Here is a 72,089-nt window from a genome sequence, read left to right on the forward strand (position 1 = left end):
CCACGCTGTGAAGCCACACCCAACAAGATTGACAAACACATTTCGGGAGAACATCCTCACAGTAACACAACATAAATGCAACACAACAAATACCCATAATCCTTTGTATCAGTGACACACCCTGGATATATTTTACACCCCCGCACCCCCAACCCAGCCCACCTTACCGACGCACGGGGGGGTGGAGCGGTTTGCTGCTAGCGGGGTGTATAAAATAGTCAGGAAGTTTCATGAATACAAAGGATTATGGGTATTTGTTGTGTTTATGTTGTGTTACTGTGAGGATGTTCTCCCGAAATGTGTTTGTCGTTCTTAATTGGTGTGGCTTCACAGCGTGGCGCATATTACTAAGAGTGTTAAAATTGTTTATATCACAACCATTAGTGTACTCTGTGTCACCCAGTATGCCTTGCAGTCGTGTGCATGTTGCCGCGGAAGCCACACACAACATGATGCTGTACTGGCAAGCAGATTGCACATGTTGTAGTAGGCGACAAAGCCAATGGTTTCATAGCACACCCTAATACTTATTATCTGGGTGACTTCCGGCAGTCATTCAGGAGAATAATAGCATCTTCTTCGCCTTATGACACGGGACTTAAAATGGCACTTTGAATGGCAAAGAATACCGAACACAGAACCATGCATATCAAATATTTCCGGATGGTTCAACCGCCACCCATCCGAATCTGATTAAAATCTATTTTATCGTCATGTCAACCGCCCGACCCGCGGACTCCGCGGATGAGACCGCAAACCGCGCATCTCTACTGTGTGGGGTGTGTATATTACAGTACCACAAGAGAATGAATGCAGACGATGTGTGGAAATAATGCGGAATATACCAGAGTGTGTTGTCTGTGCGTGTTGGATGTATCTTTCGTCGATTCCAAGGGGGAAGGCGAAGAGGCAGTCAACAGGGAGGCAAGCGGCCGGGGGCTGGAAAAAGGCAACGATGTCCGGGTCCAAGCAGTGGTCAAGAATCGGGGAGGGCAAGCAAGGATCCAGGAGGAGGTTGTGAGGCAGGACACTATCACAGAAGACACTAGGGAAAACACAAAAGACATCATGTCGGGATCGAGGAAGAGCACAAGAAAGCGAGCAAAGAACAAGGGAGGGGTGCCAGACGTGATACTTACTCAAGGGAGATTGGCTACGTTCTGGCGAAGGTCTCCTGGCTTCACTGGTCACTTTTATGGCGCTCCCTCTCGTCAAGTCCAGGTGATTTGATTATTGATTGTGTGCAGGCTCGTTGCTGCGTGGGCGTGCTGCGCTCAGCACGAGCGGAGGCGTGTCTGAGCACGCTGTCAGCTGAGGAACGTCTTAGCGCGCTGTCAGAGGAGACGCCTGCATATCCACCCGCCGATGAAACGTGGGTTCGACTCCGCGTCGTGACAGCTGGAGCCTATCCCAGCTGCATTCGGCGAAAGGTGGAGTACACCTTGGACAAGTTGCCACCTCATCACAGGGCCAACACAGATAGGCAGAAAACATTCACACTCACATTCACACACTCGGGCCAACTTAGTGTTGCCAGTCAACCTATCCCCAGGTGCATGTTTTTGGAGGTGGGAGGAAGCCGGAGTACCCGGAGAGATCCCACACAGTCATGGGGAGGAAATGCAAACTCCACACAGAAAGATCCCGAGATTGAATTTAGGACAATCGTATTCTGAGGCAGATGCACTAACTCCTCTTCCACCCCCGTGCTGGCCGATATATTTAAAGTTATTATTATTAACATGTATTGCAAATATTTTCTACTGGGGCTTCACGGTGGCAGAGGGGTTAGTGCGTCTGCCTCACAATACGAAGGTCCTGCAGTCTTGGGTTCAAATCTAGGCTCGGGATCTTTCTGTGTGGAGTTTGTATGTCCTCCCCGTGAATGCATGTTTTACCCACTGTCAGTACCTCTGTGGCTATATGTGGCCCGTTACCCAGCCAAACCCTTCTTATTTCAATCAGATCATAATATACGGATATCGAGAACATCCATAAACCCTTTATTAAGTAAATAAAACATTTTCAAATTCAATAATTTGGCTAAAGTTATGCACAAAGCAAACTATAACCTGCCACCCAAAAATGTACAACTATTCATCTCAACCAAAGAGAAATATAACCTTAAGAGAAAAAGCTAACTTAATTTGTATGCGTGTACAACACTTAGCATATCAGACACTGTATGCAACGATATTATGGAATGGTTTAAGCAAAGACGTCTATCCAGTTTAGGAAAAAGTTAAAACCTAAAGTGTTTACTAAATACAAAGAAGAAGTATCCCGGTAAACAACTTGAAACTTAATGAAAATAAAATAGTCATATTCATTTTATTATGTGAATCATAAATTACTCAACTATTAATTCATGAGAACTGTTGTATTTTTTTATTTATTGATTTATTTGTTATGATCAAAGAACAGGAAGTGCACAAACATAGAAAAGGGGTAGGATTAAATAGGTTCTGCTTCTTTCCACTCCTTTTCAAACATGTCATGATAAACTGAACACATGTGATGTATCATACCTCAGTAGAAGCATTTAAGTCTCACCTTAAACCTCATTTGTATATTTTAGCCTTTAAATACACCCCCTTTTTAGACCAGTTGATCGTTGTGGTTTGTGCTGTGGTTTGTGCAGCCCTTTTGAGACGCTAGTGATTTAGGGCTATATAAATAAACATTGATTGATTGAACAAAGATCCAACACATTTTGTCAGGTACCTCAAATTGTACCAGATGCTATCCTGCAACACTGATAGACAATGGGAAAGATTAGCAAAAATCAAAAGGTATGCACTTCATTATCACAGCTGTGTGATTCAAGTTCATTACCTTCATTGCTGCACAGGGAAATACACAAATTAAAAAGGCTTTTGCACCAATGCCGCTTTTCTTCTGCAAAGTACTTGTACGGTTCTGTTCATTTTTGTTTACAAGGGTCAGGTTTTCCACTTAAAATAGCTTAATGGGAATCTGCTTGGCAGCAAGAAAGAAGGAAGATAACGAGGGTTGATGAGGTGAGAGGATATGAAGGGCAGCAAAGCTTGTGATTGCGCTGCAGCAAAATGAAGACTTAAGTGTAATACAGTATAGGCGGACTTTGCTTTACTTTTGGTGTTTACGACACACTCCCACGGATTACGTTTTATAATAAGCGGTCTGGTTAAAAAAACTAGTTGCCTGCGCGTGGCGGAAGAATAAGCAGTCGCACTTAGCGACACTCCTATGCCAGCATCGCCCTTCATCATGGCAAACTGTACTGGTAGTGTGGCAAAGAAAACGAAAACCATTCCAATAGAAGTGGAATTAGACATCGTGTAGAAAGGCATACCACCATTTAGCAGAATACCCGGTCCATGTCGCTGGATCGTCGCAAGAATGTTAGCACATTGTGATCGATGCAAAATAAGGACACTGGGAGTAATCTTTCATTGCAAAGATTTTTTTTTTTTTTTACAAACATAATTGTGTTTTTACATTGACTATAAAGCAAATGCATGAAAATAGGTTGAGAAATGAGCAGGTAACGTTTTATTTTTAATATAAAACTCATTGTATTGCATTGCTTTGAATAGGAAATTAGCCGCCATGTTACGATGTGGTCACATGGTATTGCGCGGATCGTTCTCCCAGGATGCAGACGGAACTCTGGAGGCAATGTGCAGCTAAGGAAATTATTTATTGTTCATAAATCAGTCAGGATACAAACAAAAGAGAAGTGTGCCGATAGCACGGGAAGCTAAGGAAAAAGGTACCGCGAAAGCTATAGAATCAGGCAAACAAATAGCAAAGCTTAGTTCAGGAATCAAAAAAGTAAATGTCGTAACCGTTGCATTGGGCAAAGAAGACAGCCAGCCTGAATGTGATGAAAAACAGGGATAAGTAGCTCTCTGATTAGTGTCCGGGGGCAGGTGAGTGTCCCAAACACTAATCAGAGGCTGGTGATACTAATCAGCACCCATTGTAACCAAAAACACACAAACCCAAGGGTGCTGAAAACAGAACTGAGGGAGTCAAAAACAAAACAAAACATGATCTGGGCAACAAATTATGACACACCACTTAGCATGGTTGTTTTAGATTGTCAATGACCGAAACCATCATCAAGCATAAAGATGGTATCCTTGAACATGTGATTTGTTCCAATAAAATCAACAGTAATAACTTGCATCTTTTTTACTGCTTTAATTGAATTTTGGAATTAAGTTTCTTGTTACTGGTTCTAATAAAAGTCCACTTGCAACATCGTCATAGGAACGGAACTTGTAAACCAGTGGTCCCCAAGCCAAGATCTACCCCTGCGCAAACTGTGATTATATTTATTTATTATATATATTTATACATTATATATATTAGTGATGTAACGGTATCAAAATCTCACGGTACGATGTTATTGTGGTATATGTCCCCCCCAAAAACTTAAACATTTTATAGTGTATAAAATAAGTACCAGGAATGTTTAAGATAAACACACTTACTGAAATTTAATGCGGATATAATGCTCAAATGTTTTAATAATATGTATAACTACAAAAATGTATTTTTAAGCGTGAATAATTGTGCATCCACTGTTTCAAGCAAGTAATTAAAACAATTTACACTTGAGTGATTTTAACGTGAGGATGAAAACATCCAGTGTAAAACAATCATGTTTACTTTACTATCTGTCAACTTTTACTTTCCGAGAAGAAGTATTCTCCACAGTGGACATGTTGACATCAGTTTGAAAAATGCAGTTTCTCTGAAAAGTTAACTAACAAACCTTCCACCAGAGTGGAGCTGGATAGGCCCAATTTGTTTGCAATTTATCATCACCTATATGTGTAGTATTTGCAATTTTAGCCGCGACTCAATTGATCAGAGTCCCTAGGAGGAGTTTAAGTACGAGATATTTATTTTTCTCGCTGAAAAAGGCCCAAAACCATCGGAACAAAGTTCTGCGCCATACCACGCCCACATCTTATGTCGCAGGAAAAATGTGTTTGAAATTTATCACCTCTATGTGCAGTATCTTTAATTTGAACCGCGACTCATTTGGCCAAAGTCCCTAGGAGGAGTTTGAAGTACGACCCATTTTTTTTGTGCAGAAAAAAGGAAGACGAAGACTAAGATGGCCGACTGCCGACTTACTTTTCGAAATGTGAAACTGATCAGCGGGGCTAATTTGTTCTCCTTTCATAGCAGCCAATTTCGAAATTTCATTTTTGAGGCCCCCAAAAACATAAACATTTGCGCCATACCTGACACGCCTTCAAAATACGGGGACTTTTTGTGCAGGTTAAGGGCCTCGAGAAGACGTCCAAACGTATAGAAGTAAAAAGAAAGCAATTACAATAGGGCTCTTGCAGTGCTCTGCATCGCCCATGTAGGGCTCCATAGTCTTATCAGTGACAGGGTATGACGTGGCCAGAAATAAGGTTGGGGTAAAATTTCTTTATGAAGCGCCTTGTCATTCAATCAATTACATATGGCATGTGCTTCCTTATGCAAAACAGGTTCCTCCACAGATCGCTAAGCCCAAACACAATGCATGTTTTCCATGTAGGGCTTGATATTTGTAAACGAGCCTGAATAATAAAGCAATACTTTACAGACAGCGTTTCACATTCAAATTCACTCAGGTAAAACCAACTTTAGTCACGTCAGCATAATATAACATTAACGTTATGTTGACAGCCCATTTAGGATCGGATGATTTTTCAAATAAAAGTGGGATTTTTCGTGTTAGAATGTTGTCTGGAGTGGCTGTGCATGACCAAAGATTGCATGTTGAGAGAGGATGATCTACAGCGCGCAGTCCACTAAAAGAGACGTTGTCTAGTATGTTCACTATCTTATTTCATGCCAAAACTGTTCTTAGATTGCAATAAGAAACATATGTTTATCTTTTTGTTAATAGAAAGCCAACAATGCCATTTTTTGTTTTAAAATGATCGAAAAGTGTAAAATTTGGTACCGGTACAAAATTACCAGTATTGGGACCACCCTAAATGTATCATACGATTTTTGTTTTGTTAAAAACAAAACAAAAAGTCAATAATGCCATTTTTTGGTCCCCTTTATTCTGAAAAGTACCGGTACCAAAATATTGGCACCAACCCCAGCGCACAGGATGTCCTATGCAAAGTATATCATCAGTCAGTCATATCATCTTCTTTTGGTCACTTAAATAAATACAGAGGATATGACCTCGGTGTCCTCAATGGCAACAATCAGCCTTTGAATGCCTTACCGCAGATTATTAATTATTTTTTTTTGGACGTGCACATTGCGAGACGAGTCAGTGTGGTGTGCAACAGTGCCTAGGGGTAAGGCAGTTGTGTCGAGACAGGTGAGATGTGAGGCTGAGGAGATGCGAGGCGTGTTCAGGAGTTAAAATGCGTGCCTGTTGGATGGTCACTCTTCGGGTGGGGACCGCGCTGATGTCAAAATAATAGATTACATTTTTCCAATATTTTCCGGACTGACAAGAAGAGTCCCTAACGCCGAGTGATTAATCTCGATCAACAGGTTGGTGACGGTCAGTTACAATGTGACCCGTAATAATGCAGCATTCAGAGAGCTACTGTAAGGCATAGCATAAGCATAGGAGTGTGTGTTTTTGTTTTTGTCGATTATGTGTTTTCTCAAAAGTTACCATCAGCATGATCAATAAGCACTGGTTGACCCAAACGTTATTAGCTCGGCTCAACTGCAGTGCGCCTCCTTTGTCACCAGTTCCGCATAACGGCCACATCTTTGCAGCAGTTCGTCATGGCAACCCTCCGCCTCCACCTTCCCTTCATGGAGGACCACAATGTGGTCGGCCTTCTTCGCGACGCTCATCTTGTTGGAGATGAGCAGCACAGAGCACTCGCTGCCTTGGTTGAGCAAAGTCTGGAGGATCTGTTGAGTGCAATCACAAGAAGACTTAGAAGAAGGCCCTAAAGCAGGGATATTCAGCTCAATTGTTTTGGAGGCCACATTTCCAGAAAGCTAAGAACCGGGGTGTCAGACTTCTTCCTTCGCTATAAATCTTACCTTTACGAGCCCAAATCGCTGGTCTCAGCCAAAAACCAATATACTGTATATACAGACACACACATATGGTGAATATTTAAATCTAGATACAGACATCTATGTAAATGTATATATACTGTACATTAATGTGTGTGTATATATATATAAATATATATATAAATATACATACATATGTATGTATATACTGTATATGTATATATATATATATATATATATATATATATATATATATATACACATACATACATATATGTATGTATACATATAAATACATATATGTATGTATACATATAAGTACATATATGTGTGCATACATGTAAATACATATATGTATGTGTATATATATATATATACATATATATATATATATATATATATACATATACATATATAAATACATTTATATATATACATATACACATATATATATGTATCTGTATATATACAAAACCCAAAACCAGTGAAGTTGGCACGTTGTGTAAATTGTGAATAAAAACAGAATACGATGATTTGCAAATCCTTTTCAACCTATAATCAATTAAATACACTGCAAAGACAAGATACTTAATGTAGGAACTGGTAGACGTTGTTATTTTTTGCAAATATTGGCTCATTTGGAATTTGATGCCTGCAATATGTTTAAAAAAAGCTGGCACAAGTGGCAAAAAAGACGGAGAAAATTGGAACATCACACTTATTTGGAACATCCCACAGGTGAACGGGCTAATTGGGAGCATGAGGGTGCTATGGTTGGGTATAAAAGCAGCTTCCATGAATTACTCAAACAAGGATCATTCACAAACAAGGATGGGGTGAGGGTCACCACTTCGTGAACAAATGGGTGAGCAAATTGTCCAACTGTTTAAGAACTACATTTCTCAACAAGCTATTGCTAGGAATTTAGGAGTTTCACCGTCTACGGTCCGTAATATCATCAAGAGGTTCAGACAATCTGGAGAAATCAGTGCACATAAGCTGCAAGGCCAAAGAACAACAACATTGAATGCACGTGACCTTCGATCCCTCAGGCGGTACTGCATCAAAAACTGACATCAGTGTGTAAAGGATATCACCACATGGACTCAGGAACACTTCAAAAAAACACTGTCAGTAACTACAGTTCATCGCCACATCTGTAAGTGCAAATTAAAACTCTACTATGCAGAGCGAAAGTCATTTATTAACAACACCCAGAATTAATGCCGGCTTCGCTTGGCCCGAGCTAATCTAAGATGGACTGATGCAAAGAGGAAAAGTGTTCTGTGGTCTGACGAGTTCACATTTCAAATTGTTTTTGGAAACTGTGGAGGTTGTATCCTCCGGACCAAAGAGGAAAAAAATCATCCGGACTGTTGAAGGCGCAAAGTTCAAAAGCCAGCATCTGTGATGGTATGGGGGTGTATTAGTGCCCAAGGCATGGGTAACTTACACATCTGGCATCATTAATGCTGAAATTTACATACAGGTTTTGGAGCAACATAAGTTGCCATCCAAGCAACGTCGTTTTAATGGACACCCCTGCTTATTGCAGCAAGAAAATGCCAAGCCACATTCTGCACGTGTTACAACAGCGTGGCTTTGTAGTTAAAGACTGCGGGTACTAGACTGGCCTGCCTGTAGTCCAGACCTGTCTCCCATTGAAAATGTGTGGCGCATTATGAAGCCTTAAATACAACAATGGAAACCCTGGATTGTTGAACAACTTAAGCTGTACATCAATTAAGAATGGGAAAGAACTCCACCATAAAAGCTTCAAAAATTGGTCTCCTCTGTTCCCAAACGCTTACTGAGTGTTATTAAAAGGAAATGCCATGTAACTATTGTGCCAACTTTTTTGCAATGTGTTGCTGCTTTTAAATCTTAAGTTGATGATTATTTGCAACAAAAAAAATAGTTTCTCAGTTCGGACATTACATTTCTTGTCTTTGCAGTCTATTCAATTGAATATAGGTTGAAAAGGATTTGCAAATCACTGTTTTCTGTTTTTATTTATGATTTACACAACGTGCCAACTTCACTGGTTTTGGGTTTTGTATACATATGTGTGTGTGCGTGTGTGTGTGTGTGTGTGTGTGTGTGTGTGTGTGTGTGTGTGTGTGTGTGTGTGTGTGTGTGTGAGATTGTGTGTAAATGTATTCATGTATGTATTTATTTATTCTTTGTTTTTTTAAAGACAACGTTTTGTGTTATTATCGGCTGATGTCAACATTTTGTCTTTTTCTCATTGCGCTTCTTGCTGTTTTCCCAATGTTTGCTGTTTTTGGTTCTGTCCCCAGGGCCAATGAGTAACAGGCCTTAGTACCATAGTATATTTGTTCATCCAATGGTTATATGGGACGCGAGTCACATGGTTGTCTTACGTCAGTGGTTCTCAAACTTTTTTTGTCATCTCCCACTTTGGACAAGGGGGAGTTTTCAAGCCCCACCTGCCCCCGTTGCCACAACAGAACGCTAATGCCAAGCTTAACATTTTCAAATTTATTGAACATCAAGTAACATTCAAGTCAGGGTTTCCCACACATTCATTTATTTGTGGCGGCTCACCACGAAAGAATTACGGCCGCCACAAATAAAACATTTAAAAAAAATTCGGCTTTTGACTCGCTTGACCGCTCATAAAAGCAGTGGGACTCTGTCTGTGAATGGAGCTTGTAGTTACATATTATATAGATATGTAAATATGATATAAATATGTATATAAATATGTACATAAAGTGTTGTAATTATATTCCAACTCTGCGTTCTTCTTGGTCATTGCCGCCGCAAGAATATAATAATAAAAAATTTTTTTTAAGTGAAATTCCCACCCGTTCCCCACGCCCCACCTGTCATGTCTCTATTCCCCACAGGTGGGGCCCGGCCCACACTTTGAGAAACGCTGTCTTACGTCATGCAATGCGCGTTTGCGAGACCAGTGGGGCAGTGTGCGGCCCTGCCTGGGGGTTGTAAGGCGGAAGACAGAGGCAGAGGCATGCGGGTATGCTCAGGGCTTAAAAGGCGTGCCTGTTGGCGTGTCTGGTGGTCACTTTTTTTTTGCTAATATATTCGCGATCAGCTCCCACAGATCGACTGGTCGATGGCAATCGATGGGTTGGTGACCCCTGCCCAAGACCAAGAGGGCCGCAAAAATGATCTATTTCTCAGCTGTGGTCCGTATGGGCCGCAGTGGTATCTAAGTTGTAATAAACTTTTTTACCACTTGTGGCAGTAATGACAATCTTAAACAAACAGAAGAAGTCTAGAGCTGAAGTCAGAGAGAAGTTTCTTAAGCGCAAAAAATTATGACTAAAGTGCTGAAGCTGTATTTTCATTTGCACTACAATTGTATTAACAGTTTAGTTAAGAAACATATTCATTCGACATTAGACAAACGTTAGTATTCCACGAGGGAAATTGTTCCACACAGTAACTCAGTTACATAAGATTAGTGATTTAGTTTATGTATTATAGCACAACATAAGTGTATTTGGATGTATTTTCGTCAGTTATTTATGAGTCCCTTCTCATGTAGTATATTTGGTTAGTACATTTGATCGCTGCCAAAGTTTTGTTTTAAATAAATAATAATTTTTTGTGATTAACGCATAGTTTTGTATCATATGGAAAAGTTGTAAACTGTAAGTAGGTTAGATATAATTATTGAATGCGATTTAAAATCAAGAGTTAGATTCCTAATTCAGTGTTAATTTTTCCTCTGTTGTGGATAAGTTGGGCCCCTCGGTCCAAAAGCTTAAGAACCCCTGCTTTACAGTAGACATTTTAATTTTGGTCCATTTGTTTTATCAGAATTACAGGACCGCTTTGCTCTTTCTAAAGACCTTCCGCTAAAAAGCTAATCAAAGATCCTCTCTGTGACAGCACTCAAGTGTTTTTAAGATTCTGCTGCAAAAATGTGAGTCTCACAAGTTTTTTTAACTAAACTCCGGGCCACGAGTTGAATAGCACAAATGTTGAGGACCTAAAATAAAACCTTGAGAAACATCACTAGTACAACTAGTGAAGTTGAACAAATGACTACTGACTGCATCTGAAGTAAACAAGCTACAGCAACACTTTACATCAGCTCAATTCAGCCGCCAGCCCGCCGGCCACATCCGGCCAGCCAAAGCATTTAATTCGGACCACCAAAAAACACCCAAAAAGGCTTGATGAAACCATTCAAAACAGGGTTGCTCATGTATGAGGTACTCCTGCCACCCTGCAGGGGGGAAAAAGCAAATCATATGTATCACTATGAAGCAGCTGTGGCTGAGTAGAAGAAGATGGCACTATTGACCTTGAAAAAAATCTAAATAAATCGCGAAAATCTGACTTTAAACGGCGACTGCGCAACAAGGTAAGAATGTATTGAAATTGCTGACTTTGCAATGTCGTGGTCGTGTTGTTTTTGGCTGTTTAACTCTGGCGATCAAAACTGGTTAACGTAAATACATGTAGCGCTGAATTTGACCAGCAGAGGGCGATAAAGCTACACCTTAGGTCTAACTGTGTTGAGCCACATGTGTACAATGTTTTCTGTGTGGACATGATTTATGTAAAACACAAAAAGACACTATACTTTTGTAATGTTTACATTTTCAGTCTTACAAACTTAAATAAAGGAAGACGTTTAAAAAAATGCAACTGAGGAAGAAAAATAATTCAAAAGGAACATCAACCACATTAACATTAACAACTTGCACTGAGCCTAGTCTATAAAATCCGCTACACCTCCTTGATACCGAAGTACATGTCAAACTACTTCCTTAACGTAAATGACCACCATAACCACAACACCAGGGGGAGCTCCACAAACCACGTTAAACCCAGATTCCGATCTAACAAAGGTCTTAACTCATTCTCTTTCTATGCCACATCAATGTGGAATGCACTCCCAACAGGTATAAAAGTAAGTGCATCTCTATATTCCTTCAAAACCGCTCTAAAACAACACCTCCAGGCAACTTCAACACTTTACTAATACCCTCCTCCATTCACATCCCATCTCCCCGGATTATAAACAACTCAAATGTACTTCTAATGTATATACTTGTTCTTATGCTATCTGAACTCACTATGTTCTCTGCTGGCTGTACATATCCTACTAAATAAGACCTACACTGTTTCAATGTTCACATTTCTCTGTCGATGCAATTGTTGATGACTGAAGTTCTGATATCAACCAAAGCTCCTCATCCCACCCCCCGATTGTAAATAATGTAAATAATTCAATGTACATACTATGATGATTAACTTGTGTGATGACTGTATTATGTTGATAGTATATATTTGTACCATGAATTGATTAACGTGGACCCCGACTTAAACAAGTTGAAAAACTTATTCGGGTGTTACCATTTAGTGGTCAATTGTACGGAATATGTACTGAACTGTGCAATCTACTAATAAAAGTATCAATAATCAATCAATCAATCAACCATCAGTAAACTTTACCTTCTGTTTCTTCATGCTGTTAACTATCTGTCTAGCTGTGTGCGCTGGAAACGAGTAGCGAGGGGAGAAAAATGTATTTATTGACAGAGCAGAGTGAAATATGATGTGTTTACTTTGTAAATAAATAAACACAGTCGGAAAGGAATATTACTTGCGGAGGCCCTTTCTAAGGAAACATCCACATTTTGATGTCCGGCCCCCGAGACTTTGGGCAAGACCTTGTGGAAACTGCGGCCCTCTCCAATATGTAGTTGAATAGCCCCGCATTACTTACATAAATCACATTAGGAAAAAAAATGATGGGGACCTTGGTAAGAAACATGTGTGACGCATATCCACCTGCAAACCGTGGTGTATTACTTTAGGGCCTCACCCACCACTTCAAAACAACCAACAACCCGCCCACAAAAAGCGAACAAAGAAACAACACAAGCAAAGCTGGAGACCTCGGAGTCAGTCCATTAATCGCTGGCTGTATCCATTTTTCCTGTTGCTGTTGCGATCTCGAAAACAACACTTTTTAAAAATGGTGGGTCTGTGTTGTGGTTAGGAGAAGCGCTGGTCGCTCGCCAGTTCAACCAATCACCAAACACCTACATATTTTAGTTCCTATGGGACTTAGTTTTGACCCTGCCTCAGAGTAGGAGCTAAAATGGTTAAAGGATCTGAGGACCGTAGTCCTTAGTTCCCGTATGTCGGAACACGACCAAAAAGGGCTAGGAACTCCAAAAAGTCTCTACTTTTGGAAAACGACTGTAGAAACAACCTAATGCTCGATTGCAACAGGAACTAAAAGCATCCAACCTGATGTTCGTTTTCCGTGTCCAAGTCGCTGGTGGCGTTGTCCAATATCAAGATCTTGGGTCGTCGAATTAAGGCTCTGGCGATGGCGATACGCTGTATCTGCCCTCCAGAGAACTGTGCTCCTTTCTCGCCAGCATCTAACCGACAGCAGATCGTTGTCACACAAGTCATTATTACAAGAAGAAGTGGTTCGCACCTGTATCGTAGCCCTTCGATAGCCCTGTGATGAAGCAGTGGATGCCGGCCTGGCGGGCGGCTCGGTGCATGTCCTCGTCACTAACCTCGCAGCCATACTTGATGTTCTCCCACACGGGGCGAGGGAACAACATACATTCCTGGCTCACCACTGAGATCTGCCAACAACCATGAAAAGGAAGAAGATTCAAGTTGTGTTTCTTTAATCCCGAAGAACACATCAGTCGCTGCTGTCGACCGCACACCTGCTGCCGAAGATAAAAGTCTTGATAACTTTGCAACGGCAGCCCGTCCAGCAGGATCTCACCGCTTTGGGGATGGTAAAACCTCTCCAGCAGTTTGACACAGGTGGACTTCCCCGATCTGTTAAGCCCCACAAGTGCCGTGATCCGTTTGGGTTTTATTTCCAGGGAAACGTTCTGGTTCAAGAAGAAAGGAAAAAGTTTGTGATTATGATTGTTGGCACCACATCTAAGGACCAGATGTGCTGCAATCTAACTATCGTTATGTGTATGTTATTAACGTTTTATAGTTTTTTAATGTTAATAACGTGTAACTAATGAATTATTATTCATAACCAGTCCCCCGACAATGTCAAAGTCTCCCCAAATGTGTGTCAGTCATATGTGCTGCAAAAATTGTTTGTCCAACTCAAGTGTCCCCAAAGTACGTCCCGTGGTTCGCCAGCGCTTTCAATCTGGCCCGTTGTATTCCTCAAAGATGGTATTTGTTGACAATAAATTTGAATAATTGAAACCGTGCAGTTATCGGAAGAAGCAGCTCAGTATTGTTATCCGTTGACTAAGCGTACTACACGTTTGAGTACATAAGAGCAATATATATGTACCATTTAGACATCCTTTCCCACCGATTGTCTAATTATTCAAAAACCAACACAGAGAGTTAATAGATGTGGTACAAAACACAACTTGTCCACTGAATTATGTGGATATTATTAAAAACAATGTCTATGCACCACACACAATTCAAAATGACACCTTTTTAAATCCATTACAAGGCATGATGGGTAATAATGCAAAACAGTCTCTCAACAATTTGACATGTTTGACGCATTTTACCTACTCAACACTTTAAGGAGGTCATCAGGGAGTTAAAGAAGGTAGGAGTGGTTCACACACTTTCAGTATTCAATGTTTTATTGTTGGTACTTTATATTGTAGTGATGGGGGTTGTTAATGTGTTGTTCTGTCTGTTTTGATTAATTGATTGATTGAAACTTTTATTAGTAGATTGCACAGTTCAGTACATATTCCGTACAATTGACCACTAAATGGTAACACTCGAAAAGGTTTAACAACTTGTTTAAGTCAGGGTCCACATTAATCAATTCATGGTAACGAAAGCTTGTTCTAATTAATCCTTTGGCAAACTGACGTGTCTCTGATCACTTCTGATAATTTTTTGGATCCTACATCTTTTATTTTTGTGCAAAATGATTGTTGTGTTATATTTTACAGTATATATTTTGACAGAAAAATCACTGATTGTTAAAGGACTGGAAATGACGCATACGCTGTGGTCCAGTTGCGTGCATTGCATATGTTTTTACGTCGCAGTTGCTGAAAATATATTTACGTAGATCCACGCTGATGATCTGGCTGTACTAAACAGCCAGAAAAAGGATGAAACCCCTCAAAAAATATTGCAGTTACATTTTAACCAGCGCTGTGGTGTGTGGCGAAATGACAGTGTAGTAGCGAGTTTCCCCGAAAATCTGACTTTTACATTATATATATATATATATATATATATATATATATATATATATATATATATATATATAATATAATATAATATAATATATATATATATATATATATATAATATATATTAAATATATATATATGTTCATGCTGTTTGGCACACTTTCCTCTTCAAATCGGTATCACATCTATTTACAGATTGAAATCATTGTGATCGCGGATCCCAAATTTTTCAAAATTTGTTTGTGCTGCAAAATTTTTAATTTGTTCTGGCATGGTTTTCAAATTTTCCTAAAGTAAATTTCCTAAAATACATTTTCTGTCTAGCCTTGAACAAATCAACCGAAACTTGGGCCATTTCTTTGTCCTACATTTGCTGGCATTTTTTTGTCCAACTATTATAAACGACTGTAGAAACAACCTAATATAATTGTAGAAAACGACTGTAGAAACAACCTAACTTAATTACACATAGTTTTTATGGTAACGTTTTATAGTTTTTATGTTATTAATGTTTAATTAAGGTGTTATTATTCATAACCAACCCTCCCACCCCAACTATGTTCAAACTCTTCCCAAACTTTTCATAATTGGTTGTGCTATGTTTGTTCTGCAAAAATATTTTGTGTACCTCTTATATTTTTTATGTTATCAATGTTTTATGATTCATTACCAACCCCCACCTTGTCAAAATCTTCCCAAAATTGTCCCAATCATATGTGCTACAAAATGTTTTTCTCTAACTATTAGCATGGCTTGGGTGGTAGAGTGCTTGAACCCCCAGTTGCTGCATCATCTGTAGGAAAATGTGGAAATAGTGTCAAAGGGCTTTGAGTAAATTGAAAGTAGAAAAGCGCTATACGAGTATAATCCATTTACCATTTAATTCATTGTAGTTTTTTATGTAATTAGCGTTTTATGGGGTTAGGTTTAAATCATAAATCATTAAAAACATAAAAACTATAATAGTTAGACAAAAACATTTTGCAGCACATATGATTAGGATAAGTTTGTGGAGATTTTGACAAAGTCAGGGGCTAACTTCATACAGGTTAACAACACCTGTATTATTGTGTCATTAGTATCAACATTTCAGCTTTTTCTCACCTTTTTGATCCCTTTTGCTGTTGTTTTTTTGTAGTTATATTGTATTTTTAGAATGTGTGCCGCAAATGTCTCCCCGGCAGCTCATTGGCTACCCATTTTCTATAACTTTTTTCCACCCAGAGGCGCATATTGTAAAAATCTAAGGGATTTGTGGGGCTACTTTCATAGATTTATATTAGGGCTTTCAACGTTAACAGGATAATAACAAGTTAACAAAAAAGGAACACTTTTTTAGACTTGCGATTAACATGCCTGGCTTGCGAGCGGTTGCCTCAAAAGCGTGTTTTGTTTTTTAGATGGTATTTTAAACTTCTGTTTCAATGATAAAGAGATTTCCTCGCTGCAGTAAACCTTGGTTTCATTGAAAGTCTTGTGTATTTTGAAGTGACATTTGCCATTGACCGGATCACTGGTCGTGTTTTTGGGTGTTACGATTGATGAACATTTGTCAGGGAAATCACATACAAATAATACAAAGGCTTAAGTATCTTATACTATTGCTATTTTACACAAAGTGAAAGACTCAAAAAGCATTGAATATTTTGTATAATTCCCTGATTGTTCCATATCTAACATACTGTATTGAAGTATGGGGTAGTGCCTGTAAAAAATTGAAATTCCCTGTAAAAAATGTAAATCCAATATTCCTTTTGCAGAAAAGAGCTGTAAGAAACATTACTGGAAATGCATATAGGGAACCCACAAACCCAATATTCAAACAGTTAAACTTACTGAAATGTCCGAAGCACATGCAACAATTCTACCAAAAATCTTTTAAAACAGATGTGTTAAAAGAGAAAGTAATTATAATCCAAAAGGAACTGAGATCTTTAATACATCTAGATTCAAAACAATGATAATAGATATAAGTATTTCAATCAGAGGTGTTTGTTTATGGAACAATCCTGACAGTGAAATAAAACTATTTAAATCTATTTCTATATTCAAAGAAAAAGTAAAAATCATGATGATGAAAATATATGACTGAGTAAAATGATGTCTTCATTATTGGTTTAATTGTGAAAATATGGCATTTTAGTTGCCACCATTAGAAGTCAATTGTTTTATTTGTAGAAATAGAGGGCAGATATTATACATTTTTAACTTTTTTCTGCCCCCTTTCATTCATAATTTACTTTAATGTTATGTTGATTGTTTTATTTTTACTCCTTTCTTTGATTTAAATGAAATAAATAAATGAACACTGGCCACAAAACAACCTTGCTAAGCCTTACAGGTATCCATCTGCGGTTAAGGTAAAGGATAAAATAAATCAACATGCATTTGCACAAGATGTGATTATTTTTTGTGAGTCAACACATGCGTTAATGTGTTTATTTCGAAAGCACTTCTTTAATTGGATTTTGACAATATGGGCGGACCAATAACGAAAGCCAGCCCCTCTTTGCACACCGTTATTCTAGAATATGTTCTACACCGAAAATGGGGCAGTGAAAGACGGATGCAAACGGAAGCAAGCTAACCTTGAGAATAAGGCTTTCGTCATCCGAGTTGCCCCAGTAGGCAAAAGTAACATTCCTGAACTCAACGTGTCCATTGAGCTTCTCCGGGGCCAAGGTTCCCTCTGGGGGTACTCGAGGTCTCCGATCCAGATATTCGAAGATCTTTTCAGAGGCGCCCACAGCCTTCCTCACCTCTGGGTAAGAATGCATGAAGGCCTGAGAAAAGGTACGACATTTAAAGACGTGACAACAATCGGTTTAAGGTTTTTGCTTGCAAACTCTGGTGGCTCACCTCCACAGCAGAGGCAAACTGCAGTTCGTAGAGAACAAACGAGACCAGCTCTCCACTGCTCACCGTCCCCCTGGTCACAAGCATCCCTCCGTAGTAGAGAATGCTCACTTTCATGGCCAAAGTGCTCAACTGGGAATATGAACAGTTGACAAAAATCATCTATCGTGCGTGCTTCATACTGTATTTGCCTTGATGAATGAAGACACTGCGCTCACAATGTTGGCAGATGTAGTAACTCCATAAAGGGCCGCCTCTTTTTTATGCAAGTTGTATGTGTCCTCCATGGCCCGCCTGTAGCGCTCCGTCTCGCCGTCCTCATTGGCAAAACTCTTCACGGTCTTGATGCAAGAGAAGCTTTCTGTGGCCACCTGGTTGGCTTTAGCCAGCGACGCTTGAATCTTCACCGACAGTGTCTAAAGATAAGAAAAGACAATATAGATAAATATGTTTCATCTAACAGCCTTGGTTAGCATCACTACAATTAGCTTTGAAGACTGGATTGTGCTTTTGGCGTTTCCAAAAATACGTAAATTTGGTTTTGTTGAAGATGATGGTTACGAAAATAGAAAGACTTGAGAGTCTTTTGAATATTTACAGAAATGTGTCAACTGTCTCATGGTTACAAGAAGATTTTTGTTAGCTTACTTAAAGACTCTAGAGCAGGACTATTAAACTACATAATGAAGAGAACTGCAGTTTCAGGAGCCTAAGGTCCCAGGGACTGGACATTGACATTTGGATGTTTCGTCAATAAGTGCCTCCACAGGTTATTTTTCTTTGAGACTGTGTTTGCTTAATTGCAAAGTAAACACATGGGCTTTCACAAAGCACTGTCCATAAATGCATCATTCAGCACCTACTACTCGATTCCAGTGTATGCTAGCAGCTAGACAGATAGTTAACAGCATGAAGAAACAGAAGCTCCAAAGGTTTTGTTTAGGATTGATATTCCATATTTTGGAATCTTTTCCTCCCTCAGTTTTATTTTTTTACACTTCTTCCTTCATGTAAGTTAGTAGAACTGAACATATAAACATAAAATTTTCCAAGATGGCGGCGCCCGGACGGGCTGCGTCCTCGAGGGACTCTTGCTAAAGATGGAACATTTGGCAGAAATACCGGACAATTCCACAGACTTTATGGCTGGCTCACATCGTGGTCACTCCGTGATCACGTACGACCGCCAGACACTTCTGGATGTGGACATATCGGGCCGTTTTGGACTGATAGACGTGTGCGTGCTAAACGTGCTAACTAGCATGGGAATACGTCGGCGGCTACATCCAGCGGCCTGTGAAGCAGGGGAGTCTAGTAGCAGCGGGGGCCGTCTACGGAGCAGACGCCAGCGGTGTGATCGGAAACGCGGATGTCGAGCGGGGCTAAAAACAAAGCAGAAGGCTAATCGCCACAGAACACCACTTCCCTCCGTCCTAAAGACGGATTTAAATGGAAAATGCGAGACTACTGGTCTGGGTAAGGAGTCAGTTAAATTAGAACACGTTTTTTCTGCTTTGAGTGTTTCAGAGTTGGACATGTGTTTTACTGAGGTGGCTAACTATGATGCGTGCAGTTTATCAAAGCAACAAACAAACAATCGGAAAATCCCCGTTACTGAGGTGGCTAACTATGATGCGTGCAGTTTATCAAAGCAACAAACAAACAATCGAAAAATCCCCGTTACTGAGGTGGCTAACTATGATGCGTGCAGTTTATCAAAGCAACAAACAAACAATCGGAAAATCCCCGTTACTGAGATGGCTAACCATGATGCGTGCAGTTTATCAAAGCAACAATCAAACAATCGGAAAATTCCTGTCGTATCAATTCCTAGATATGGTCGTAACTATACTAAATGCACTGGGCATAATAAACACAACATTATTAATATTGCTACTACGGATAATTTGATCAAAAACCCCCTAAAACAGCCCACTACCTATAATATAGGTTTTTTAAACATAAGATCATTGTCTCCTAAAACGTTGTTAGTTAATGATATTATCAGAGACAACAATCTTAACGTCATCGGTCTCAGCGAAACCTGGCTTAAACCAAACGACTTTTTTGCGCTAAATGAGGCATGTCCTCCTAACTTTACACATGCGCATATTGCCCGTCCGCTTAAAAGAGGTGGGGGGGTCGCACTAATATACAACGAAATTTTAACCTTAGTCCTAACATAAATAATAAATATAAATCGTTTGAGGTGCTTACTATGAAGTCTGCCACACCGCTGCCTCTACACCTGGCTGTTATCTACCGCCCCCCAGGGCCCTGTTCGGACTTTATCTATGAATTCTCAGAGTTCGTTGCTGATCTAGTGACACACGCCGATAATATAATCATAATGGGGGACTTTAATATCCATATGAATACCCCATCGGACCCACCGTGCGTAGCGCTCCAGACTGTAATTGATAGCTGTGGTCTCACACAAATAATAAATGAACCCACGCATCGCAACGGTAATACGATAGACCTAGTGCTTGTCAGGGGTATCACCGTCTCCAAAGTTACGATACTCCCGTATACTAAAGTATTGTCCGATCATTACCTTATAAAATTCGAGGTTCAGACGCATGTTCGTCAAACTAATAATAATAATAACTGCTATAGCAGCCGCAACATTAATACGGCCACAACGACAACTCTTGCTGACCTACTGCCCTCGGTAATGGCACCATTCCCAAAGTATGTGGGCTCTATTGATAACCTCACTAACAACTTTAACGACGCCCTGCGCGAAACCATTGATAACATAGCACCGCTAAAGTTAAAAAAGGCTCCAAAAAAGCGCACCCCGTGGTTTACAGAAGAAACTAGAGCTCAGAAATTATTATGTAGAAAGCTGGAACGCAAATGGCGCACGACTAAACTTGAGGTGCACCATCAAGCATGGAGTGATGGTTTAATAACTTATAAACGCATGCTTACCTTAGCTAAAGCTAAATATTACTCAAATCTCATCCACCGTAATAAAAACGATCCTAAATTTTTGTTTAGTATGGTAGCATCGCTAACCCAACAAGGGACCCCTTCCAGTAGCTCAACTCACTCAGCTGATGACTTTATGCAATTCTTTAGTAAGAAAATTGAAGTCATTAGAAAGGAGATTAAAGACAATGCGTCCCAGCTACAACGGAGTTCTATTAACACTGATACGATGGTATATACGGCGGATACTGCCCTCCAAAATAGTTTCTCTCGTTTTGAGGAAATAACATTAGAGGAATTGTTACAACGTGTAAATGGAATAAAACAGACAACATGTTTACTTGACCCTCTTCCTGGGAAACTGATCAAGGAGCTCTTTGTATTATTAGGTCCATCAGTGCTAAATATTATAAACTTATCACTCTCCTCGGGCACTGTTCCCCTAGCATTCAAAAAAGCGGTTATTCATCCTCTTCTTAAAAGACCTAACCTCGATCCTGACCTCATGGTAAACTACCGACCGGTGTCTCACCTTCCCTTTATTTCAAAAATCCTTGAAAAAATTGTTGCGGAGCAGTTAAATGAACACTTAGCATCTAACAATCTATGTGAAACCTTTCAATCCGGTTTCAGGGCAAATCACTCCACGGAGACAGCCCTCGCAAAAATGACTAATGATCTATTGCTAACGATGGATTCTGATGCGTCATCTATGTTGCTGCTCCTCGATCTTAGCGCTGCTTTCGATACCGTCGATCATAATATTTTATTAGAACGTATCAAAACACGAATTGGTATGTCAGACTTAGCCCTGTCTTGGTTTAACTCTTATCTTACTGATAGGATGCAGTGTGTCTCCCATAACAATGTGACCTCGGACTACGTTAAGGTAACGTGTGGAGTTCCCCAGGGTTCGGTCCTTGGCCCTGCACTCTTCAGCATCTACATGCTGCCGCTAGGTGACATCATACGCAAATACGGTGTTAGCTTTCACTGTTATGCTGATGACACCCAACTCTACATGCCCCTAAAGCTGACCAACACGCCGGATTGTAGTCAGCTGGAGGCGTGTCTTAATGAAATTAAACAATGGATGTCCGCTAACTTTTTGCAACTCAACGCCAAAAAAACGGAAATGCTGATTATCGGTCCTGCTAGACACCGAACTCTATTTAATAATACAACTCTAACATTTGACAACCAAACAATTAAACAAGGCGACACGGTAAAGAATCTGGGCATTATCTTCGACCCAACTCTCTCCTTTGAGGCACACATTAAAAGCGTTACTAAAACGGCCTTCTTTCATCTCCGTAATATCGCTAAAATTCGCTCCATTCTGTCCACTAAAGACGCCGAGATCATTATCCATGCGTTTGTTACGTCTCGCCTCGACTACTGTAACGTATTATTTTCGGGTCTCCCCATGTCTAGCATTAAAAGATTACAGTTGGTACAAAATGCGGCTGCTAGACTTTTGACAAGAACAAGAAAGTTTGATCACATTACGCCTGTACTGGCTCACCTGCACTGGCTTCCTGTGCACTTAAGATGTGACTTTAAGGTTTTACTACTTACGTATAAAATACTACACGGTCTAGCTCCATCCTATCTTGCCGATTGTATTGTACCATATGTCCCGGCAAGAAATCTGCGTTCAAAGGACTCCGGCTTGTTAGTGATTCCCAAAGCCCAAAAAAAGTCTGCGGGCTATAGAGCGTTTTCCGTTCGGGCTCCAGTACTCTGGAATGCCCTCCCGGTAACAGTTCGAGATGCCACCTCAGTAGAAGCATTTAAGTCTCACCTTAAAACTCATTTGTATACTCTAGCCTTTAAATAGACTCACTTTTTAGACCAGTTGATCTGGTGTTTCTTTTCTTTTTCTTCTATGTCCCACTCTCCCTTGTGGAGGGGGTCCGGTCCGATCCGGTGGCCATGAACTGCTTGCCTGTGTATCGGTTGGGGACATCTCTGCGCTGCTGATCCGCCTCCGCTTGGGATGGTTTCCTGCTGGCTCCGCTGTGAACGGGACTCTCGCTGCTGTGTTGCATCCGCTTTGAACTGAACTCTCGCGGCTGTGTTGGAGCCACTCTGGATTGAACTTTCACAGTATCATGTTAGACCCGCTCGACATCCATTGCTTTCCTCCTCTCTAAGGTTCTCATAGTCATCATTGTCACCGACGTCCCACTGGGTCATTATTGTCACCGATGTCCCACTGGGTGTGAGTTTTCCTTGCCCTTATGTGGGCCTACCGAGGATGTCGTGGTGGTTTGTGCAGCCCTTTGAGACACTAGTGATTTAAGGCTATATAAGTAAACATTGATTGATTGATTGATTGAAAATAAACATCACAAAAGTATAACGTCCAATGTGTATTTTACACAAAGTCCATTGTGTTTTTTACATAAATAAAATCTAAAAAATTAGTATTAATACGCATAATAAAATATATGTTTACCCATATAGAAATTAAATAACGTAGACACATCACACATTGCACACAAAGAATGTGACTTATCACCCACTACTGGTTAAATCTAGCGCTACATGTATTAAACGAGCTCTCAGACAAAAAACAACACGACCACAAATACAAAAGACATCACAAAGTCAGCAATTTCAATACATAACAAACTAAATATATTTGTGCACAATAGCTGAGATAGGCTCCAGCACCCCCCGCGACCCCGAAAAGGACAAGCGGTAGAAGATGGATGGTTGGATTTATTTACAAATGTTTGACCAAGTTTCGGGATGAAGCTTACACGCTGGGATTTCTATCGTTGTTGCCGCTTGTCTGAAACAATGTGACCATCGCTTAAAAGTTCCGACAAAAAACAATGACTTGAGTGTTTGCTCCGGGCAGAACATTCACACTTCGTTGTCTAGTGGTTGTAAAAAGTCAAATTTTTGCTATTTATTTAATATTTTGGTAAATCTAAAATTGGCCCTGGTGTGTGAATGTGAATGTTGTCTGTCTATCTGTGTTGACCCTGTGATGAGGAGGCGACTTGTCCAGGGTGTACCCCGCCTACTACCCGAATGCAGCTGAGATAGGCTACAGCGACCCCCCACGACTCCAAAAGGGACAAGCGGTACAAAATGGATGGGTGGATGGAGAATGAGTAGTATTCTTCTCGTCACGCCACTGTTGCTTCATTGTGACACATAAGCCTTGCTGTTGCCCCCCTGTGGTGTGGCAAGAGTACTGCATGCACAATTAACCCTAGTTTGAATGGTTTCATCAAGCTCTAGCGTGTTTAGGATGTTTGTAAAAAAAATTAAAAAACGTATTATGACTCAAAATTTTCTGAATGTTTCGAAAAAACGCACACAATGTTACCAGAAGATTGGAAAATCTCTTAAAAAGTTACAAAACGATGTATATATGATTCAAAAGTCTCTTCACTGATCACGTAATCGAGGATTAATTGCTTTAATGATGATGATAAAACCGATGCACGTTGAAGACTGTAAAATTATCCACCATTGATGAATACGAAAGGACCGACATTAGGTTTAAAACAATTGTTTCGATGTTTAAAACAAGATGTGCAACAAGTTTGGTTTTCAAAAAAACACAAGACATTTCGTTTGAAGACGAGAGGTGGTAATGGTTACACAAACATGTTAATTGTCTCATAGTTATGAAAAGATGTAGTAGAAGTCTGTTGAAGACTCAAAAGTCCCTCGATTAGTAACAAAAACATATCTTTGGTTTGTTGGCAGCCCTTAAGTCTCTTCAGTGTTTACGAAAAACAATTAGGTCTGTTAAAGACTTGGGAGTCTCTTGAATACTTACAAAAACCTTCTTGTTTAATATTTACAAAAAGACATGTCATAGGTAAGTTGAAGAGTCTAGACTAGTGTTATTCAAGTTTAGTTAGAATCTAAAATATCTACAAAATCACGTTAATTGTCTCATTTTTTAAAGACTGGAAAGTCTCTTGTAAAGTTACAAAAACTGTCCATTTGCTTTGTAGAAGACTCAAAAGTATCTTCAATGCTCAAAAAAACACTACAGCGGATTTATAAAAGATCATGTCTTTAATGCTGACGAAAACCAGATGTTAAGCACGTTCAAGAATCTAAAATCACCTACCACTGATGAATACTTACAGGACGACGTACATTAGGTTTGTCCAGTACCTGAATATATTTTGGTGTTTAAAACAAGATGGATTTTGGTGTTTAAAAAAAACACGGAAATTTTGTTTAAAAGACAAGAGGGTGTAGTAGTTACACAAACACGTTAATTGTTTCATTGTACCAAAAAAATGTAGTTTTAGTCTGTTGAAGACTCAAAAGTCCTTTCAATAGCTACAAAAAAAAATTATCTTTGATTTGCTGGCAACCCGAAAGTCTCCTGAGTGTTTAATAAAAACAAAGATTCAAAGACGATGATGAAAAACAGATATGCTTGTTGAAGACTTGAAAATCTGATGCTTACAAAAACACGTACATTTGGTTGTACGGCTGGGCGATATATCAAAATAGTTGATATATCGTGGGTTTGTCTCTGTGCGATATAGAAAATGACTATATCGTGATATTCGAGTATATCCTCTCACACAGTTGCTTTTAGCTGCGTGCATTACACGACAGGCGTTTCTCACTTTTTCTTGTCTCTCCTTCTCACAGAGATGTAAACAAGCGCACTTTCTTACATATGTCACGTACTGTCATGCTTGCAACGTCACACGCCCTCACCAAGCACAGAGGTAGCTACATGGGTAACATTAGCTGTGATGCTAACGGTGAAGTGCGAGTGGTAATACGAGAGAGAGACGGTGCGAATTTGGTAACAAATAAAGGAAGAATAAATTCCCAAGAAAAACAGCACGGGGTCCATCATCTGGCGGTGGTTTGGCTTCAAGCAGGTATATGTTCAACAATTATGCAACAAAAGCGTTGCTACAAAAAGTAGCAGCACTGCTATTTAATTTAGTGTTGTTTTGATATGTCATCTTAGTGACATCATGCACAAAAGTGTTCTAATAGCTTGTTTTAAAATGTCTCTGACAATCTTGCACTTTCTGTTTTGAAATGACATGAATGTTTGTGCCACTGCTTAATAACTGTTTAATACATACAGTTTTGGTCAATTGACTTAGTTGTGAGTTCCCTCTCTGCATGAAAGTTTAAAATGAGCATATATTAATTCAGTATGAAGAATGTTTTAATGTAGACACATAGACTCATCATACTGCTGTGACTATATGAATTAAGTGTTCATTCAAAGCTAAGGCAAAATATCGCAATATATATCGTGTATTGGGCTTCACGGTGGCAGAGGGGTTAGTGCGTCTGCCTCACAATACGAAGTTCCTGCAGTCCTGGGTTCAAATCCAGGCTCGGGATCTTTCTGTGTGGAGTTTGCATGTTCTCCCCGTGAATGCGTGGGTTCCCTCCGGGTACTCCGGCTTCCTCCCACTTCCAAAGACATGCACCTGGGGATAGGTTGATTGGCAACATTAAATTGGCCCTAGTGTGTGAATGTGAGTGTGAATGTTGTCTGTCTATCTGTGTTGGCCCTGCGATGAGGTGGCGACTTGTCCAGGGTGTACCCTGCCTTCCGCCCGATTGTAGCTGAGATAGGCGCCAGCGCCCCCCGCGACCCCGAAAGGGAATAAGCGGTAGAAAATGGATGGATGGATGGATATCGTGTATTGGGACATGGCCAAAAAATATTGAGATATTAATAAAAGGCCATATCTCCCAGCCCTATTTGGTTGTTGGGGGCTAGAGTGTCTGATGGTTACGAAAATGTGTACATTTGGTCCGTTAAAGACTTGAGAGACTCTTGAATATTTACAAAAACTCCGTTAATTGTCTCATGGTTACGAAAAGACATATGTTAAGTTAGTTGAAGACTCTTGTCTTGCTTTATTTATTTTTAGTTAGAATCTAAAATATTTACAAAATCATGTTAATTGTCTCAGGCAAAAATGCATACTTTTAAGGTGTTAAAGACTGGAAAGTCTCTTGAAAAGCCTGTACATTTGGTTTGTACAAGACTCAAAAGTCTCTTCAATGCTCACAAAAACATGACAATGGGTTTACCCAAGATCAAGTCTTAAGTTGATGAAAACCAGACGTTATTCATGTGGAGGACTCTAAAATCACCTACCAGGGATGAATACGTATAAGACGTACAATAGATTTGTCCAATACCTCAATATCTTTCAATGTTTAAAACAAGACGTGTGACGGGTTTGGTGTTTAATACCCCCTACAGCTATTTCATTTGAAGATAAGAGGGGGTAACCGTTACACAAAGACGTTAATTGTGTAATAGTTACGAAAATAGGTATTTTAGTCTCCTTGAAGTTTCAAAAATCATTTGACCTGTTGATGTGTCGAAGACCCAAAAGTATCTTCGATATTTACGAAACAACAGGCGAAAAACAGATATGCTTGTTGAAGACTTGAATATATGATGTTTACAAATACACGGAAATTAGGTTCGTTGAAGACCTGCAAGTCCCTTGAATATTTTTTGTTGATGACTCGAAGGTCTCTCCAATGTCGAGGTAGATAAAATGGACAGTAAAGTCTTTGATATTCACTTCAATAAAAGTGTGCTGTGGGCAAAAAATAGCGATGACAAAAATGCGCAAAACCTAAATATCGCAATAGGAAACGGGTAATGGAAACCCTCATATTTCGAAAAACCTCCCAAATATCGCTAAAACATTTTTGCGCAAATGAGGTGGTTTCTGAGATGTTTCGATATTAAAATGTCTCGCAAAAGCATGACGGAAACACTTTTTTCGCATTTAGAGGTCACTTAAACACCAAAACTGGCGGGGCGCCAATGCAGGACAACTATACAGGCAACTATTGGTCTTGTGGATCTCTTTCCGGGAACAAAGGCCGACATGCAGAATTTTAGAAATATCGCTTTTATTTAGCGAAAAACTGCAATGGAAACGCAGCTAGTGTTAGGTTTGTTGAAGACTACTCCGTCTTTTATTATCATTCATACGTCTACAAAGTCAGTCCTGTGATTGACAGATAAGTTGTGCTTGCTCTATGACACCAGAGCAGGATGGATAAATTGTGTGCTGAATGTGAGAAGTTCACCTGACTGAAGCCCCCGGTGAACTTGGGTATGACCCAGACAATGGGCAGCCCCATGCAGGAGAGCAGAGTCAGCTTCCACGACTGCGTCACCATGAAATACAGGAGGAAGGCGAAGCGGGCAGTGTACCACATGACCAGGCTGAGTTTCTCACTCAGCGCCTCGCTCATGTTGTTGGTGTCAGTGATGATGTGAGAAACCAGCTCTCCTGTAACGGCAGCGTGGTCATACGCGTGATAATGGATTGTTACGTGTTCCCTCATTCTGACGTCTCTTGGGAGGGATTCCGTGACCAACCTGTGGTGGTGGTGTCAAAGAAGGCGATGTCCTGTTTCAACACCGCTTGGAAGACGGCGCCCTGAACTGCTGTGTGGATGCGGAGCATCGTTGATGTGTACAATAGGTCACCGATAAACTCCTGCAGCGCGCTGGACCACGCAAGAATATAATTTACTGTACGCCTTTGCACCAATGACAAATGTGTTTTTTTAAATTTACCTGGCAGCAGTCAATATCCCCATGGTCATGATGGCCTCGTTGAAAGCATCCGGCGATTCTTGGTTTGTGATCCAGTCGGTTACGCGGCCCGTGTACAGAGGGACCGCCATCTCTCCTGCAAACACCACACATTAGGGTGTTCATTCATCAGGTAATTTTTTAAATTTCATGCCAAAGGGAACCCATTTGTGACAATACGGAATTTGCAGAAATACAAAATTTTTCCACTTAAGGCTATAGAGATCACAGGGATGTTCAAACTTTTAGTTGAAAAGTATCATAAATTCTATCAAATAAATACGCATTTTTAATTAGTTAAAAAATATATAGTAATGTTGTTCACTTAAACCAAAAATACAAGATTTTGAAAATAGGTTACTCAATTGAAACAACAATAAATACAGAATAATATATCACCATTATATTAACAATTAGTTAAAACCATGTAATATTTTATTCACCAAAAATTAATACGGAAAAGATCCTCCCTCACTGTTATTAAAAAGTTAAAAAAATTATAATCTTTTTTCAATTTAAAAAAAACTATTAATAACAGAATAATCAATTGACCTTTTTTAATTAGTTAATTTTGCATTTAAATAAATGATAATATTTCAAATTTAATTATATACTATGGCTTTATTAAATTAAAACTATAAATGCAGAATGATCCATCACCCTTTTTAATTTGTTAAAAAATACATAATGATAATGTTTCACCTACAACCAAAATAAATACAGAAAAATGCATTACTTTTTTAATTAGTTAAACACATACGATAGTTTTATTAAATTGAAACAATATATATAGAACAATATATGACCATTTTTAAATTAGTTATAAAATACATGGTTTTCAGTGAATAAAAGTTTTAATTTTAAAGTACCAATTGATTAATTAATCGCAGTTTATTTGTATATCCCTAAATCTCAAGTGTCTTAAAGGCAGGGGTCTCAAACATGCGACCTCGCGGGCCAATAGCGGCCCGCGAGACGTTATTTTGCGGCCCGCACCTTAATATCAAAATTTAATGTTGGTGCGGCCAGCGAGTTTTATATGAATAGCGATTTACAGCACCATACTTGTATACCCTCGATTTTTCCGGGAGCTTCCCAAATTTCAGTGCCCCTCCAAGGGTAATCATTCTCCTGAATTTCACCCAAACTACAATTTTACAGGGGCACCGTGGAGGCACTGCCTTTAGCGTCCTCTACATCCTGTACCAACAGCGTGCCAGTCCAGCCACATGTTGTATTTGGCTTCTGTATACGTAGTGAGCGACTGCAAGACATAGTTGATCAACAGCCACACAGGTCACACTGAGGATGGCCGTACAAACAACTTTAACACTGTTATAAATATGTGCCACACTGTGAAACAACACCAAACAAGAATGACAAACATATTTTGGGAGAACACCGTAACACAACACAACACAACAAATACCCAGAATCTCACACAGCCCTAACTCTTCCGGGCGACAATATACACCCCCCCCAACCCCGCCCCTTATTGTAGCCCGGAAGAGTTAGGGCTGCATTGGATTCTGGGTATTTGTTCTGTTGTGTTTATGTTGTGTTACGGTGCGGATGTTCTCCCAAAATGTGTTTGTCAATCTTGTTTGTTTTGGGTTCACAGTGTGGCGCATATTTGTAACAGTGATAAAGTTGTTTATACGGCCACCCTCAGTGTGACCTGTAAGGCTGTTGATCAAGTATGTCTTACAGTCAAATCCGTGGGTCTGCAGAAGCCTCATACAATACGTGACTGGGCCGGCACACTGTTTGCATGGTGGAAAAGCGGACGAGACACAGGATGTAGAGGACTTTAAAGGCAGTGCCATCACGACACGCTCTTAATAATGTTGTCCGGGTGGAAACCGGGAGAATGATTGCCCCGGGTGATTGTCGGGAGGGGCACTGATATCCGGGTGTTTCCTGGAAATATCGCGAGAGTTGGCAAGTATGTTGCTAGGGCGGGAAAGCCATTCAAAGAAGGTGAATTCATTAAAAAGTGCATGTAAGATTTTTTTAAGAAATCTTCTCTTGCGGCCCAGCCTCACCCAATTTCTGCATCCAGTGGCCCCCAGCTAAATTGAATTTGAGACCCCTGCTTGAAGGGCTTTGCAAACCACAATAACATCTCCTGATCTGAACCCAATCTGAGGGAGAAAAAACTTCAAAAGTCCATGGAGCAATTGCCAATAAAAAAAATAAAGAATTATGCTTAATTGGTTAAGAAATTTTAAAACTAGATAAATAAAAATACAGAAAAAAAAAATATATTGAGTTTTATTCCATTAAAAACTATGGAAAAAAGTTATTATCCTTTTTACTAGGTAAACAAATGTGATAGTTTTATTCAATGTACCTATAAATACAGAAAAAAAATACAAATGTTTAATTACTAAAAAAAAATTGTATGGCTTTACGTGACTTTTTAATTGGTTAAACAAATATGACACTTTTATTAAATTGAAACAATAAATACGGAATCATTTATCACCATTTTTAATTAGTTAAACAAATATTACAATTTTATTAAATTGAAACAATAAATACAGAATATTTTAGCACCATTTTTAATGCGTTGAAAAATACATGGCAATAAGTGAATAAAAGTATTGTATTTTTTTTTACTGTATATCTTTATTCGTTATTGTATGGAGGAATTGGCAATTAAAACATAAAAGAAAAGAATAGGGATACTGGTACTAACTTACACCAAAAATGCTTAATTTGTTAAAAAAAAAAAAAAAAAAAAAAAAAAGATATAGAAATATAAACAAAAGAAATGTATATGCCGTAATTAATGTTTTATTCCATAAAAAATACAGAAATTAGATTGTGAAAAATTATAATCATAGTTTTATTAAATATAACAAGTGTTTTTAAACAATGTAATGTAGATCAATAGATATATATTTAAAGGAATAAAAACACTTCTCAGATTTGTGATATAGGTGACAACCTTCTTAAAACAGCCTGCACAACATATATTAAGGGGCCGCCAACATTATCTCACTTACCATAGGCGGAGAGCAGCACAAGTATCAGCACGAAAATAAATCGGCCCAGATAAGGTTGCATGAATCCAGTCAATCTTCTCAGAGATGACACAATGTCCTCTTTAGGCTTCTCTGTTGCGCACTTGGACGTCCACAGCGAAGAAGCGTATTGACTCCAGTAGACCCACGCCACCGCCGTCACCACGTAGCCCTGCAACAACTATTAAAAAAAACAACACAAATACTTTCAACAGCAGGAGGAGGCAGTGCCCCACCAGATCATGTGCACTTACACTCAAATAGTATCATATAATAGTGGGGCACGATTTATCCAGTGATGCTGGTTGTTCTCACATCAATCTGTTCCAAACTGTGCCATCATAAAACCTTTATAACTGTACAGGCATAGTTTCAACTTACCGTATTTCCTTGACTTGCCGCCGGTGCGCTAATTAATTTAAAAGCTATTCTCACTCCTGCGCTTACCAAAGGCATGCGGTAAAAGTAAGCATGCGCTAATTATTTTAAAACCTCTTTTCACACCGGCACTTACCAAAGGCATGCAGTAAAAATTAGAGTGTGATGTAAGCTTGGACCATAAATCCTACTGAATAGCTCTTGATCTTCTTCCCTTTATGCGATTTCAAATTACCGGTATTGAAATCAGCCTCCTCCAGTTTTAAAATGATGACAGGGGAAGTGTCACTCGTGACGTCACAAGTTTGACCAGGCGGTAATACTAAGCATGCGCTAATATTTTTGCAAAGCGAATTTGACCCGGCAGTAATTCAAGGCAGGCGCATACTATATGCCCTGCGGCAATTCAAGGAAATACGGTATATTATAGAACCCTACTGTAACAAGAACTGAAATAAAGTAAAAACTACTCACCTTGTGAAGACATGTTATGGCAAAATTATTATTTTGTCTAGACCAAAATTGTAGTCTAAGTGTTTGTGTTGTGTTTATATGTGTATATATTAGGGCTGCGAACCTTTGGGTGTCCCACGATTCGATTCAATATCGATTCTTGGGGTCGCGGTTCGATTACATATCAATTTTTTCGATTCAACGCGATTCTCGATTCAAAAACGATATTTTTCCGATTCAAAACGATTCTGTATTCATTCAATACATAGGATTTCAGCAGGATCTACGCTAGTCTGCTGACATGCTAGCAGAGTAGTAGATTTTTTTTAAAACTTTTATAATCGTAAAGGACAATGTTTTATCAACTGATTGCAATAATGTAAATTTGTTTTAACTATTAAACGAACCAAAAATACAACTTATTTTATCTTTGTGAAAACATTGGACACAGTGTGTTGTCAAGCTTATGAAATGCGATGCAAGTGTAAGCCAATGTGTTCTTTTTTTTTTATTTTTATAAATGTCTAATGATAACGTCAATGAGGGATTTTTAATCACTGCTATGCTGAAATTATAACTAACATCGATACTGTTGTTGATAATATTAATTTTTGTTTTACTACTTTTGGTTTGTTCTGTGTCGTGTTTGTCTCTCCTCAATTGCTCTGTTTATTGCAGTTCTGAGTGTTGCTGAGTCAGGTTTGGTTTTGGAATTGAATTGCATTATTATGGTATTGCTGTGTATTGTTTTGTTGGATTGATAAAAAAAATAAAAAAAAATAAAAAAAATATATATATATTTTTTCAAAATCGATTTAAAAAAAAATTTGAATCGATTCTGAATCGCACAACGTGAGAATCGCGATCCGTATTCAAATCCATTTTTTCCCACACCCCTAGTATATATGTATATGTAGATAGATAGATAGTACTTTATTTATTCCGTCAGGAAAATTTAAATTTTCAGCACAATCCCATTCAAGATCAGACAAACATTACAGGGAGACAGAACAGGATCGCTGACGGGTCTGCCGGCTTCCAGCGCCCCTTACAAAAAAGATGAGATACAGGTAAACAAGGGGGGGTAATGGGAGAAAAAAAATAAAAGATTAAAATAAAATTTAAAAAATCGGTCTTAGCCTGGGCCCTGGAGAGGGGGTGCAGACTGAGGCCAAGAGAAAAAAACAACTCATAGCCATAGTACACATCCCTCTTACATATGTGTAAGAGTTGTAGGTATGTATATATATTTGGGGGGTAATGGTACGTGTATTTGAAGTGAACCGTTTCGGTACGGCGGTTTCGGTTCGGCACGCGGGTGTACCGAACGAGTTTGTAAGAAAAAGGCTTCACAAGCTGCTCTGCTTTCTGCCTCTGTGTCAGCCCCCAGCATTGTCCGAGCCACACAACAATCTGATTGGTTACATACAAAGCCAATCAGCAGTGCGTATTCAGAGCGATGTAAAAGCCATTCAGCAGTGCGTATTCAGATGCACGAGCAGATATGTGTTTAGCAGGGGAGCAGCGGACAGCGTACTCTCCCCAAATTATAAAAAACACCTTCCAGTCACAACTATTACTAACATCACTATGAGCCCATTGACCTTCTAGAAACTTAAACTGCAGCTCAGTTCTCGCAGTCCTGGCTTGAGGTGAAGGCTAATTAGTTTTAGCGTAACGTTAGCTCATTTTGCTGTGTGTGTGTGTGTGTGTGTGTGTGTGTGTGCGTGCGTGCGTGTGTGTGTGTGTGTTAGGGGCAGCAAAGCCCTGTCTGTCTGTTATTTAATTGAACTCCATGGTGTTCAGGGATGAATAGTCTCTCCTATTGCTATTGTACTATTTTTTCAGCTATAGTTACATTAATCATTAGTAATGTAGTAGCCTAGTTTTGAATGGCAGGGTACCTGCTATCACATGTTGATAAAAAATGAAACATTTACATAATAAAAGTCAACTACAGGCTTCCCAAATGCTGTAATAAATTAAGCATGATGAGTTTACTTGAAACTGTTTAATCTTGCACTTTTTATATGTAGAAGAAAGGTTTTGTCATTTTATTTCATCAAAGCAACAACTTGAGGCAGTTTAATGTGGATTAAAGTGGGCAGAATTATTATAGTGTTCCCAATGTTAAAAGGATAAAGCCATTGTTTACAAATTTGGTAAATAAATAACCAAAAAAATTATATTTTGTTGTTTTCTTACTGTACCAAAAATGAACCGAACCGTGACCTCTAAACCGAGGTACGTACCAAACCGAAATTTTTGTGTACCGTTGCACCCCTAATATACAAACCCCGTTTCCATATGAGTTGGGAAATTGTGTTAGATGTAAATAGAAACGGAATAAAATGATTTGCAAATCATTTTCAACCCATATTCAGTTGAATATGCTACAAAGACAACATATTTGATGTTCAAACTGATAAACATTTTTTTGTTTGCAAATAATCAATAACTTTAGAATTTGATGCCAGCAACATGTGCCAAAGAAGTTGGGAAAGGCGGCAATAAATACTGATAAAGTTGAGGAATGCTCATAAAACACTTATCTGGAACATCCCAAGGGTGTGCAGGCTAATTGGGAACAGGTGGGTGCCATGATTGGGTATAAAAGCAGCTTCCATGAAATGCTAAGTAATTCACAAACAACGCTGCGGCGAGGGTCACCAATTTGTAAGCAAATTGTGGAACAGCTTTAGAACAACATTTATCAACAAGCTATTGCAAGGAATTTAGGGATTTTACCATCTACGGTCCATAAAATCATCAAAAGGTTCAGAAAATCTGGAGAGATCACTGCATTTAAGCGGTGATATTATGGACCTTTGATCCCCCAGGGAACAACATCAGTGTGTAAAGGATATCACCACATGGACTCAGTAACACTTAATAAAACAACTGTCAGTAACTACAGTTCGTCGCTTCATCTGTAAGTGCAAGTCAAAACTCTGCTATGCAAAGCAAAACCCATTTATCAACAATACCCAGAAACAAAACCAGTCCACATTTCAAATTATATTTAGAAACTGTGGACGAGCTGTCCTCCGGAACGAAGAGGAAAATAACCATCCGGATTGTTAAAGGCGCAAAGTTCAAAAGCCAGCATCTGTGATTGTATGGGGGTGCATTAGTGCCCAAGGCATGGGTAACTTACACATCTGTGGAGGCACCATTAATGCTGAATGGTCCATATAGGTTTTGGAGCAACATATGTTGTCATCCAAGCAACGTTATCATGGACGCCCCTGTTTATTTCAGCAAGACAATTCCAAGCCACGTGTTACAACAGCGTGGCTTCGTAGTAAAAGAGTGTGGGTACTTTACTGGCCCACCTGCAGTCAAGATCTGTCTACCATCGAAAATGTGTGGCACATTATGAAGCGTAAAATACAACAGGGGAGACCCCGGACTGTTGAACGACTGAAGCGCTACATAAAACAAGAATGGGAAAGAATTCCTCTTTCAAAGCTTCAAAAATTAGCTCCCTTAGTTCCCAAACGTTTATTGAGTGTTGTTAAAAGAAAAGGTGGTGTAAAACAGTGGTGAACATGCCCTTTCCCAACTACTTTGGCATGCGTTGCAGCCATGAAATTCCAAGTTAATTATTATTTGCAAAAAAAAAAGTTTATGAGTTTGAACATCAAATATCTTGTCTTTGTAGTGCATTCAATTGAATATAGGTTGAAAAGGATTTGCAAATCATTGTATTCCGTTTATATTTACATCTAACACAATTTCCCAACTCATATGGAAACGGGGTTCGTACACACACATATACATTATATATATATATATATATATATATATATATATATATATATATATATATATATATATATATATATATATATATATAATAGGGGTGTGGGGAAAAATCGATTCAAATTGAATACGTTGTGCGATTCAGAATCAATTCTCATTTTTTAAAAATCGATTTTTATTTTTATTTTTTTTATTGATTTTTTTTGTTAATCCAACAAATTACTACACAGCAATACCATAACATTGCAATCCAATTCCAAAACCAAACCTGACCCAGCAACACTCAGAACTGCAATATACAGAGCAATTGAGAAGACACAAACACGACACAGAACAAACCAAAAGTAGTGAAACAAAAATTAATATTATCAACGACAGTATCAATATTATAAAAATTAAAAAAAAAGAACAATAGTGTCACAGTGGCTTACACTTGCATCGCATCTCATAAGCTTGACAACACAATGTTTCCAATATTTTCACAAAGATAAAATAAGTCATATTTTTGGTTCGTTTCATGGTTCAAACAAATTTACATTATGGCAATCAGTTGATAAAACATTGTCCTTTACAATTATAAAAGCTTTAAAAAAAAAAAAATCTACTACTCTGCTAGCATGTCAGCGGAATGGGGTAGATCCTGCTGAAATCCTATGTGTTGAATGAATACAGAATCGTTTTGAATCGGAAAATATCGTTTTTGAATCGAGAATCTAATCGAATCGAAAACAATCGATATATTATTGAATCGTGACCCCAAGAATCGATATTGAATTGAATCTTGACCCACCCAAAGATTCACAGCCCTAATATATATATATATATATATATATATATATATATATATATATATAATTATTGACTACAACATCATACTAAAATGGTGGACTAGCGCAAATCACTTGGGGTAAATTTTAAAGCATGTATGGATAATCCGCTGGTGTCACAATTTGGAAAAACATCACAAATCGGGCAAATTCCTCCATGGATGAATTTCCAATTTTCGGGACAAATGCAGATCCCAAATACATGTACAAAAAAAAAAAAACTTGGTTAGGCATAATAGGTCCAATTAAGTGCCATTCTTAGAAAAAAATGTTTGGTGAAAATGATGCTCATTAGCCAAAAATGTGGGGAAGTTGCGAGGCCTCGCATAATTTGCGGGCCTTGTTGAATTTGCGGGAATTTGGCGCAACATGGAAAATTCTTGCAAGGACTGATTAAATGATGTTTCTATGTTTATCAACACACTTTGCCACCTTGTTACCACTGGTACCTTTCCATCACGGCATCACAAAAACAAAATTGTACTTTACTTAACAGAATATACCACTTTTAGGACTTACATACAAAACCCAAAGCCAGTGATGTTGGCATATTGTCCATCCATCCATTTCCTACCGCTTGTCCTGATTGTGGGTGCGGGGGTGCCGCCAATGTGCAACTGTGCGGCGTACACCCTGGACGAGTCACCACCTCATCACAGGGCCAACACAGATAGACAGACAACATTCACACTAACATTCACACACAAGGGCCAATTTAGTGTTGTAATCAACCTATAAATCGTGAAAATACAACAACAGAATACAACGGTTTGCAAATCCTTTTGAGCCTATATTCAAATGAACAGACTACAAAGACAAGATACTTAATGTTCGACCTGAAAAACGTTACTTTTGGCAAATATTAGCTCATTTAGAAATTGATGCCTGCAACATGTTTCAAGAAAACTGCCACAAGTTGCAAAAAAGACTGAGAAAGTTGAGGAATGCTAATCAAACACTTATTTGGAACATCCCACAGGTGAACAGGCTAATTGGGAACGGGTGGGTGCCATGATTGTGCATTAAAGCAGCTTCCATGAAATGCTCAGTCATTCACAACTAACAATGGGGCGAGGGTCACCACTTTGTGAACAAATGCATGAGCAAATTGTCGAACAGTTTAAAGGGGAATATTATCACAATTTCAGAAGGGTTAAAAATCAATAAAAATCAGTTCCCAGTGGCTTATTTTATTTTTCGAAGTTTTTTTCAAAATTTTACCCATCATGGAATATCTCCAAAAAAAGGCTTAAAGTGCCTGATTTTCGCTATCTGTAAATCCACCGTCCATTTTCCTGTGACGTCATCTAGTGATGCCAATACAAACAACATGGCGGATAGCACAGCAAGATATAGCGACATTAGCTCGGATTCAGACTCGGATTTCAGCGGCTTAAGCAATTCAACAGATTACACATGTATTGAAACGGATATTTGGAGTGTGGAGGCAGATAGCGAAAACGAAATTGAAGAAGAAACTGAAGCTATTGAGCGAATAGCTATTGAAGCTATTCGGCGATCGCCTTCTAACCAACGATTGCATCTTTTGACCAGACCACTGGAGCAACTTAAATCAGTCGTCGATTGGTAAGTGTTTGTTTGGCATTAAATGTGAGTGGAGGGAAAGGCTGGATGCAAATATAGCTACAAATGTACATACAGCTAGCCTAAATAGCATGTTAGCATCGATTAGCTGGCAGTCATGCCGCGACCAAATATATCTGATAAGCACATAAGTCAATAACATCAACAAAACTCACCCTTGTGATTTCGTTCACTTTATCGTTGGAACTGCATCTGCTTTGAGTGTCGCAGGATATCCACACGTTTCTCTGTGCCATGTCTGTCGTAGCATCGCCGTACATACAGTACATACAGCTAGCCTAAATAACATGTTAGCATCGATTAGCAAATCAACTTGAATCCGTCCCTGGCATGATGTCTCCAAGGTACGGAAAACAGTCGAAAAAACGGAAAATAACACAGCTGATTTGACCCGGTGTTTGTAATGTGTTTGAGAAAATGGCGGATTGATTACCTATGTGACGTCACATTGTGACGTCATCGCTTCGAGAGCGAATAATAGAAAGGCGTTTAATTCGCCAAAATTCACCCATTTAGAGTTCGGAAATCGGTTGAAGAAATATATGGTCTTTTTTCTGCAACATCAAGATATATATTGATGCTTACATAGGTCTGGTGATAATGTTCCCCAACATTTCTCAATGAGCTGTTGCAAGGAATTTAAGGATTTCACCATCTACGGCGCATAATATCAAAAGAGATAGAAGAAAGAATACAAATTGTAAGCCAATATAAATATATTGGGTTAATAATAGATTCAGAGCTTTCATTTAAAGCCCATATTGGCAAACTGTGTAAAATAATCAAGTTTAATCTAGCAAATTTTCCTTCCATTCGAAATGAAATGTCAACTGAAGCTGCAAAATTGTATTTGCATTCGATAATTTTCAGCCACTTCAACTATTGTCTGACCAGCTGCTCTCAGACTTGTCGAAGTTACAAAAAACCTTTGGAAATATTTGACAAAAAAGGCAATTAAAGTTATGGATAAAAACCTAGGCACTATCATCACTGTGCCATTTAAAAAAAATACAGTATTTTAAACTGGGACAGTCTTAACACATTTGCAGACTTTTTTAAAACTGACCTATAAAGTACTGCATGAATTGGCTCCAGATCCTCTGGCAGAGTTAATCAGCCAAAGAAATAGTCGTGAGCGTGTCACTCGAGGCTTTGTCAGAGGTGAGTGATATATTCATCTGCGTAGGAGCACTTTCAGTAAGTTGGCCTGGTCAGTAAGGAGTGCAAATGTGTGGAACTCAGTACCTGAAGACGTTATACTGGTCAAAACATACAAGGCATTCACAAAAAAAATGGAAAATGTGGCTTATCAACGCCTACAGCTGTCAGCACTAAAAGATGAGCCTGTTTTGACGCTAAGATAAATGTTATGTTGTGATGTTGTATTTTATTTTTTATTAAATTGAATATGTATTGTGTGCATTCTTTCTGTTTCTCTTTTTCTTTGAAATTGTAATTTTACTGCCTTTTTTACATCATGGCCAGGGGACTACAGATGGAAACTAGCCTTCTGGCAAGTTCCGGCTTTTTTAACGATGTGTAGTCATGTGTTTTATGAAATTGCATTGTCCCCTTTGAAATAAACTAATCTTAAAAAAGGTTTAGAGAATCTGGAAAAATCACCGCATGTAAGCAGCAAGGCTGAAAACCAACATTTAATGCCCGTGACCTTCGATCCCTCAGGGGGTACTGTATCAAAAAGTGACATCAGTGTGTAAAGGATATCACCACATGGGCTCATGAACATTTCAGAAAACCACTGTTAGTAACTATCATTTGTCGCTACATCTGTAAGTGCAAGTTAAAACTCTACTATGCAAAGCAAATTCCATTTATCAACAACACCCAGAAACGCCGCCGAATTTGCTGTGGTCTAACGAGTCCACAATTAAATTTTTTCTTGGAAACTGTGGACATCCTGTCCTCTGGAACAAAGAGAAAAAGACCCATCTGGATTGTTATAGGCGCAAAGTTCAAAAGCCAGCATCCGTGATGGTATGGGGTGTATTAGTGCCCAAGGAATAGGTAACTTACACATCTGTGAAGGCACCATTAATGCTGAAAAGTACATACAGGTTTTGGAGCAACATATGTTGTCATCTAAGTAACGTTATTATGGACGCACCCCTGCTTATATTACAAAAACAATGCCAAGCCACATTCTGCGTGGTTTCGTGGTAAAAGAGTGCGGGTACTAGACTGGCCTGCCTGTAGTCCAGACCTATCTCCCATTGAAAATGTGAAGCGTAAAATACCACAACAGCGACCCCGGACTGTTAAATCTCTTAACCTGTACGTCAAGCAAGAATGGGAAATAATTCCACCTGAAAAGCTTAAAATATTGGTCTCCTCAGTTCCCAAATATTTGCTGAGTGTTGTTAAAAGGAAAGGCAATGTAACCCAGTGGTAAAAATGCCCCTGTGCCAACTTTTTTGCAATGTGTTCTTGCCAATAAATTCTAAGTTAAGGATTATTTGTTAAAAAAAATATTTTTTTCTAAGTTCGAACATTAAATATCTTGTCTTTGCAGTCTAATCAATTTAATATAAGTTGAAAAGGATTTGCAAATCATTGCAGCACGGTGTGACAGGGGTTATTGCATGTGCCTCACAATACAAAGGTCCTGAATAGTCCTGGGTTTGATCCTGGGTTTGCATGTTCTCCCCGTGACTGAGTGGGCTCCGTCGGGTACTCCGGCTTCCTCCCACCTCCAAAAAAATCCATCCATCCATTTTCTACCACTTATTTCCTTTTGGGGTCGCGGGGGGCGCTGGCGCCTATCTCAGCTACAATCGGGCGGAAGGCAGTGTACACCCTGGACAAGTCTCCACCTCATCGCAGGGCCAACACAGATAGACAGACAATATTCACACTCACATTCACACACTAGGGCCAATTTAGTGTTGCCAATCAACCTATCCCCGGGTGCATGTCTTTGGAAATGGGAGGAAGCCGGAGTACCCGGAGGGAACCCACGCATTCACGGGGAGAACATGCAAACTCCACACAGAAAGATGCCGAGCCTGGTATTGAACCCAGGGCTGCAGGACCTTCGTATTGTGAGGCAGACGCACTAACCCCTCTTTCACCATGAAGCCCCCCTCCAAAAACATGTGAGTGTGAATGTTGTCTGTCTATCTGTGTTGGCCCGCTGATGAGGTAGCGACTTGTCCAGGGTGTAAGCGCCTTCCGCCCGAATGCAGCTGAGATTGGCTCCAGCGCTCCCCACGACCCCAAAAATGGGACAAAAATGGATGGATGGATTTAATCTGTATTAATTTACAAATTAAGCAACATTCCAACTTCACTGGTTTTGGGTTTTGTATTTAATACAGAGCAATTATATAGGTCTACTCACCCTCTCCCAGGAGTGCCATCCCCACGCCTCATCCTCGGTGGAACACCCCAGCCCGGAGAGGAGGCCCACGTACGCGGGGAAGTGCAAGCAATGCACCAACAGACTGCTCACCCACAAGAGCCCTGCTCCACAGGAAGCGCAGGACACAAGCAGGAGGAGGCTGGCCCTGGTCAGCCCTCCTGCCCACATGGCGACCAACGCCGAGCATGGGAAGGGCGCCGAGAGCTGCAGGAGGCGGAGGCCGCGCACTACGCAGACATCCACGCACAGCAAGAGCAGAGGGAAGAGGAGGTGGGACAGTTTCTGCATCACCTGGACGCACAGGAGCGGATAAACGAGTGAATGCACTCTTCAACACAATTTGCACTTTTGAGAGATATTCATACAAAAAAGTTGTTTTTGTGCTTGTATTACGCTCAAGTAAAATCAGACTATAAAATAGCATGTATTATACTTCGGGCTGTCAAACTAATAAGTGAACTTGTGTGATTAATTACAAAATAATATCACAATAATTATGAACACCCTTGGATAAATCATGCAATTTATTTTGACCTGACAAGTTTTTTTTTGATTACCTTAATTGTATACGTTCAGTGATCAGATCAATGCATATGTCAGTACAACAATGAGTGAGGAGACGTCGACTGTCACTCCAAAAGGTAACCTGAGAATTTTTAGATAAAACGGTTCCCAAGTTTTGGTCAATTAAACGACATGCATTCAAGTAAAACGTTTGAAAACTTTCCGAGACGACGTTCTAACAATAAAATTGGATTTGTGTACCAATATAGGGGTTCTTTTCCGAAGCACATTTCTATAATGCGTGCAAATAATCACCGGTGATTAATCATGATTAATCCAAGTTCCATTTAGGTTAACTAGTGTCTTAGTTTTGTAGACACAGAATTTATGTAACTGAATTTTTGCGTTTAAATTGTGTGAACTTGATTTTTTTACATTAAATTAAGCTAACAATTTAATTTCATAAAAATTCAGCGATAAAAAAATTTATTGTAAAAAAAATGTAATATATAAAAGTTCTGTGTAAATAATTCAGTGCATTACATTTCAGTGCATAAATATTTTTTGCTTCAAAACTCAAGACCCACTTTTGGTAAATTAAGACTGAAGCACCTTGTTCTGAGACCGGATTGATTGCATCAGTCTTAATTTATCAGAAGTGTGTCTTGAGCATTAAATCAACAAGCATTTCTGCACAAAATTTTATACACTGAATCTTTTTAAACATAATTTTTTCATACACTGATTTTTATACTGAATTTTTACACACTGAATTTGAAAACACTGTATTTAGACAAACTGAATTAAAAAAAAACACATTTTCCTCACACATCCTAATTCAATGAAGTAAAGACATATAATCAATAAAATACATTCAGCTCACAAAATTGAAACTCAAAATATTCAGTGACATAAATTCAGTGTGTACAAAAAGCTTTCATAATAAAGATACAAATTAACCTCCCAAAAAATTCCAAAATGGGATTAATCTGTTAAAAAAAATGTCTAATTTGACAGCAAATTAGACATTTTACAATAACATAAAACAGTATACAATAACATAAAACTACACCAAATTTAGATGTCAACATCAATTGCAAACTTTGAAATAATAACTTATCACAAAGAAAAGAAAGTCAGCGACCTTTTTTATTGTAATTTTGATTTAATACTCTTTAAAGATTTACTGACAATACATATAATTTTTTTCTTTTAAATAACCGCAATGCACATATAAGATTATGTAGTGCAGGTGTGTCCGACTGGTTTTCACTGAGGGCCACATCGTAGTTGTGGCTGCCTTTGGAGGGCCACTTGTAATAGTAAATATTTACCACAAGTCAGTGTCCAAATACATATAAATATACATATATATATATATATATATATATATATATATATATATATATATATATATATATATAAAATAAGGTAATTAATAATATATGTGTTGCATGATCAGATAATATAGAAAATTACCGTTTAAAAGATGTGAAATTTAAAGCATTACATACATTTTGTCTGTCAAAAGAACAAATATATTTAGTAAAATTTAGGGCTATATAAGTAAACATTGATTGATTAATAATTTTTTTTTTTTTTAAAGTACTTTATTGACACACATTATGTCCAGGCTTTCGGGTCTTTAGTTGAATACCTGTGATGTAGTGCATAGTGTATTATCGTGGCTATACATATTTTTCCACACTATATATGTTGTTTTTTAATGATTATATATTTTTATAAAATCAGTATAAACATTGTTACTTTACATAGTTGTTGTTTTTGCCTTGCTTTAAGTTTTTTTCCACACTACTTACTGTCAAGCTAGCTGATTACATTTGGACAATATATAGTTTTACTATTTTAGAACTTATTCTTGGACAAATGTATACATTGCAGTAAAGTTTTGTCATTTCGACTGACACATTGAACCGTTCACTTTCGTTTTCTCCTTAAAGTCAACCATTGCATTTCTTTGAAACGAGGAAGTTCACGCAGATAAGCATTCACACGGACACAGGAAATTGTGAGCAAACATAAACGTACAGTAATGATTACATGAAGAGAAGGTACTGTACTTACTGTAAATACAGTAGACGCTCGCTGAATGGGACACGAGTTCTCTTCGAAGTCAACGTTATTGCGTTTAGGGTTGAAAACAGCTGTGGTCGTTTTAAATTGACACACAAAAATCCCGATTGAATCGAACAAATCTTAAGCCGCTTCTGACCTCCAACGACGTAGTCAAAATGAAAGTGAAAACTGTCCGACGCGTCACGGGGTATATCCTGTGTTTATAGCGACACTACTAGGCCAGCAGAAGTACTGAATCTGCTATTTGTGAGGGTTTTTTTTTTGAAACAATTGCTCATATATTTGTTGTTATGGGAATGTATACACGCACACAAACCTTCCAATAATGAATTCAAATTTCTTGTGAAGACAAAATACTAGTCCTTATGCAGAGGCGCGGTCCTCGGCTGAGCCGTGTCGAGAGTGAGTATGGCCAACCCGGTTTCAAAATTGGGATCAAACATGGCGCGTAAAAGTCACGGGGGAGGGGAAGGGGGGGGTTGACCAATCAGAGAGCATACTGCCCAGACAATCTCCCAAATGGTTGGTTAAAAGCTCATCACGTGACCAAGAGCGCCATGTTTGACCCCATCCGTGAGAGCGAGTCGGCCATACGCTCTCTATAAACACGGCTTTATATTTTTCTGCCATTTAAATGTGTAATTTTTGAAATAAAAATGTCATACATTTGAATATCGAATACATATTGACGTAGAATTTCAAAAGGTAAGGTTGTTAGAATCAAATTAAGAAAGTCTGCAACTACCCACAGCACACCTATAAAAAATACGAAAAGGTTTTTCTTTCCACCTGAATAGCTGCATACTAAGGTTCGAACCCTTCACTCAACTCAAGGACATCAATGCCTCTTCAAAGTAGTGATGGGATCACTAGAATCAGTTCCTTAAATTGATTCGTTCAAAAGACTCGTTCACCGAATCACTTCTGCAGCAGCAGTTCTGTGTGCAGGTTGGCGAATCATGAGTCAGTCAGTAACAGCTTCCCCAGCGGCAGATCTCGGTGTGTGAGAATCTGACAAGATAATAACAATTTATTTTAAAATTTGCTACAAATACCATTTTCTTGTTTTTCCTTCTTCTTTTTTTGTGTCCTCTCCATGAAGTGTCCATGACATTTTAAATTGGATCTGAAAACAAAATTTAAAAAAAAAGTTTTTTAAAGTGGTAAGAAATACATACAAATTTACAAATAGTATTATTATTTTTACATTTTAACATTTGACTCGACGACAACATTGAAATTTATTCTTAAATGTGTTTGAAATGCAATTATTTTCTACATTATTACATTACATGTATTTTAACAATTCATAGTGGATTTGACAAGATAGAAAAAATGATTCTAAAATGTGTTACAAGATTTCTTTTTTCACATTACATTTTATTATTTTAACATGTAATGTTTCTAACAGAACATTACATGTATTAAAAATGTAATAAAAAACACTCTTCCTTTTATATCACATCCAATGTGGTTTTTTTAAATTTTTTAAAGAATTATGATAACTCTAAAAGTGGTATGTAAAAAACACGATATGAAAAACAGAATAAAAAAATGTGTGCAGGTCGGCGAATCATGAGTAATTCAGTAACAGCTTCCCCAGCGGCAGATCTCGGTGTGTGTCGGTTCGCGAACAACACAAGCCCTCAGCACCCAATGAACGACGCGCAAAGTGACTGAACGAGATCCTCAATGTGACGTCATCCTCCGCGACACAGTCAGTTCTCTGTGTCAGTACGTTCGCAAACGTGAATCACGTGATTCACGTCGCAACGCAGTCAGTTCCCTGCGTCAGTACGTTCGCGAACGTGATTCACGTCGCAACAGAGTCAGTTCTCTGCGTCAGTACGTTCGCGAACGTGAGTCATGTGATTCACATCGCAACACAGTCAGTTCCCTGGTCAGTACGTTCGCGAACGTGATTCACGTCGCAACAGAGTCAGTTCCCTGCGTCAGTACGTTCGCGAACGTGATTCCTGTGATTCACGTCGCATTACAGTCAGTTCCCTGCGTCAGTACGTTCGCGAACGTGATTCACGTCGCAACAGGGTCAGTTCCCTGCGTCAGTACGTTCGCGAACGTGATTCATGTGATTCACGTCGCAACACAGTCAGTTCCCTGCATCAGTACGTTCGCGAACGTGATTCACGTCGCAACAGAGTCAGTTCCCTGCGTCAGTACGTTCGCGAATGTGATTCATGTGATTCATGTCGCAACACAGTCAGTTCCCTGCGTCAGCACGTTCGCAAACGTGATTCACGTCGCAACAGAGTCAGTTCCCTGCGTCAGTACGTTCGCGAATGTGATTCATGTGATTCATGTCGCAACAGAGTCAGTTCCCTGCGTCAGTACGTTCGCGAACGTGATTTACGTCGCAACAGAGTCAGTTCCCTGCGTCAGTACGTTCGCGAACGTGATTCACGTCGCAACAGAGTCAGTTCCCAGCGTCAGTACGTTCGCAAACGTGATTCATGTGATTCACGTCGCAACACAGTCAGTTCCCTGCGTCAGTACGTTCGTGAACGTGATTCATGTGATTCACATCGCAACACAGTCAGTTCCCTGCGTCAGTACGTTCGCGAACGTGATTCACGTCGCAACACAGTCAGTTTCCTGCGTCAGTACGTTCGCGAACGTGATTCACGTCGCAACAGAGTCAGTTCCCTGCGTCAGTGCGTTCACCAACGTGATTCATGTGATTCACGTCGCAACAGAGTCAATTCCCTGCGTCAGTACGTTCGCGAACGTGATTCATGTGATTCACGTCGCAACACAGTCAGTTCCCTGCGTCAGTACGTTCGCGAACGTGAGTCACGTTGCAAGAGTCAGTTCCCTGCGTCAGTACGTTCGGGAATGTAATTCATGTGATTCATGTCGCAACACAGTCAGTTCCCTGCGTCAGTACGTTCGCGAACATGATTCACGTCGCAACAGAGTCAGTTCCCTGCGTCAGTACGTTCGCGAACGTGATTCATGTGATTCATGTCGCAACACAGTCAGTTCCCTGCATCAGTACATTCGCGAACGTGATTCACGTCGCAACAGAGTCAGTTCCCTGCGTCAGTACGTTCGCGAACGTGATTCATGTGAATCACGTCGCAACACAGTCAGTTCCCTGCGTCAGTACGTTCGCAAACGTTACTCACGTCGCAACAGAGTCAATTCCCTGCGTCAGTACGTTCGCAAACGTGATTCATGTGATTCACGTCGCAACACAGTCAGTTCCCTGCGTCAGTACATTCGCGAACGTGATTCACGTCGCAACAGAGTCAGTTCCCTGCGTCAGTACGTTCGCGAATGTGATTCATGTGATTCATGTCGCAACACAGTCAGTTCCCTGCATCAGTACATTCGCGAACGTGATTCACGTCGCAACAGAGTCAGTTCCCTGCGTCAGTACGTTCGCGAACGTGATTCATGTGATCCACGCCGCAACACAGTCAGTTCCCTGCGTCAGTACGTTCGCGCACGTGATTCACGTCGCAACACAGTCAGTTTCCTGCGTCAGTACGTTCGCGAACGTGATTCATGTGATTCACGTCGCAACACAGTCAGTTCCCTGCGTCAGTACGTTCGCGAACGTGATTCACGTCGCAACAGAGTCAGTTCCCTGCGTCAGTACGCTCGCGAACGTGATTCACGTCGCAACAGAGTCAGTTCCCTGCGTCAGTACGTCCGCGAACGTGATTCATGTGATTCACGTCGCAACACAGTCAGTTCCCTGCGTCAGTACGTTCGCGAACGTGATTCATGTGATTCACGTCGCAACACAGTCAGTTCCTTGCGTCAGTACGTTCGCGAACGTGATTCACGTCGCAACACAGTCAGTTCCCTGCGTCAGTAAGTTCGCGAATGTGATTCACGTCGCAACAGAGTCAGTTCCCTGCGTCAGTAGGTCCGCGAACGTGATTCATGTGATTCACGTCGAAACACAGTCAGTTCCCTGAGTCAGTACGTTCGCGAACGTGATTCATGTGATTCACGTCGCATTAGAGTCAGTTCCCTGCGTCAGTACGTTTGCGAACGTGATTCACGTCGCAACAGAGTCAGTTCCCTGCGTCAGTACATTCGATAACGTGATTCACGTCGCAACAGAGTCAGTTCCCTGCGTCAGTACGTTCGCGAGCGTGATTCATGTGATTCACGTCGCAACACAGTCAGTTCCCTGCGTCACTACGTTCGCGAACGTGATTCACGTCGCAACAGAGTCAGTTTCCTGTGTCAGTACGTTCGCGAATGTGATTCATGTGATTCATGTCGCAACACAGTCAGTTCCCTGCGTCAGTACATTCGCGAACGTGATTCACGTCGCAACACAGTCAGTTCTCTGCGTCAGTACGTTTGCGAACGTGATTCATGTGATTCACGTCGCAACAAAGTCAGTTCCCTGCGTCAGTACGTTCGCGAACGTGATTCACGTCGCAACACACTCACTTCCCTGCATCAGTACGTTCGCGAACGTGATCACGTCGCAACACAGTCAGTTCCCTGAATCAGTACGTCCGCGAACGTGATTCATGTGACTCACGTCGCAACACAGTCAGTTCCCTGCGTCAGTACGTTCGCGAACGTGATTCAGGTCGCTCCAGAGTCAATTCCCTGCGTCAGTACGTTCTCGAACGTGATTCATGTGATTCACGTCGCATTACAGTCAGTTCCCTGCGTCAGTACGTTTGCGAACGTGATTCACGTCGCAACAGAGTCAGTTCCCTGCATCAGTACATTCGCGAACGTGATTCATGTGATTCACGTCGCAACACAGTCAGTTCCCTGCGTCAGTACGTTCGCGAATGTGATTCACGTCGCAACAGAGTCAGTTTCCTGTGTCAGTACGTTCGCGAATGTGATTCATGTGATTCATATGATTCATGTCGCAACACAGTCAGTTCCCTGCGTCAGTACATTCGCGAACGTGATTCACGTCGCAACATAGTCAGTTCCCTGCGTCAGTACGTTCGCGAATGTGATTCATGTGATTCACGTCGCAACAAAGTCAGTTCCCTGCGTCAGTACGTTCGTGAACGTGATTCACGTCGCAACACAGTCACTTCCCTAAATCAGTACGTTCGCGAACGTGATTCACGTCGCAACACAGTCAGTTCCCTTAATCAGTACGTCCGCGAACGTGATTCATGTGACTCACGTCGCAACACAGTCAGTTCCCTGCGTCAGTACGTTCGCGAACGTGATTCACGTCGCAACAGAGTCAATTCCCTGCGTCAGTACGTTCGCGAACGTGATTCATGTGATTCACGTTTCAACAAAGTCAGTTCCCTGCGTCAGTACGTTCGCGAACGTGATTCACGTCGCAACACGGTCAGTTCTCTGTGTCAGTACGTTCGCGAATGTGATTCATGTGATTCATGTCGCAACACAGTCAGTTCCCTGCGTCAGTACGTTCGCGAACGTGATTCACGTCGCAACACAGTCACTTCCCTGCATCAGTATGTTCGCGAACGTGATTCACGTCGCAACACAGTCAGTTCCCTGCATCATTACGTCCACGAACGTGATTCATGTGACTCACGTCGCAACACAGTCAGTTCCCTGCGTCAGTACGTTCGCAAACGTGATTCACGTCGCAACAGAGTCAATTCCCTGCGTCAGTACGTTCGCGAACGTGATTCATGTGATTCACATCGCATTACAGTCAGTTCCCTGTGTCAGTACGTTCGCGAACGTGATTCACGTCGCAAAAGAGTCAGTTCTCTGCGTCAGTACGTTCGCGAACGTGATTCACGTCGTAACAGAGTCAGTTCCCTGCGTCAGTACGTTCTCGAACGTGATTCACGTCGCAACAGAGTCAGTTCCCTGCGTCAGTACGTTCGCGAACGTTATTCATGTGATTCACGTCGCAACAAAGTCAGTTCCCTGCGTCAGTACGTTCGCGAACGTGATTCACGTCGCAACACAGTCACTTCCCTGCATCAGTACGTTCGCGAACGTGATTCACATCGCAACACAGTCAGTTACCTGAATCAGTACGTCCGAGAACGTGATTCATGTGACTCACGTCGCAACACAGTCAGTTCCCTGTGTCAGTACGTTCGCGAACGTGATTCACGTCGCAACAGAGTCAGTTCCCTGCATCAGTACGTTCGCAAACGTGATTCATGTGATTCACGTCGCAACACAGTCAGTTCCCTGCGTCAGTACGTTCGCGAATGTGATTCACGTCGCAACAGAGTCAGTTTCCTGTGTCAGTACGTTCGCGAATGTGATTCGTGTGATTCATATGATTCATGTCGCAACACAGTCAGTTCCCTGCGTCAGTACATTCGCGAACGTGATTCACGTCGCAACATAGTCAGTTCCCTGCGTCAGTACGTTCGCGAATGTGATTCATGTGATTCACGTCGCAACAAAGTCAGTTCCCTGCGTCAGTACGTTCGTGAACGTGATTCACGTCTTAACACAGTCACTTCCCTAAATCAGTACGTTCGCGAACGTGATTCACGTCGCAACACAGTCAGTTCCCTTAATCAGTACGTCCGCGAACGTGATTCATTTGACTCACTTCGCAACACAGTCAGTTCCCTGCGTCAGTACGTTCGCGAACGTGATTCACGTCGCAACAGAGTCAATTCCCTGCGTCAGTACGTTCGCGAACGTGATTCATGTGATTCACGTTTCAACAAAGTCAGTTCCCTGCGTCAGTACGTTCGCGAACGTGATTCACGTCGCAACACGGTCAGTTCTCTGTGTCAGTATGTTCGCGAATGTGATTCATGTGATTCATGTCGCAACACAGTCAGTTCCCTGCGTCAGTACGTTCGCGAACGTGATTCACGTCGCAACACAGTCACTTCCCTGCGTCAGTACGTTCGCGAACGTGATTCACGTCGCAACACAGTCAGTTCCCTGCATCATTACGTCCGCGAACGTTATTCATGTGACTCACGTCGCAACACAGTCAGTTCCCTGCGTCAGTACGTTCGCAAACGTGATTCACGTCGCAACAGAGTCAATTCCCTGCGTCAGTACGTTCGCGAACGTGATTCATGTGATTCACATCGCATTACAGTCAGTTCCCTGTGTCAGTACGTTCGCGAACGTGATTCACGTCGCAACAGAGTCAGTTCTCTGCGTCAGTACGTTCGCGAACGTGATTCACGTCGCAACAGAGTCAGTTCCCTGCATCAGTACGTTCGCGAACGTGATTCACGTCGCAACACAGTCACTTCCCTGCATCAGTACGTTCGCGAACGTGATTCACATCGCAACACAGTCAGTTCCCTGAATCAGTACGTCCGAGAACGTGATTCATGTGACTCACGTCGCAACACAGTCAGTTCCCTGCGTCAGTACGTTCGCGAACGTGATTCACGTCGCAACAGAGTCAATTCCCTGCGTCAGTACGTTCGTAAACACAATTCATGTGATTCACGTCGCATTACAGTCAGTTCCCTGCGTCAGTACGTTTGCGAACGTGATTCACGTCGCAACAGAGTCAGTTCCCTGCATCAGTACATTCGCGAACGTGATTCATGTGATTCACGTCGCAACACAGTCAGTTCCCTGCGTCAGTACGTTCGCGAATGTGATTCACGTCGCAACAGAGTCAGTTTCCTGTGTCAGTACGTTCGCGAATGTGATTCATGTGATTCATATGATTCATGTCGCAACACAGTCAGTTCCCTGCGTCAGTACATTCGCGAACGTGATTCACGTCGCAACATAGTCAGTTCCCTGCGTCAGTACGTTCGCGAATGTGATTCATGTGATTCACGTCGCAACAAAGTCAGTTCCCTGCGTCAGTACGTTCGTGAACGTGATTCACGTCGCAACACAGTCACTTCCCTAAATCAGTACGTTCGCGAACGTGATTCACGTCGCAACACAGTCAGTTCCCTTAATCAGTACGTCCGCGAACGTGATTCATGTGACTCACGTCGCAACACAGTCAGTTCCCTGCGTCAGTACGTTCGCGAACGTGATTCACGTCGCAACAGAGTCAATTCCCTGCGTCAGTACGTTCGCGAACGTGATTCATGTGATTCACGTTTCAACAAAGTCAGTTCCCTGCGTCAGTACGTTCGCGAACGTGATTCACGTCGCAACACGGTCAGTTCTCTGTGTCAGTACGTTCGCGAATGTGATTCATGTGATTCATGTCGCAACACAGTCAGTTCCCTGCGTCAGTACGTTCGCGAACGTGATTCACGTCGCAACACAGTCACTTCCCTGCATCAGTATGTTCGCGAACGTGATTCACGTCGCAACACAGTCAGTTCCCTGCATCATTACGTCCACGAACGTGATTCATGTGACTCACGTCGCAACACAGTCAGTTCCCTGCGTCAGTACGTTCGCAAACGTGATTCACGTCGCAACAGAGTCAATTCCCTGCGTCAGTACGTTCGCGAACGTGATTCATGTGATTCACATCGCATTACAGTCAGTTCCCTGTGTCAGTACGTTCGCGAACGTGATTCACGTCGCAAAAGAGTCAGTTCTCTAAGTCAGTACGTTCGCGAACGTGATTCACGTCGTAACAGAGTCAGTTCCCTGCGTCAGTACGTTCTCGAACGTGATTCACGTCGCAACAGAGTCAGTTCCCTGCGTCAGTACGTTCGCGAACGTTATTCATGTGATTCACGTCGCAACAAAGTCAGTTCCCTGCGTCAGTACGTTCGCGAACGTGATTCACGTCGCAACACAGTCACTTCCCTGCATCAGTACGTTCGCGAACGTGATTCACATCGCAACACAGTCAGTTACCTGAATCAGTACGTCCGAGAACGTGATTCATGTGACTCACGTCGCAACACAGTCAGTTCCCTGTGTCAGTACGTTCGCGAACGTGATTCACGTCGCAACAGAGTCAGTTCCCTGCATCAGTACGTTCGCAAACGTGATTCATGTGATTCACGTCGCAACACAGTCAGTTCCCTGCGTCAGTACGTTCGCGAATGTGATTCACGTCGCAACAGAGTCAGTTTCCTGTGTCAGTACGTTCGCGAATGTGATTCGTGTGATTCATATGATTCATGTCGCAACACAGTCAGTTCCCTGCGTCAGTACATTCGCGAACGTGATTCACGTCGCAACATAGTCAGTTCCCTGCGTCAGTACGTTCGCGAATGTGATTCATGTGATTCACGTCGCAACAAAGTCAGTTCCCTGCGTCAGTATGTTCGTGAACGTGATTCACGTCTTAACACAGTCACTTCCCTAAATCAGTACGTTCGCGAACGTGATTCACGTCGCAACACAGTCAGTTCCCTTAATCAGTACGTCCGCGAACGTGATTCATTTGACTCACTTCGCAACACAGTCAGTTCCCTGCGTCAGTACGTTCGCGAACGTGATTCACGTCGCAACAGAGTCAATTCCCTGCGTCAGTACGTTCGCGAACGTGATTCATGTGATTCACGTTTCAACAAAGTCAGTTCCCTGCGTCAGTACGTTCGCGAACGTGATTCACGTCGCAACACGGTCAGTTCTCTGTGTCAGTATGTTCGCGAATGTGATTCATGTGATTCATGTCGCAACACAGTCAGTTCCCTGCGTCAGTACGTTCGCGAACGTGATTCACGTCGCAACACAGTCACTTCCCTGCGTCAGTACGTTCGCGAACGTGATTCACGTCGCAACACAGTCAGTTCCCTGCATCATTACGTCCGCGAACGTTATTCATGTGACTCACGTCGCAACACAGTCAGTTCCCTGCGTCAGTACGTTCGCAAACGTGATTCACGTCGCAACAGAGTCAATTCCCTGCGTCAGTACGTTCGCGAACGTGATTCATGTGATTCACATCGCATTACAGTCAGTTCCCTGTGTCAGTACGTTCGCGAACGTGATTCACGTCGCAACAGAGTCAGTTCTCTGCGTCAGTACGTTCGCGAACGTGATTCACGTCGCAACAGAGTCAGTTCCCTGCATCAGTACGTTCGCGAACGTGATTCACGTCGCAACACAGTCACTTCCCTGCATCAGTACGTTCGCGAACGTGATTCACATCGCAACACAGTCAGTTCCCTGAATCAGTACGTCCGAGAACGTGATTCATGTGACTCACGTCGCAACACAGTCAGTTCCCTGCGTCAGTACGTTCGCGAACGTGATTCACGTCGCAACAGAGTCAATTCCCTGCGTCAGTACGTTCGTAAACACAATTCATGTGATTCACGTCGCATTACAGTCAGTTCCCTGCGTCAGTACGTTTGCGAACGTGATTCACGTCGCAACAGAATCAGTTCCCTGCGTCAGTATGTTCGCGAATGTGATTCACGTCGCAACAGAGTCAGTTCCCTGCGTCAGTAGGTCCGCGAACGTGATTCATGTGATTCACGTCGAAACACAGTCAGTTCCCTGAGTCAGTACGTTCGCGAACGTGATTCATGTGATTCACGTCGCATTAGAGTCAGTTCCCTGCGTCAGTACGTTTGCGAACGTGATTCACGTCGCAACAGAGTCAGTTCCCTGCGTCAGTACATTCGATAACGTGATTCACGTCGCAACAGAGTCAGTTCCCTGCATCAGTACGTTCGCGAGCGTGATTCATGTGATTCACGTCGCAACACAGTCAGTTCCCTGCGTCACTACGTTCGCGAACGTGATTCACGTCGCAAAAGAGTCAGTTTCCTGTGTCAGTACGTTCGCGAATGTGATTCATGTGATTCATGTCGCAACACAGTCAGTTCCCTGCGTCAGTACATTCGCGAACGTGATTCACGTCGCAACACAGTCAGTTCTCTGCGTCAGTACGTTCGCGAACGTGATTCATGTGATTCACGTCGCAACAAAGTCAGTTCCCTGCGTCAGTACGTTCGCGAACGTGATTCACGTCGCAACACAGTCACTTCCCTTCATCAGTACGTTCGCGAACGTGATTCACGTCGCAACACAGTCAGTTCCCTGAATCAGTACGTCCGCGAACGTGATTCATGTGACTCACGTCGCAACACAGTCAGTTCCCTGCGTCAGTACGTTCGCGAACGTGATTCACGTCGCTCCAGAGTCAATTCCCTGCGTCAGTACGTTCTCGAACGTGATTCATGTGATTCACGTCGCATTACAGTCAGTTCCCTGCGTCAGTACGTTTGCGAACGTGATTCACGTCGCAACAGAGTCAGTTCCCTGCGTCAGTACGTTCGCGAACGTGATTCATGTGAATCACGTCGCAACACAGTCAGTTCCCTGCGTCAGTACGTTCGCGAACGTTACTCACGTCGCAACAGAGTCAATTCCCTGCGTCAGTACGTTCGCAAACGTGATTCATGTGATTCACGTCGCAACACAGTCAGTTCCCTGCGTCAGCACATTCGCGAACGTGATTCACGTCGCAACAGAGTCAGTTCCCTGCGTCAGTACGTTCGCGAATGTGATTCATGTGATTCATGTCGCAACATAGTCAGTTCCCTGCATCAGTACATTCGCGAACGTGATTCACGTCGCAACAGAGTCAGTTCCCTGCGTCAGTACGTTCGCGAACGTGATTCATGTGATTCACGTCGCAACACAGTCAGTTCCCTGCGTCAGTACGTTCGTGCACGTGATTCACGTCGCAACACAGTCAGTTTCCTGCGTCAGTACGTTCGCGAACGTGATTCATGTGATTCACGTCGCAACACAGTCAGTTCCCTGCGTCAGTACGTTCGCGAACGTGATTCACGTCGCAACAGAGTCAGTTCCCTGCGTCAGTACGCTCGCGAACGTGATTCACGTCGCAACAGAGTCAGTTCCCTGCGTCAGTACGTCCGCGAACGTGATTCATGTGATTCACGTCGCAACACAGTCAGTTCCCTGCGTCAGTACGTTCGCGAACGTGATTCATGTGATTCACGTCGCAACACAGTCAGTTCCTTGCGTCAGTACGTTCGCGAACGTGATTCACGTCGCAACACAGTCAGTTCCCTGCGTCAGTAAGTTCGCGAATGTGATTCACGTCGCAACAGAGTCAGTTCCCTGCGTCAGTAGGTCCGCGAACGTGATTCATGTGATTCACGTCGAAACACAGTCAGTTCCCTGAGTCAGTATGTTCGCGAACGTGATTCATGTGATTCACGTCGCATTAGAGTCAGTTCCCTGCGTCAGTACGTTTGCGAACGTGATTCACGTCGCAACAGAGTCAGTTCCCTGCGTCAGTACATTCGCGAACGTGATTCACGTCGCAACAGAGTCAGTTCCCTGCGTCAGTACGTTCGCGAGCGTGATTCATGTGATTCACGTCGCAACACAGTCAGTTCCCTGCGTCACTACGTTCGCGAACGTGATTCACGTCGCAACAGAGTCAGTATCCTGTGTCAGTACGTTCGCGAATGTGATTCATGTGATTCATGTCGCAACACAGTCAGTTCCCTGCGTCAGTACATTCGCGAACGTGATTCACGTCGCAACACAGTCAGTTCTCTGCGTCAGTACGTTTGCGAACGTGATTCATGTGATTCACGTCGCAACAAAGTCAGTTCCCTGCGTCAGTACGTTCGCGAACGTGATTCACGTCGCAACACAGTCACTTCCCTGCATCAGTACGTTCGCGAACGTGATCACGTCGCAACACAGTCAGTTCCCTGAATCAGTACGTCCGCGAACGTGATTCATGTGACTCACGTCGCAACACAGTCAGTTCCCTGCGTCAGTACGTTCGCGAACGTGATTCAGGTCGCTCCAGAGTCAATTCCCTGCGTCAGTACGTTCTCGAACGTGATTCATGTGATTCACGTCGCATTACAGTCAGTTCCCTGCGTCAGTACGTTTGCGAACGTGATTCACGTCGCAACAGAGTCAGTTCCCTGTATCAGTACGTTCGCGAACGTGATTCATGTGATTCACGTCGCAACACAGTCAGTTCCCTGCGTCAGTACGTTCGCGAATGTGATTCACGTCGCAACAGAGTCAGTTTCCTGTGTCAGTACGTTCGCGAATGTGATTCATGTGATTCATATGATTCATGTCGCAACACAGTCAGTTCCCTGCGTCAGTACATTCGCGAACGTGATTCACGTCGCAACATAGTCAGTTCCCTGCGTCAGTACGTTCGCGAATGTGATTCATGTGATTCACGTCGCAACAAAGTCAGTTCCCTGCGTCAGTACGTTCGTGAACGTGATTCACGTCGCAACACAGTCACTTCCCTAAATCAGTACGTTCGCGAACGTGATTCACGTCGCAACACAGTCAGTTCCCTTAATCAGTACGTCCGCGAACGTGATTCATGTGACTCACGTCGCAACACAGTCAGTTCCCTGCGTCAGTACGTTCGCGAACGTGATTCACGTCGCAACAGAGTCAATTCCCTGCGTCAGTACGTTCGCGAACGTGATTCATGTGATTCACGTTTCAACAAAGTCAGTTCCCTGCGTCAGTACGTTCGCGAACGTGATTCACGTCGCAACACGGTCAGTTCTCTGTGTCAGTACGTTCGCGAATGTGATTCATGTGATTCATGTCGCAACACAGTCAGTTCCCTGCGTCAGTACGTTCGCGAACGTGATTCACGTCGCAACACAGTCACTTCCCTGCATCAGTACGTTCGAGAACGTGATTCACGTCGCAACACAGTCAGTTCCCTGCATCATTACGTCCGCGAACGTGATTCATGTGACTCACGTCGCAACAGAGTCAGTTCCCTGCGTCAGTACGTTCGCAAACGTGATTCACGTCGCAACAGAGTCAATTCCCTGCGTCAGTACGTTCGCGAACGTGATTTATGTGATTCACGTCGCATTACAGTCAGTTCCCTGTGTCAGTACGTTCGCGAACGTGATTCACGTCGCAACAGAGTCAGTTCTCTGCGTCAGTACGTTCGCGAACGTGATTCACGTCGTAACAGAGTCAGTTCCCTGCGTCAGTACGTACGCGAACGTGATTCACGTCGCAACAGAGTCAGTTCCCTGCGTCAGTACGTTCGCGAACGTGATTCATGTGATTCACGTCGCAACAAAGTCAGTTCCCTGCGTCAGTACGTTCGCGAACGTGATTCACGTCGCAACACAGTCACTTCCCTGCATCTGTACGTTCGCGAACTTGATTCACATCGCAACACAGTCAGTTCCCTGAATCAGTACGTCCGAGAACGTGATTCATGTGACTCATGTCGCAACACAGTCAGTTCCCTGTGTCAGTACGTTCGCGAACGTGATTCACGTCGCAACACAGTCACTTCCCTGCATCAGTACGTTCGCGAACGTGATTCACGTCGCAACAGAGTCAGTTCCCTGCATCATTACGTCCGCGAACGAGATTCATGTGACTCACGTCGCAACACAGTCAGTTCCCTGCGTCTGTACGTTCGCGAATGTGATTCACGTCGCAACACAGTCAGTTCTCTGCGTCACTACGTTCGCGAACGTGATTCATGTGATTCACGTCGCAACAAAGTCAGTTCCCTGCGTCAGTACGTTCGCGAACGTGATTCACGTCGCAACACAGTCAGTTCCCTGCGTCAGTACGTTCGCAAACGTGATTCACGTCGCAACAGAGTCAGTTCCCTGCGTCAGTACGTTCGCGAACGTGATTCACGTCGCAACACAGTCACTTCCCTGCATCAGTACGTTCGCGAACGTGATTCACATCGCAACACAGTCAGTTCCCTGAATCAGTACGTCCGAGAACGTGATTCATGTGACTCACGTCGCAACACAGTCAGTTCCCTGCGTCAGTACGTTCGCAAACGTGATTCACGTCGCAACAGAGTCAATTCCCTGCGTCAGTACGTTCGCGAACACAATTCATGTGATTCACGTCGCATTACAGTCAGTTCCCTGCGTCAGTACGTTTGTGAACGTGATTCAAGTCGCAACAGAGTCAGTTCCCCGCGTCAGTATGTTCGCGAACGTGATTCACGTCGCAACAGAGTCAGTTCCCTGCGTCAGTACGTCCGCGAACGTGATTCATGTGATTCACGTCGCAACAAAGTCAGTTCCCTGCGTCAGTACGTTCGCGAACGTGATTCACGTGGCAACAGAGTCAGTTCCCTGCGTCAGTACGTTCACGAACTTGATTCATGTGACTCACGTCGCAACACAGTCAGTTCCCTGCGTCAGTACGTTCGCGAACGTGATTCACGTCGCAACAGAGTCAATTCCCTGCGTCAGTACGTTCGCGAAGTGATTCATGTGATTCACGTCGCATTACAGTCAGTTTCCTAGGTCAGTACGTTCGCGAACGTGATTCACGTCGCAACAGAGTCAGTTACCTGCGTCAGTACGTCCGCGAACGGGATTCATGTGATTCACGTCGCAACAGAGTCAGCTCCTTGCGTCAGTACGTTCGGGAACGTGATTCACGTCGCAACAGAGTCAAATCCCTGCGTCAGTACGTTCGCGAACGTGATTCATGTGATTCACGTCGCATTACAGTCAGTTCCCTGCGTCATTACGTTCGCGAACGTGATTCACGTCGCAACAGAGTCAGTTCCCTGCGTCAGTACGTCCGCGAACGTGATTCATGTGATTCACGTCGCAACAGTCAGTTCCCTGCGTCAGTACGTTCGCGAACGTGATTCACGTCGCAACAGAGTCAATTCCCTGCGTCAGTACGTTTGCGAACGTGATTCATGTGATTCACGTCGCATTACAGTCAGTTCCCTGCGTCAGTACGTTCGCGAACGTGATTCACGTCGCAACAGAGTCAGTTCCCTGCGTCAGTACGTTCGCGAGCGTGATTCATGTAATTCACGTCGCAACAGAGTCAATTCCCTGCGTCATTACGTTTGGGAACTTGATTCACATCGCAACAGAGTCAGTTTCCTGTATCAGTACGTTCGCGAATGTGATTCATGTGATTCACGTCGCAACACAGTCAGTTCTCTGCGTCAGTACGTTCGCGAACGTGATTCATGTGATTCACGTCGCAACAAAGTCAGTTCCCTGCGTCAGTACGTTCGCGAAGGTGATTCACGTCGCAACATAGTCACTTCCCTGCATCAGTACGTTCGCGCACGTGATTCACGTCGCAACACAGTCAGTTTCCTGCGTCAGTACGTTCGCGAACGTGATTCACGTCGCAACACAGTCACTTCCCTGCGTCAGCACGTTCGCAAACGTGATTCACGTCGCAACAGAGTCAGTTCCCTGCGTCAGTACGTTCGCGAATGTGATTCATGTGATTCATGTCGCAACAGAGTCAGTTCCCTGCGTCAGTACGTTCGCGAACGTGATTTACGTCGCAACAGAGTCAGTTCCCTGCGTCAGTACATTCGCGAACGTGATTCACGTCGCAACAGAGTCAGTTCCCAGCGTCAGTACGTTCGCAAACGTGATTCATGTGATTCACGTCGCAACACAGTCAGTTCCCTGCGTCAGTACGTTCGTGAACGTGATTCATGTGATTCACATCGCAACACAGTCAGTTCCCTGCGTCAGTACGTTCGCGAACGTGATTCACGTCGCAACACAGTCAGTTTCCTGCGTCAGTACGTTCGCGAACGTGATTCACGTCGCAACAGAGTCAGTTCCCTGCGTCAGTACGTTCACCAACGTGATTCATGTGATTCACGTCGCAACACAGTCAGTTCCCTGCGTCAATACGTTCGCGAACGTTACTCACGTCGCAACAGAGTCAATTCCCTGCGTCAGTACGTTCGCGAACGTGATTCATGTGATTCACGTCGCAACACAGTCAGTTCCCTGCGTCAGTACGTTCGCGAACGTGAGTCACGTTGCAAGAGTCAGTTCCCTGCGTCAGTACGTTCGGGAATGTAATTCATGTGATTCATGTCGCAACACAGTCAGTTCCCTGCGTCAGTACGTTCGCGAACATGATTCACGTCGCAACAGAGTCAGTTCCCTGCGTCAGTACGTTCGCGAACGTGATTCATGTGATTCATGTCGCAACACAGTCAGTTCCCTGCATCAGTACATTCGCGAACGTGATTCACGTCGCAACAGAGTCAGTTCCCTGCGTCAGTACGTTCGCGAACGTGATTCATGTGAATCACGTCGCAACACAGTCAGTTCCCTGCGTCAGTACGTTCGCAAACGTTACTCACGTCGCAACAGAGTCAATTCCCTGCGTCAGTACGTTCGCAAACGTGATTCATGTGATTCACGTCGCAACACAGTCAGTTCCCTGCGTCAGTACATTCGCGAACGTGATTCACGTCGCAACAGAGTCAGTTCCCTGCGTCAGTACGTTCGCGAATGTGATTCATGTGATTCATGTCGCAACACAGTCAGTTCCCTGCATCAGTACATTCGCGAACGTGATTCACGTCGCAACAGAGTCAGTTCCCTGCGTCAGTACGTTCGCGAACGTGATTCATGTGATTCACGCCGCAACACAGTCAGTTCCCTGCGTCAGTACGTTCGCGCACGTGATTCACGTCGCAACACAGTCAGTTTCCTGCGTCAGTACGTTCGCGAACGTGATTCATGTGATTCACGTCGCAACACAGTCAGTTCCCTGCGTCAGTACGTTCGCGAACGTGATTCACGTCGCAACAGAGTCAGTTCCCTGCGTCAGTACGCTCGCGAACGTGATTCACGTCCCAACAGAGTCAGTTCCCTGCGTCAGTACGTCCGCGAACGTGATTCATGTGATTCACGTCGCAACACAGTCAGTTCCCTGCGTCAGTACGTTCGCGAACGTGATTCATGTGATTCACGTCGCAACACAGTCAGTTCCTTGCGTCAGTACGTTCGCGAACGTTATTCACGTCGCAACACAGTCAGTTCCCTGCGTCAGTAAGTTCGCGAATGTGATTCACGTCGCAACAGAGTCAGTTCCCTGCGTCAGTAGGTCCGCGAACGTGATTCATGTGATTCACGTCGAAACACAGTCAGTTCCCTGAGTCAGTACGTTCGCGAACGTGATTCATGTGATTCACGTCGCATTAGAGTCAGTTCCCTGCGTCAGTACGTTTGCGAACGTGATTCACGTCGCAACAGAGTCAGTTCCCTGCGTCAGTACATTCGATAACGTGATTCACGTAGCAACAGAGTCAGTTCCCTGCATCAGTACGTTCGCGAGCGTGATTCATGTGATTCACGTCGCAACACAGTCAGTTCCCTGCGACACTACGTTCGCGAACGTGATTCACGTTGCAACAGAGTCAGTTTCCTGTGTCAGTACGTTCGCGAATGTGATTCATGTGATTCATGTCGCAACACAGTCAGTTCCCTGCGTCAGTACATTCGCGAACGTGATTCACGTCGCAACACAGTCAGTTCTCTGCGTCAGTACGTTCGCGAACGTGATTCATGTGATTCACGTCGCAACAAAGTCAGTTCCCTGCGTCAGTACGTTCGCGAACGTGATTCACGTCGCAACACAGTCACTTCCCTTCATCAGTACGTTCGCGAACGTGATTCACGTCGCAACACAGTCAGTTCCCTGAATCAGTACGTCCGCGAACGTGATTCATGTGACTCACGTCGCAACAGAGTCAGTTCCCTGCGTCAGTACGTTCACGAACTTGATTCATGTGACTCACGTCGCAACACAGTCAGTTCCCTGCGTCAGTACGTTCGCGAACGTGATTCACGTCGCAACAGAGTCAATTCCCTGCGTCAGTACGTTCGCGAAGTGATTCATGTGATTCACGTCGCATTACAGTCAGTTCCCTAGGTCAGTACGTTCGCGAACGTGATTCACGTCGCAACAGAGTCAGTTACCTGCGTCAGTACGTCCGCGAACGGGATTCATGTGATTCACGTCGCAACAGAGTCAGCTCCTTGCGTCAGTACGTTCGGGAACGTGATTCACGTCGCAACAGAGTCAAATCCCTGCGTCAGTACGTTCGCGAACGTGATTCATGTGATTCACGTCGCATTACAGTCAGTTCCCTGCGTCATTACGTTCGCGAACGTGATTCACGTCGCAACAGAGTCAGTTCCCTGCGTCAGTACGTCCGCGAACGTGATTCATGTGATTCACGTCGCAACAGTCAGTTCCCTGCGTCAGTACGTTCGCGAACATGATTCACGTCGCAACAGAGTCAGTTCCCTGCGTCAGTACGTTCGCGAACGTGATTCATGTGATTCATGTCGCAACACAGTCTGTTCCCTGCATCAGTACATTCGCGAACGTGATTCACGTCGCAACAGAGTCAGTTCCCTGCGTCAGTACGTTCGCGAACGTGATTCATGTGAATCACGTCGCAACACAGTCAGTTCCCTGCGTCAGTACGTTCGCAAACGTTACTCACGTCGCAACAGAGTCAATTCCCTGCGTCAGTACGTTCGCAAACGTGATTCATGTGATTCACGTCGCAACACAGTCAGTTCCCTGCGTCAGTACATTCGCGAACGTGATTCACGTCGCAACAGAGTCAGTTCCCTGCGTCAGTACGTTCGCGAATGTGATTCATGTGATTCATGTCGCAACACAGTCAGTTCCCTGCATCAGTACATTCGCGAACGTGATTCACGTCGCAACAGAGTCAGTTCCCTGCGTCAGTACGTTCGCGAACGTGATTCATGTGATTCACGCCGCAACACAGTCAGTTCCCTGCGTCAGTACGTTCGCGCACATGATTCACGTCGCAACACAGTCAGTTTCCTGCGTCAGTACGTTCGCGAACGTGATTCATGTGATTCACGTCGCAACGAAGTCAGTTCCCTGCGTCAGTACGTTCGCGAACGTGATTCACGTCGCAACAGAGTCAGTTCCCTGCGTCAGTACGCTCGCGAACGTGATTCACGTCGCAACAGAGTCAGTTCCCTGCGTCAGTACGTCCGCGAACGTGATTCATGTGATTCACGTCGCAACACAGTCAGTTCCCTGCGTCAGTACGTTCGCGAACGTGATTCATGTGATTCACGTCGCAACACAGTCAGTTCCTTGCGTCAGTACGTTCGCGAACGTGATTCACGTCGCAACACAGTCAGTTCCCTGCGTCAGCAAGTTCGCGAATGTGATTCACGTCGCAACAGAGTCAGTTCCCTGCGTCAGTAGGTCCGCGAACGTGATTCATGTGATTCACGTCGAAACACAGTCAGTTCCCTGAGTCAGTACGTTCGCGAACGTGATTCATGTGATTCACGTCGCATTAGAGTCAGTTCCCTGCGTCAGTACGTTTGCGAACGTGATTCACGTCGCAACAGAGTCAGTTCCCTGCGTCAGTACATTCGATAACGTGATTCACGTAGCAACAGAGTCAGTTCCCTGCATCAGTACGTTCGCGAGCGTGATTCATGTGATTCACGTCGCAACACAGTCAGTTCCCTGCGTCATTACGTTCGCGAACGTGATTCACGTTGCAACAGAGTCAGTTTCCTGTGTCAGTACGTTCGCGAATGTGATTCATGTGATTCATGTCGCAACACAGTCAGTTCCCTGCGTCAGTACATTCGCGAACGTGATTCACGTCGCAACACAGTCAGTTCTCTGCGTCAGTACGTTCGCGAACGTGATTCATGTGATTCACGTCGCAACAAAGTCAGTTCCCTGCGTCAGTACGTTCGCGAACGTGATTCACGTCGCAACACAGTCACTTCCCTTCATCAGTACGTTCGCGAACGTGATTCACGTCGCAACACAGTCAGTTCCCTGAATCAGTACGTCCGCGAACGTGATTCATGTGACTCACGTCGCAAAAGAGTCAGTTCCCTGCGTCAGTACGTTCACGAACTTGATTCATGTGACTCACGTCGCAACACAGTCAGTTCCCTGCGTCAGTACGTTCGCGAACGTGATTCACGTCGCAACAGAGTCAATTCCCTGCGTCAGTACGTTCGCGAAGTGATTCATGTGATTCACGTCGCATTACAGTCAGTTCCCTAGGTCAGTACGTTCGCGAACGTGATTCACGTCGCAACAGAGTCAGTTACCTGCGTCAGTACGTCCGCGAACGGGATTCATGTGATTCACGTCGCAACAGAGTCAGCTCCTTGCGTCAGTACGTTCGGGAACGTGATTCACGTCGCAACAGAGTCAAATCCCTGCGTCAGTACGTTCGCGAACGTGATTCATGTGATTCACGTCGCATTACAGTCAGTTCCCTGCGTCATTACGTTCGCGAACGTGATTCACGTCGCAACAGAGTCAGTTCCCTGCGTCAGTACGTCCGCGAACGTGATTCATGTGATTCACGTCGCAACAGTCAGTTCCCTGCGTCAGTACGTTCGCGAACGTGATTCACGTCGCAACAGAGTCAATTCCCTGCGTCAGTACGTTCGCGAACGTGATTCATGTGATTCACGTCGCATTACAGTCAGTTCCCTGCGTCAGTAGGTTCGCGAACGTGATTCACGTCGCAACAGAGTCAGTTCCCTGCGTCAGTACGTTCGCGAGCGTGATTCATGTGATTCACGTCGCAACAGAGTCAATTGCCTGCGTCAGTACGTTTGCGAACTTGATTCACATCGCAACAGAGTCAGTTACCTGTATCAGTACGTTCGCGAATGTGATTCATGTGATTCATGTCGCAACACAGTCAGTTCCCTGCGTCAGTACATTCGCGAACGTGATTCACGTCGCAACACAGTCAGTTCTCTGCGTCAGTACGTTCGCGAACGTGATTCATGTGATTCACGTCGCAACAAAGTCAGTTCCCTGCGTCAGTACGTTCGCGAAGGTGATTCACGTCGCAACACAGTCACTTCCCTGCATCAGTACGTTCGCGCACGTGATTCACGTCGCAACACAGTCAGTTTCCTGCGTCAGTACGTTCGCGAACGGAATTCACGTCGCAACACAGTCACTTCCCTGCGTCAGCACGTTCGCAAACGTGATTCACGTCGCAACAGAGTCAGTTCCCTGCGTCAGTACGTTCGCGAATGTGATTCATGTGATTCATGTCGCAACAGAGTCAGTTCCCTGCGTCAGTACGTTCGCGAACGTGATTTACGTCGCAACAGAGTCAGTTCCCTGCGTCAGTACGTTCGCGAACGTGATTCACGTCGCAACAGAGTCAGTTCCCAGCGTCAGTATGTTCGCAAACTTGATTCATGTGATTCACGTCGCAACACAGTCAGTTCCCTGCGTCAGTACGTTCGTGAACGTGATTCATGTGATTCACATCGCAACACAGTCAGTTCCCTGCGTCAGTACGTTCGCGAACGTGATTCACGTCGCAACACAGTCAGTTTCCTGCGTCAGTACGTTCGCGAACGTGATTCACGTCGCAACAGAGTCAGTTCCCTGCGTCAGTACGTTCACCAACGTGATTCATGTGATTCACGTCGCAACACAGTCAGTTCCCTGCGTCAATACGTTCGCGAACGTTACTCACGTCGCAACAGAGTCAATTCCCTGCGTCAGTACGTTCGCGAACGTGATTCATGTGATTCACGTCGCAACACAGTCAGTTCCCTGCGTCAGTACGTTCGCGAACGTGAGTCACGTTGCAAGAGTCAGTTCCCTGCGTCAGTACGTTCGGGAATGTAATTCATGTGATTCATGTCGCAACACAGTCAGTTCCCTGCGTCAGTACGTTCGCGAACATGATTCACGTCGCAACAGAGTCAGTTCCCTGCGTCAGTACGTTCGCGAACGTGATTCATGTGATTCATGTCGCAACACAGTCAGTTCCCTGCATCAGTACATTCGCGAACGTGATTCACGTCGCAACAGAGTCAGTTCCCTGCGTCAGTACGTTCGCGAACGTGATTCATGTGAATCACGTCGCAACACAGTCAGTTCCCTGCGTCAGTACGTTCGCAAACGTTACTCACGTCGCAACAGAGTCAATTCCCTGCGTCAGTACGTTCGCAAACGTGATTCATGTGATTCACGTCGCAACACAGTCAGTTCCCTGCGTCAGTACATTCGCGAACGTGATTCACGTCGCAACAGAGTCAGTTCCCTGCGTCAGTACGTTCGCGAATGTGATTCATGTGATTCATGTCGCAACACAGTCAGTTCCCTGCATCAGTACATTCGCGAACGTGATTCACGTCGCAACAGAGTCAGTTCCCTGCGTCAGTACGTTCGCGAACGTGATTCATGTGATTCACGCCGCAACACAGTCAGTTCCCTGCGTCAGTACGTTCGCGCACGTGATTCACGTCGCAACACAGTCAGTTTCCTGCGTCAGTACGTTCGCGAACGTGATTCATGTGATTCACGTCGCAACACAGTCAGTTCCCTGCGTCAGTACGTTCGCGAACGTGATTCACGTCGCAACAGAGTCAGTTCCCTGCGTCAGTACGCTCGCGAACGTGATTCACGTCGCAACAGAGTCAGTTCCCTGCGTCAGTACGTCCGCGAACGTGATTCATGTGATTCACGTCGCAACACAGTCAGTTCCCTGCGTCAGTACGTTCGCGAACGTGATTCATGTGATTCACGTCGCAACACAGTCAGTTCCTTGCGTCAGTACGTTCGCGAACGTGATTCATGTCGCAACACAGTCAGTTCCCTGCGTCAGTAAGTTCGCGAATGTGATTCACGTCGCAACAGAGTCAGTTCCCTGCGTCAGTAGGTCCGCGAACGTGATTCATGTGATTCACGTCGAAACACAGTCAGTTCCCTGAGTCAGTACGTTCGCGAACGTGATTCATGTGATTCACGTCGCATTAGAGTCAGTTCCCTGCGTCAGTACGTTTGCGAACGTGATTCACGTCGCAACAGAGTCAGTTCCCTGCGTCAGTACATTCGATAACGTGATTCACGTAGCAACAGAGTCAGTTCCCTGCATCAGTACGTTCGCGAGCGTGATTCATGTGATTCACGTCGCAACACAGTCAGTTCCCTGCGTCACTACGTTCGCGAACGTGATTCACGTCGCAACAGAGTCAGTTTCCTGTGTCAGTACGTTCGCGAATGTGATTCATGTGATTCATGTCGCAACACAGTCAGTTCCCTGCGTCAGTACATTCGCGAACGTGATTCACGTCGCAACACAGTCAGTTCTCTGCGTCAGTACGTTCGCGAACGTGATTCATGTGATTCACGTCGCAACAAAGTCAGTTCCCTGCGTCAGTACGTTCGCGAACGTGATTCACGTCGCAACACAGTCACTTCCCTTCATCAGTACGTTCGCGAACGTGATTCACGTCGCAACACAGTCAGTTCCCTGAATCAGTACGTCCGCGAACGTGATTCATGTGACTCACGTCGCAACACAGTCAGTTCCCTGCGTCAGTACGTTCGCGAACGTGATTCACGTCGCTCCAGAGTCAATTCCCTGCGTCAGTACGTTCTCGAACGTGATTCATGTGATTCACGTCGCATTACAGTCAGTTCCCTGCGTCAGTACGTTTGCGAACGTGATTCACGTCGCAACAGAGTCAGTTCCCTGCGTCAGTTCGTTCGCGAACGTGATTCATGTGAATCACGTCGCAACACAGTCAGTTCCCTGCATCAGTACGTTCGCGAACGTTACTCACGTCGCAACAGAGTCAATTCCCTGCGTCAGTACGTTCGCAAACGTGATTCATGTGATTCACGTCGCAACACAGTCAGTTCCCTGCGTCAGTACATTCGCGAACGTGATTCACGTCGCAACAGAGTCAGTTCCCTGCGTCAGTACGTTCGCGAATGTGATTCATGTGATTCACGTCGCAACATAGTCAGTTCCCTGCATCAGTACATTCGCGAACGTGATTCACGTCGCAACAGAGTCAGTTCCCTGCGTCAGTACGTTCGCGAACGTGATTCATGTGATTCACGTCGCAACACAGTCAGTTCCCTGCGTCAGTACGTTCGTGCACGTGATTCACGTCGCAACACAGTCAGTTTCCTGCGTCAGTACGTTCGCGAACGTGATTCATGTGATTCACGTCGCAACACAGTCAGTTCCCTGCGTCAGTACGTTCGCGAACGTGATTCACGTCGCAACAGAGTCATTCCCCTGCGTCAGTACGCTCGCGAACGTGATTCACGTCGCAACAGAGTCAGTTCCCTGCGTCAGTACGTCCGCGAACGTGATTCATGTGATTCACGTCGCAACACAGTCAGTTCCCTGCGTCAGTACGTTCGCGAACGTGATTCATGTGATTCACGTCGCAACACAGTCAGTTCCTTGCGTCAGTACGTTCGCGAACGTGATTCACGTCGCAACACAGTCAGTTCCCTGCGTCAGTAAGTTCGCGAATGTGATTCACGTCGCAACAGAGTCAGTTCCCTGCGTCAGTAGGTCCGCGAACGTGATTCATGTGATTCACGTCGAAACACAGTCAGTTCCCTGAGTCAGTATGTTCGCGAACGTGATTCATGTGATTCACGTCGCATTAGAGTCAGTTCCCTGCGTCAGTACGTTTGCGAACGTGATTCACGTCGCAACAGAGTCAGTTCCCTGCGTCAGTACATTCGCGAACGTGATTCACGTCGCAACAGAGTCAGTTCCCTGCGTCAGTACGTTCGCGAGCGTGATTCATGTGATTCACGTCGCAACACAGTCAGTTCCCTGCGTCACTACGTTCGCGAACGTGATTCACGTCGCAACAGAGTCAGTTTCCTGTGTCAGTACGTTCGCGAATGTGATTCATGTGATTCATGTCGCAACACAGTCAGTTCCCTGCGTCAGTACATTCGCGAACGTGATTCACGTCGCAACACAGTCAGTTCTCTGCGTCAGTACGTTTGCGAACGTGATTCATGTGATTCACGTCGCAACAAAGTCAGTTCCCTGCGTCAGTACGTTCGCGAACGTGATTCACGTCGCAACACAGTCACTTCCCTGCATCAGTACGTTCGCGAACGTGATCACGTCGCAACACAGTCAGTTCCCTGAATCAGTACGTCCGCGAACGTGATTCATGTGACTCACGTCGCAACACAGTCAGTTCCCTGCGTCAGTACGTTCGCGAACGTGATTCAGGTCGCTCCAGAGTCAATTCCCTGCGTCAGTACGTTCTCGAACGTGATTCATGTGATTCACGTCGCATTACAGTCAGTTCCCTGCGTCAGTACGTTTGCGAACGTGATTCACGTCGCAACAGAGTCAGTTCCCTGCATCAGTACGTTCGCGAACGTGATTCATGTGATTCACGTCGCAACACAGTCAGTTCCCTGCGTCAGTACGTTCGCGAATGTGATTCACGTCGCAACAGAGTCAGTTTCCTGTGTCAGTACGTTCGCGAATGTGATTCATGTGATTCATATGATTCATGTCGCAACACAGTCAGTTCCCTGCGTCAGTACATTCGCGAACGTGATTCACGTCGCAACATAGTCAGTTCCCTGCGTCAGTACGTTCGCGAATGTGATTCATGTGATTCACGTCGCAACAAAGTCAGTTCCCTGCGTCAGTACGTTCGTGAACGTGATTCACGTCGCAACACAGTCACTTCCCTAAATCAGTACGTTCGCGAACGTGATTCACGTCGCAACACAGTCAGTTCCCTTAATCAGTACGTCCGCGAACGTGATTCATGTGACTCACGTCGCAACAGAGTCAGTTCCCTGCGTCAGTACGTTCGCGAACGTGATTCACGTCGCAACAGAGTCAATTCCCTGCGTCAGTACGTTCGCGAACGTGATTCATGTGATTCACGTTTCAACAAAGTCAGTTCCCTGCGCCAGTACGTTCGCGAACGTGATTCACGTCGCAACACGGTCAGTTCTCTGTGTCAGTACGTTCGCGAATGTGATTCATGTGATTCATGTCGCAACACAGTCAGTTCCCTGCGTCAGTACGTTCGCGAACGTGATTCACGTCGCAACACAGTCACTTCCCTGCATCAGTACGTTCGCGAACGTGATTCACGTCGCAACACAGTCAGTTCCCTGCATCATTACGTCCACGAACGTGATTCATGTGACTCACGTCGCAACACAGTCAGTTCCCTGCGTCAGTACGTTCGCAAACGTGATTCACGTCGCAACAGAGTCAATTCCCTGCGTCAGTACGTTCGCGAACTTGATTCATGTGATTCACATCGCATTACAGTCAGTTCCCTGTGTCAGTACGTTCGCGAACGTGATTCACGTCGCAACAGAGTCAGTTCTCTGCGTCAGTACGTTCGCGAACGTGATTCACGTCGTAACAGAGTCAGTTCCCTGCGTCAGTACGTTCTCGAACGTGATTCACGTCGCAACAGAGTCAGTTCCCTGCGTCAGTACGTTCGCGAACGTTATTCATGTGATTCACGTCGCAACAAAGTCAGTTCCCTGCGTCAGTACGTTCGCGAACGTGATTCACGTCGCAACACAGTCACTTCCCTGCATCAGTACGTTCGCGAACGTGATTCACATCGCAACACAGTCAGTTACCTGAATCAGTACGTCCGAGAACGTGATTCATGTGACTCACGTCGCAACACAGTCAGTTCCCTGTGTCAGTACGTTCGCGAACGTGATTCACGTCGCAACAGAGTCAGTTCCCTGCATCAGTACGTTCGCAAACGTGATTCATGTGATTCACGTCGCAACACAGTCAGTTCCCTGCATCAGTACGTTCGCGAATGTGATTCACGTCGCAACAGAGTCAGTTTCCTGTGTCAGTACGTTCGCGAATGTGATTCATGTGATTCATATGATTCATGTCGCAACACAGTCAGTTCCCTGCGTCAGTACATTCGCGAACGTGATTCACGCCCAACATAGTCAGTTCCCTGCGTCAGTACGTTCGCGAATGTGATTCATGTGATTCACGTCGCAACAAAGTCAGTTCCCTGCGTCAGTACGTTCGTGAACGTG

At 43.2% G+C, this 72,089-nt stretch overlaps 1 protein-coding gene across 1 annotated transcript; it reads right to left on the reverse strand.

Annotated features, from left to right (window-relative positions):
• Nucleotides 1-2,373: 2,373 nt before the first annotated feature.
• Nucleotides 2,374-44,790, reverse strand: tap1 (transporter 1, ATP-binding cassette, sub-family B (MDR/TAP)). The gene is made up of 13 exons (XM_061915534.1): nt 44,604-44,790; nt 41,994-42,305; nt 31,590-31,788; nt 28,561-28,675; nt 28,360-28,490; nt 28,065-28,270; nt 18,257-18,454; nt 18,042-18,170; nt 17,771-17,965; nt 13,701-13,874; nt 13,457-13,613; nt 13,261-13,397; nt 2,374-6,888 (listed from the first exon to the last, which is right to left on the reverse strand). Exons 2-13 carry the CDS (start codon nt 42,300-42,302, stop codon nt 6,691-6,693), a joined length of 2,148 nt encoding a protein of 715 aa, XP_061771518.1. The 5' UTR covers nt 42,303-42,305; nt 44,604-44,790; the 3' UTR covers nt 2,374-6,690.
• Between the last annotated feature and the right edge of the window lie 27,299 nt (nt 44,791-72,089).

The sequence above is a fragment of the Nerophis ophidion genome, linkage group LG11 (genome assembly GCF_033978795.1).
Source record: "Nerophis ophidion isolate RoL-2023_Sa linkage group LG11, RoL_Noph_v1.0, whole genome shotgun sequence".
In the NCBI taxonomy this organism is placed as follows: Eukaryota; Metazoa; Chordata; class Actinopteri; order Syngnathiformes; family Syngnathidae; genus Nerophis; species Nerophis ophidion.

Coding starts and splice junctions, on each gene's coding strand:
- tap1 (XM_061915534.1), bottom strand. CDS start 42,302: ATGCAGAAACTGTCCCACCTCCTCTTCCCTCTGCTCTTGCTGTGCGTG. Junction 31,789..41,993: donor GATGGCACTCCTGGGAGAGG/GTGAGTAGACCT, acceptor TTTTTTTAATAG/TTGTTGCAGGGCTACGTGGT. Junction 13,398..13,456: donor ATCGAAGGGCTACGATACAG/GTGCGAACCACT, acceptor GCTGTCGGTTAG/ATGCTGGCGAGAAAGGAGCA.